Raw genomic sequence first — 69,462 nt, forward strand, 5'->3', positions numbered from 1 at the left:
TATTAGGTTTATAAACAGCACACTTAGATGCACATATGCAAGTGTTTCGGTGTTCATTAAGCTATGCGAATATGTGGCTGTGTGCGTGCGTGCGTGCGTGCGTGCATTGACAAATTAAATTTGATTGTTGTTTGACAGCCAACTGACTGGCAATCATCAAAATACTCGCAGCAGCGCCAATTGCTAACGGTCTTCAATTTACTATGGCTTCCATCCATCTATACTCTATATAATTACCTATCCTGCAATGTAAGTATGTGCACATATGTGTGTGTGTGTGCTTTGTTGGTAAGTTGTAAACTGTCGAAAGTAATTTTCATTATTGTAACACAATATTGACATGGCTAATAAATTTTGTGTATTTACCTACTTCTGTTTATGTAAATTTAAGTGAATGCAATTAATGTCGATTACATTTTGGAAATTGTTTCGACATAGGGATGATACGAGTATTAAATTAGCTTATGTCACTCGCGCATAGGTACATACTGAACAGATTAGAATGACTGAAACCAAATTGCTTTTCTTTTCTGATGCTACCCCCAAATTTGTTATAAAACTATTAAATTCCTTTTTTAATAGCACCGTACGACAAAAATCAACTTTTTCCCAAGAAAAATTGTATATGCAATGAAATAAATGAAACTCTGGATTTGATATAGTAATGATGCATACCAAGTTTTTCATTTTCTTTTGAATTTAAATTTTCAAAGGACTCTAAATTTCAAAGGGAAAAATGTGATCCGAGGTATCCACTGCGTATACTTTACTTCGTATGAGGAAAGTTTATTTCTCTATTTTTTTATACCTTTATTTAAGTCAATGTTAACTAGCGTTAAGGAATAAAGTTTAATATATAGTTTATTTGACAAATAATAAGACTCAATAAGTGGCTAAAAACGAAGTCTTGGCACCGCAAAATCAGTACCAAGACTTCTAGAAAGCCGATTAAAATATCCTCTAAAAAAAGTGGTGATATAAAGATAATTACAACTAAGAACTTCAACATAAAATGGATTATAAGAGCGAAGTACTCATTGGGGTCATTACAACTTAATTGGCCGAGTAGATCTGTCAAAGGTCCTCGATATACAAGGTGAACGATAAAAAGTGTTACCTATTCAAAGCGCCATAACTTTTTTGTGTGAAATTAGTTTTTATTGATTCGAAAGACATCCAAAATGATTGCAATTTTAACATAAATTCAATTTAGCTCGATATGACCACCTTTTGCCTTGACGATAAAAAAATTAGTTGCATGCTGCACGAATGTGATCTTGAAATATTTTGGCCCATTCTCGTATAATAGCTTTTTCAGCACAGCCATACTGGCATATTTTTTAGTCCTCATCGGATTTGCGTCTGGCGAATTCGAAAGCCATTGTGTGCACGTAATGAAGTGTGGAACATGATTTTTTAACCATTCTTGGTTAACACGAGCTTTATGAGACGGTGTCGAACGTCCATGGTGTTCATGTTTTTCATCAGAAAACACAATGTTAGGAAATTCGCCAAGTTCGTGCAAGCGCAACAAATCCTTTGCTCTTTCGCACCGAACTTTTTTTTGCTAGGGTGAAAGATCGTGTGCTTTTTGGAATTTGTAAGCCTTGACCTTGAGCTCATTTTTCAATATGCGTCGAATGCTGTCTTGCGATATTTTCAGTTCTTTGGCGAGCCTTCACTTTCCGAACCGTTTCTAGCGTTGTTGCGTTTTTTTCGGTCCACCTCCATAGCGTTTTGCAATGCTACCAGTATCATTGTAACATTTTATAGTAGATATAGATACACAAACATTTTATTCACTTTAAGGTGACTGAGCTCACGAACAATGGCTGGTTGTGATTTCCAGCCAAATATAACGCAAACGTTTGAATTTCATCACAGAAAAAAAAATTCAACAAAACATAGACGCAAATGCTTATAAACAATATATTGAACTATCATTAGAACAATTTTGACATTGATGTCATGAGCTGTTTTACAGATACAAGCAGTGTAAAGTTGGTAACATATCGTTCACCCTGTATATAAACAATAATCTTTGAATAAGTTGTCGGATCTCAAGTGATAAAACGGCAGGATGGTAAACGACTATCAAATTGTAGAGGTTGGAGAGCAAAAGGTACAAACTCAGCCAGTACTCACAGCGCTAAAGACATGAAAGACTTTCTTGCTGAGAGGCAGATTGATCAAATAATGATTCCGGCAGGAGTGACTGGTTACCTCCAGACACTTGACATTGCAATAAACAAGCCACTCCAGGATAATTTGCGGATGGCTATCAATAAATATATTGAAAGCAAAATGGTGGGAAATCATCGAGGTAATTTTGTAAAACCAGGTTTACAAGAAGTTGTGAATTGGGTAAAAAATTCATGGAACAAAATAATTGATAGTGATGTTTGCAATGCACAACGAACAGGCTACTTAGACAAGAAGTATTAATTTAACGATAGCTATATAGCAAGACACGAGAGACTCGGGCCAATGACTGATTTCGAAGGAGATCGGAATATAATTTAGACTTTTATTTATGACGATGTTCCAGAAGAAGATGACATGACTGTAATGGAATAAACTTAAATTTTTGTATTCTGTGTAAAATAAATATTAAATAAAAATATATAAATATACTTTTATTTTTGCCCTTCCCCAAAATAAGCCCGTCGTCCGAGGCGACGACGTAGAAGCATGACCGGGCTGTCCCCATGACTTTCTGCTGTAATGAATCCATTTTGCATCACCCTTCTTTTTTTGCCGCTGGAGGCGAAAAAACGACGTTCAACATCCCTTGGTTTTAACTCATAAGGATCCCAAGTCCCCTGTTTCTGAATCATTCACAAAGCATGCAATCGCTTGGAAATTGATTGGTGGGTAACTCCTAATACTGAAGCAAGCTCTTCTTACGTTTGCCACGGCTCATCACTGGGCAATGCCTCCAATTCAGCGTCTTCGAAGGGTTTTGGCCTTCCTTCACGCGGACGGTCGTCAACATTAAAATCACCGTCTTTGAAGCAACGGAACCAATCTCGGCACGTTGTTTCACTTCAAGCAGCATCTTCATAAACTTTTTGTAGCTCTTGATGCGCTTCAGTCCCCGTATTTTTCGAATGAAAGAGGAAAATCAACACTTCCCGCAAACGACGATTATTCGGCGCAAAATCAGACATTTTCCCAAAACCAAAAGTACATGATACCAAAACAAAATCGGTAATGTGTCGAAGCAGTTTGTTTACCATATGTCTAAGCTTGGTTTGTGACGTTTAGGTTATGTTAGAATCAACTAGCACACACTGCTGGCGGCATCTATTGACAAACGGCGGGAACTTAGTTGCGCAATAATTGATGAGAAGATGAAGAAACCGAATATGGAGCATCACTATAAGAAATCCACAGTTTCGCGTGCAAATGGAATTTTTGCTGCCCATATTTTACTATCGCACGGTGTAATAAAATAATTGAAAAATTCCATTGAATTCCTACGGGGAAATTTCGCTTTTCCGCAAATTTAGTATAAAATGTGATCGATATTTTTTGTATCATCTTTGAAAAAATAAAAAATATTCATCAGTTTTTTTTATTCTTCACAGTATTTTTTTGGCACTTGGTGAAGCGAAATTAAAAGAGCAGACTAAATAATATCAATCTGTAAGCATTTTGTAAAAAATTTACAAATGAATTTAATGGTAACTAGCAAACCCCGCCCGCTTCGCTGGGCACACTAAAATATAATAGATATGGTTTAGAACAGAAAAGATATGGTTTTCATATTATTTATTTCTTTATTCTTTATTCCAGCGCTTTGGCATACACAATATTTTTTGTTTTTCTATTTTCTAAATAATATGGATAAGTTCGTGCGGTTTTACAACAGGTCTATGGATAAGTTCGTGCGGTTTTACAACAGATGGCGTAACTTGATTATTATTCCATCGATCCACATTTCCAAACATTCATTGGAGAGCTACTGTCGTAAGGCACAAACGTCAGTATAAGTTTTTTATTTGAAGCGTAAACAATAATATTTTTACCACACTTGAAAATGTCGAATTTCGTGCCAAATAATGTGTTTTTGCGGGGAATTTTTTAATATGAAGAAAAAAGCAGCCGAAAGTCATCGTATCTTGGTGGAAGTTTATGGTGAGCATGCTCTAGCTGAGCGAACGTGCCAGAAGTGGTTTGCACGCTTTAAAAGTGGTGATTTTGGCCGCGCCGCCAAAGTTCATGGATACCGAATTGGAGGAATTGCTCGATCAAGATCCGGCTCAAACGCAAGAAGAGGTTGCAAAAACTTTGGGAGTTGATCAATCAACCATTTCCAAACGTTTAAAAGCCATGGGAATGATCCGAAATTCAAATTTCGAAAAAAAACCGCACGAACTTATTCATAGACCTATTATATAATGCTGTTGGCTTCCCAACACGTGAACAGCCAACGTATAGTTGACCATGGGTGAATACTGGTTCTTCTAAATTCATCCCGCATATTTCTAAAGTTTGCCCTTGTGATTTATTGATAGTTATTGCAAATGTTAAGCGAATGGGCAGTTGCAAACGCTTGAATTCAAATGGCAATTCAGGTGGAATCATTGGAATTCTCGGTATTAGAACGTGTTCATTTGATGCCCATATTGTACATACACAACCAAAGGTTACCCGGGTTCACGTTTTGACCTATATCTCGAGACCCCAGTCACGGAGCGTCATGAAAAATACTCTGAACTAAAGCATTCACCAACAGCTTTCATTTGATACCCATATTGTACATACACATCCGAAGGTTACCCGGGTCCACGTTTTGACCTATATCTCGAGACCCCAGTCACGGAGCGGCATGAGAAATACTCTGTACTAAAGCATTCACCAACAGCTTCCAATTGATATCCATATTGTACAAACACATTCTAGGGTCCACGTGTTGGTCTCTATCTCGGGACCCTAGTCACGGAGCGGCATGAAAAATACTCTGAACTAAAGCATTCACCAACAGCTTCAATTTGACATTCATATTGTACAAACACATTCTAGGCTCCACGTTTTGGTCTCTATCTCGAGACCCTAGTCACGGAGCGGCATGAAAAATACTCTGAACTAAAGCATTCACCAACAGCTTTCATTTGATACCCATATTGTACATACACATCCGAAGGTTACCCGGGTCCACGTTTTGACCTATATCTCGAGACCCCAGTCACGGAGCGGCATGAGAAATACTCTATACTAAAGCATTCACCAACAGCTTCCAATTGATATCCATATTGTACAAACACATTGTAGGGTCCACGTGTTGGTCTCTATCTCGGGACCCTAGTCACGGAGTCGCATGAAAAATACTCTGAACTAAAGCATTCCCCAACAGCTTCCATTTGATACCCATATTGTATATACACATCCGAAGGTTACCCGGGCCCACGTTTTGACCTATATCTCGAGACCCCAGTCTCGGAGCGGCATGAAAAATACTCTGTACTAAAGCATTCACCAACAGCTTCAATTTGATATTCATATTGTACAAACACATTCTAGGGTCCACGTTTTGGTCTCTATCTCGAGACCCTAGTCACAGAGCGGGATGAAAAATACTCTGAACTAAAGCATTCACCAACAGCTTTCATTTGATACCCATATTGTATATACACATCCGAAGGTTACCCGGGTCCACGTTTTGACCATTTTCCCGGCAATTATTCGAATTTTTCTCACCTTTAAAACCTTCCCTAGACCTCCACGAATAATTCAAGACCAAGATAAGATAAATCCGTTCAGCCATTCTCGAGTTATAAGCGAACATAGGGACAGATTTTCACATTTATATATATAGAAGATTTACAAAGCGTTAGCGGCATTATTGAATATTCAATAAAACTTACAAGTACGCGGGGGAAAAAAGTAAAAGGTAGGTGTCTCATTTCTTTGTCATAAAACAAGTTAATATTACCGACAGCAAGATTTTTATTTTACTTTTATTTTTGGTTTAGCGAATTGACGCTGATCACTTCATCACTTTCGCTTCGCTTGTAATCTCATAAGAAAGACTAATCCCGTGTCACCTTATCTACCTGGAAGTGGTTAGGCAGTAAATAGCAAGATCTCTTCTTCTAAAGGCATGGGGTACATAAATCTAAACTAAATATTTTAAGGACGGCAGAGGAAAATTATGGGAACTCCTTCTCTGTCTGGCCTTCGCCTGGGCTACATTCTGTCCCTATGTTTCATCTGGGAACAATGGGAAAATATATATATATATATTCTGTCCCCAATCCTTTTCCTGTTAGTAATTGAAGACGCTCTTAACGCTTCTTCTGCTAACAAAAACTATCAATGACGTACCCAGTGGCAGATCAACAACAGATACTGAAACTATTTAGCATTCGCCAACGACATTTGCCTCTGTCGTATAGGATTTGCGATCTAAAATCGACGACTCAGTTAATGCAGGAACAATTACAAACAATCAACGTCAGCAAGGCAAACGCATTTAATCTGAACTGCTCCTTATCTGATTATTTTTGAGTGGGTGCGCTGATTTTTGAAAACGTGGATAATTTTTTGCTACTTGGGATATACGAACGGCGCAGATGGAGAAAGTGGGACTGACGTCGGTAGCAGAATTACCAAAAACCAAGCTCTTTTCGGCACTCTTGCACCGCTAACTATGCACACCAAACTGCGAACTTTCGCCGCATACGTTAAGTCCGTCCTGCCATATGAGCAAGGTCGTCATATCACATGCCGTGAGATTGAGTATTCGTATGACGAGCAACAATAAGATTTAGTTTGGGAGTAAAAAGACAGGGATTGAAGTTGTCGCGCTATTTCGTAGTTTTCATTTTTGCTGTCGCTACTGCTCTGAACTTGAAGAGATGAGTAATCGAGCCGGTACCAACAACCCATGGTGAGAAGAATAGGGATATGGCGCCTATTGTGGTACCGTTACTTTGCTCCCAGCCAATTTGACAATGAGTTACGTCGTATTAGCACCAGTATGGGCAGATTGCTATTTTCGTAACTTAACTTTCTTTATGACATTTTTCTATTCTAATTAAAAGTAATTTTTATTATATAATTTTTCACAAGGCACTTAAAAATCTAACAAATTTCTGCAAACTAAAGCCCTTCTTGGCATCTGCCCAGTTAAGTTTGAACTTCATAACAACCTTAACTCTACTAAAGGCACTATATTTGCACCGTGTTTAAATAACGTCTCTGAAAATGAAATAGTTGACAATCTAAAGGATCAAGGAGTTACTTCTGTATACAAGTTCCTAAAATTCGTTGACGGCAAATCCGCACCTTCTGGAGTCATTCTATTAACCTTTGATCTCTACCACTTGCCTGAGAAAATTGAAGTGTCATGGTATACAACAAAAGTAAAACAGTTCTATCCTAATCCCATGCGGTGCAAGAGTTGTCAACTACTTGGCCACACACTCAAACGATGCAAAAAAACGCCTGTATGTGCAAATTGCTCACTTCCCCCTCACGGCGATTTGTCATGCTCCCGCACCTTTTGTGCTAACTGCTCGGGTGATCACTCATCCTCAAGCAGAGATTGCCCAAAATTCATCCAAATGAAACAAATCATCTCAATTAAAACTGATAAAAAATGCACTATGCGCGAAGCCATAGCTCTACACAAACAACAAATTCCACCCCAATTAAATGATAACTCAACTCCTTTCTCCAATATAATAAAACAATCCGCAACCAACCAACAACAAAACATTATTTCAAACCAAACTAATTTCTCAAAACCAAATCAAATTAACAATAACAATAACGAAAATCCAAAAAATAATTCTAATACTCCCACAACAAACAACAAAATATCAACAAATAGCCCAAGCACTATCGCTTCAGGCAACAACTCACTTGAAATGAACTCAGATGATAATCAAACACAACAAAGAATGCTAATCGATAACTTTCTCGCCCAAATGATTTCTATTCCACACGAATTCACCTCTTCTCTTTCTTCTCTTTCAACAAACTCTTCAAACCTCTCTCTTAATCCTGACTCTTCAAATTTCGCTCTTAATCCTGACTCTCAAGCTACTACCTCAGAAACAAACACTCTTAAGGAGAATTAAATCATGAAGATAGTACAATGGAATATTAATGGTCTTCTCAACAACTATGTTGACCTTGATTTAATTTTACATGAGTACTCGCCTGAAATAGTTTGCCTACAAGAAACACACATTCCACATAGTAAAACAGCTCACGCTCCAAACAAATACCTTAGTTACTTTAGCAATAACCCCAACAACAAAACATGCAAACAAGGTGTGGCTATGTTTGTAAAAAAATCCCTCAGCCATAAATTTATCCCAATAGCTTCTAATATTCAGTCTGTTGCTGTAGAAGTAGATATAGGTTTTAAAATTACAATTATTACATGTTACATTCCACCTGAGCAACCATTTAGTAGTACAGAAATCCTAAATTTAATAAATCCCTTTTTGGATCCTATCATCCTTCTAGGTGACTTTAATGGGTGGAGTCCTCTTTGGGGGTCACCTACAACAAATAACAGAGGCAAAATAATCGAGGATGTCATCCTTGCAAAAAATTTAGTTGTTCTTAACGATGGTTTCCCTACACATTTTTCGACACATAGGAGCTTTTCACATCCAGATATTTCTATTTCCTCTTCCTCTATAGCCCCAAAACTAGAATCTAAAACGTTGAGTGATCTTCACAATAGTGATCACTACCCTATTGTTACATCTCTCTCCATGCCACAATTTTACAGAGTTAAGCCTAAACCTAAATTTATAACAGAAAGAGCTGATTGGGAAACTTTCTGTACTAACATAATACACCTATCAAGTAAAAAAAACCTGAATCACATAATGTAAACAAAGAAGCTTTTACTATCAAGTCCCTCATACGTTCAGCGGCGAATATTTCTATCCCACAGACTTGCACCAAAAAGTTCTCTGCGAAACTTCCACATTGGTCAAACTTGCTCTCCATTCTGAGGAGAACTAAACAATCTTCTTGGGCGGAGTACAAGCGAACTAGGTCTAACGAGAATCTTGTAAAATACAAAAAAGCCAACGCATGCTTCAGGCGCGAATTAAAAGCGTCGAAAAGGCAAGCTCTAGAAACTCTTACCGCCAGCATAACACCCTCCTCTAGCCCAAAAAAGATCTGGTCAGATATAAAATATCTTACTTCTTCCTATCAGCGTAACCACATCCCTTTTATACACTCGCCAGAAGGCCCAATATATTCCCCCAAGGAAATCGCCGACAAATTTGCAATAACTTGGTCAAACTATTCACATAGTTCAAACTTTCATCCAGATTTTAGCTGTAAAAAGTCAAATATAGTACCAAAATGTTATCACAATTCCTCACCCTCTTACGAAGCTCTCTGTTTAGATTCTCGCATAATATTAGAAGAATTTAACTTAACTCTTTCTTCGTTGTCAGGCAAAACACCAGGTTCTGATAGAATAACGTACAATATCTTAAAAAATTTGCCATTAGCCTTAAAATCGCGCGTTGTTAATTTGTACAATTCGATATTAGAACAAGGAACATTTCCACAATCGTGGAAAATTGCTGCAATTATCCCGATTCCCAAACCAAACAAACCAAACTCCCTCATTTCCAATTTCAGACCTATATCCCTGTTGCCTTGCATCTCAAAAGTTTTGGAGAAGATCATTGCTCGACGTCTTGCATGGTTTGCCCAGCAAAATAACCTCCTAAGCCCAAATCAGTTTGCATTCCAGAAAAACTTAGGCGTTATAGATCCACTGCTTATCTTTGAAAACTTTGCCTCAACAGCCTTAGCAAACAGAAACCATGTTTCAGTACTTAGTATAGACTTTGAAAAGGCGTATGATAGAATTGGCTCGCACGTTGTCTTGGAAGAGCTTAGTCGCTGGAAAGTCGGAGAAAAAATATACAAAGTCATAAGATCATACCTATGCAATCGCAAATTTTTCGTGCGTGTAAACAACAATGATTCTAACATTCTCCCACTTTTCAACGGAATACCCCAAGGGTCTCCTCTTTCTGTAATCTTGTTCATAATAGCGTTCAAAGAAGTCAGCTCTATCATATCCTTAAACTCAAATATCGAACACTTTGCTTATGCAGACGACGTGCTGATTTTCTCCAAAACTTCCGATTTAACAACGGTCAAAAACTCATTCACTGACATCCTCTCTAAACTCGAGCTTTGGTCGAAATCATCAGGAGCAACTATGTCTATTAACAAAAGCTCCACTTTTCACATTTGTCGTAAACATAAGTGTACTTTCCCCTCAATATCCTTTTCTAACGTCAATCTTCCTCACACTAACACCCTAAAAATACTCGGAATTATATTTGATAAAAAATTAACTTATAAGCATCATTGTGAACATATTAGAATAAGCTTATTATCAAGACTAAATATAATTAAGTACTTGTCTTCAAAACACTGTCTAGTTCATACACAAACGTTGGTAAATATAACTAGAGCTTTGATGTTATCTAAGATAGACTTCGGATTAGCTATTTACGGACATTGCGCATACACCCATCTGAAACGCCTAGAAGCGCCTTATCACGCAGCAGCTAGAAGGAGCATTAGAGCCTTTCCTACTTCTCCCATTTATGCCATATTAGCGGAAGCTGGTCTACCTACCCTTGTGGAAAGGGTATCAAATAACACGCTGATGTGTATCCCTCGAGTTCTATATTGCAGAAACAAGCTTTTGTTTGAATGCGTTTCTTCATGTCAACACAATACAAGTAAAAATGGCCGAAAATCAACGATCTCAGAAATTTTAAATCAAGCCAAAGAACTGAACATACTCATATCACCAATTCTCGTCGAAAAACCGTCTCATCCAGAATGGATCGTACCAAGCTATTTAGCCATAAATAATTTAATGCATCATCAAAAAAATATTACTGGCCCCGATGAATTCAAACAATTATATCTTGAAACTGTTTCTCCTTTGAAATCAGACTGGGACCTGTTATTTACTGACGGATCTAAAACCGATACCTGTACTTCATTTGCCGTAACAAACGAAATAGGTACCACTATAACCGTTGGAGTTTTACCAAGTTACTGCTCAATTTTCACAGCCGAAGCTGCTGCGTTACTTGAGGCGGTACACTTTGCGTCCCAAAAAAGCCATCAATATATAATATGCAGTGACAGCAAATCAACAATCGAGGCTATTCTGAACCCAGCTAATAACTCTCCAGTAATAACAAAAATGCGCAACATGCTCACACAAAAAAAAAATACCAGTCTAACGGTTAGACGCGATAGAAGTGAAATGTTCCGTAAAACAAACTGAGAGAGAATGAGACGAAAGCAGCATTAGGGGCGGGATAATTATAGGTTCATTATAATATTGCTATAAAGTTCATATTTTATTTTCTTCATTTTATTATTACTCATCCTCAATGTTTTCAATTTCAACAAATGATACGAGTGGCTTTTGATAGCTAAAATATGATACAAATGCTTTGGTTTCGATGTTGTCAACATATCTTTGAAATACCGCGTCAAATGTTGTTTTTGATCGTGTTGTCGATTCAGTGCGATTGTTACACATTTTTAAATTGAATGTTGTATTGAGAAAGTCAATTGAAGGAACCGCTGTGTCCAATGCAAAATTTACGTTAAAATCGCCACTTAAAATCATTGGAACTTTATCGTAATCTTTTCTAAGTATCCGCGATACTTCTGGTGTATACTTTATTAAATTTTCGTGAATGAATTCCGTGATGCTATTTATTGATTTTTTTTCTGTCGATATTCACGACACTTTTCTGCATTATTTTTCGGCATAATTGCGGTAAATATTTAAAAATGAAAATATTTACGAATATAAAAATAAAAATACACACGCGGTTGCTATTATGAGCGTCCCCAGCAAAACCTGCGTGACCGAAACTCTAACACAATTACATTTTTTTGAATGTTACAAACACATATGCACGCAGGTTTTGCTGGGGCGTGACCGAAACTCTAACACAATTACACATATGCACTCGTATTTGTTTGAAAATCGACTTTTTTTTTGGTTCTCCGTCACCTTTGGAAAATGTTTAAACAGTAAGCAAACTTTATTCAAATATTTTCCCTCATTTTTGCATCAGTAAAATTAAACAAACGCCGTAGCCGAATGGGTTGGTGCGTGACTACTATTCAGAATTCACAGAGAGAACGTCAGTTCGAATCTCGGTGAAAACACCAAAATTAAGGAAAACTATTTTTCTAATAGCGCTCACCCCTCAGCAGGCAATGGCAAAACACCGAGTGTATTTCTGCCATGAAAAAAAGCTCCTCATAAACATATCATAAAATAAAATAAAATAAAATAACTGTATAAAAAAAATTTTTTTCTTGTGATTCGAACCAAGGATTTTGGATCGGAAGCTCACATTGCTAGTCGCTCGGCTACCGCGCCATGCTGTCGGCGCTGGCCTAAAAGTTATTTAGTTCGTCGCTACGTTTATATCAACTTATAATATAACGCTTCGTAACTAAATAACTTTTAGGCCAGCGCCGACAGCATGGCGCGGTAGCCGAGCGACTAGCAATGTGAGCTTCCGATCCAAAATCCTTGGTTCGAATCACAAGAAAAAATAAAGTTATTTAGTTCGTCGCTACGTTTATATCAACATATAATATAACGCTTCGTAGCCAAGAGGGTCGCTTTTTTCGTTTCACTTTTTCTCAAATCACTCCCAACGATTCTAAAGAAGTTTTCACTTCAAAAGGTTCAATCAAACTTATGTGGGTCCCGGGTCACAGTGGCATAAAAGGTAACGAACAGGCCGATAGTAGAGCTAAGGAGGCAACCAAAGAGCCATTATACATGTTCGAATACACTCACCCAGAAGATATAAAAAAGTTGGTAAGGCGTACCAATTATGAAAGTTCCCTGAACAAATGGAACCAGTACCAACATCACTACAAATCCTTCAATCTCTCCAGATCGAAAAACCAATACCCGTCAAATTCTTCATGCCGGAATATTAAGACCGTTGTTCGTCTGAGAATTGGCCATACAATTTCAACCCACTCGTATTTGCTAAATGGTTTGCCGAAACCCCCGTGCCCGTTTTGTGGATTTAGCGAATTCACCGTATCGCACTTCATGGATATATGTTCAGGAATCCAAAATATTAGATCATCGGTGTTTAGAAATATCAAACCATCTGAACTTCTGAAGCAGACAACGGACTATAATATTAGTATCATAAACCAATTCGTTTCTTGCTGTAAATTAAAAATTTAACTTCATAGGCTTCTAAGTTATCTGGTGTGTATAGTAGTGGTTAACTCCACATACCTTCTATTGTACTATCTTTATCTTCTCCAGTGTAGATATAATATATTTTTATCTCGAATCTAGCGTATAATAAACCTAGTATAATATAATTATTTCATTTTCTCGTCTTGACATATAGTATTAACCATTTAAAACAATAGCCGAAGGCCTTAGCAGCCAGTGCTTGTTAATTTTTTTTCTTACCTATAAGTGGAATAATTATTTATAATTATTACTCTTTTCAATAAATAAATAAAAATAATTTTGTAAAATATACATTTTTTAAAACTTAGTTCAATAATTCACTCGGTTTCTTTAGCTTCACTTTTTTTAACATCTGGTCGCATTGCTCGCGATTGCAGTTATTGCTGGTGTTCTTCTGCTTTCAACAGTCAAATCTCTCTCTCGCTATTGCAGTGTTGTTTTTGAAATGTGCGTTTTTTTAAATAAATGTGTTATGGTTATGTACAATTTAATCTGTGAGTTTGTTGTGAAGAGAAACTCTTGTGTTAAGAGAACGACTTTTTTGCTATATTTGAGGTTATGTAACAAGATAAGGTATTACTTTTGTAAAATTTCATTATGGTTTCTTCAGTATTTATGGATATTTTTTTTGCTTATTTTTACTATGAATACACCTCTTGATGCCCTATGTCCCACTAAGGATTGAGGACAGGAACAAACGATAACACCTCTATGGTTCTAATTCACATTCAGTAAACTCAAATACTTTTTAGAATTTGTAAAAAGGTTTTCAATATTAAGAAGAGTTGAGAGAAGAAGATTTAACATTCTAACATAACCTTAAGAGGAGCAAAGAACTTTCACTTTCAAAATCTCAAATTTTATAAGAACCAACAAATTTTCATTGGCACTAAAATCTTCTCAGAGTGACCTTTTTAACATTATTTGGTTTAATAATAACGTTTTTTTTTAATTATAGTTTCGCTAGCTTTAAATTAAAAATGTTCGGGTTTTGATATATAAAAAAGCACTAAATTTATTGCGAAGAGCAAATGGTTGGCAACACTGCACAATTCGGCCAATGTGATGTCACGCACTCTCCGACGGGCGCAATCTTGTTTCTATCATTCTTGCCAACAACCTACACTGCATAATTTTCCGGTTTTTGTATTTATTTTCAATGTAGCACTGCAAAAATGCACAAAAAAAAAAACATTTAACAAACCAAAAACGAACAGAGCCAAAATAGCAGCTATGGGAGCAGTAGCAGAGCAGCAGAAGCGAGAGCGGTAGCAGTAGATGGAGCACACGCGAATGATTTCGCGAGTAACGCTTCGGCCGACTACAACTTTTTTGTATGTAGTACTCTAACTGCAGAGAGCGCTTAACATTTTTTTTTTACTATTGCTTTGAGCTACTAGCAGTAGCGAAATGTCGCTTGGAGCGGAGCAAATTAGTTGACCCCGCGTTTTGCGCTACCTGCTCTACTACTCATCTGCTCAAGTTGAGAGCAGTAGCGAGAGCATTGCAGTGTTTTCATACCTACATTAATAGGAGCAATAGGTATATTCAATGTCGGTTTTCTAGAAATTAATTTATAAGCCGGTTGCGAAGTGCAGACATGTAAATATTAGGCGAATGAAGTAATAAACAAAAGGCTCAAGGCCCAAGGCTTAAGCCCACATTTGAAAATGTTTCCGACTTTTAATTTTAATTTCTCAATTTTAAATAATAAACAATAGCAGATTTATTTAGCGGTTGCATCAAGTTTTGAGCCCTCCATTGTTGCGCGTGTCGCAACACTCCAGCCTAGGCACTCAAAAAAGCACATCCTTATTGCTTCCACAAAGTAATTATAGAATTACACCAACATTTCCGGGAAAACACTGACTCAACCGCTTGCAACATAAACTGTATATTTTGTTGTTGAGTAGCAAAACAACCACAAAAACAATAATAAAACATTTTGTTGTTGAACAAAAGCGCTGCGCATGAAGAAAATCGGTAATGGCGGCAGATGATGAGGATAAAGCCAGCAACAACAATAACAACAGAAATATTTCGCAAATAAGCCAACTCAAATACAAACTGTCGCGGTAGTGGCAACAGCAATTGTTGCAATTCTAAGTACAATAGAAAATTCACTTCGCTGTCGCTTAACAACTTGCAACAAAACATTGGCGCTACTACCTGCAGAACGAGGTGTGGGAATATGAAAGCGAAGGAAACTGCAAAAACAGAAGAATGCATATTTTATTGGCTTGTTTAGTTGCCTGGCGGGCACGTCAGTATTTCTTTGAATACACAAAAGTAACAACAAATTAGAAAACTCATTGTGGAAAAGATAAGAAAATCAGCTCGGTAAGAGGTTTCACTTAAGCAGCAAGGGGCAGTAAAGGGTAAAGGAAAATAAATAAAAGTGACAAAGATCTGTTTGGCTGACAGACAAGTAGATAAATGAACAGTTGAATGAGATAGACAGGAAGTAAGCGAGTGCGCGGCCACGGAGGAAAGTCATGGAGCGTCGTAAGCGAGCTGTTAGACAATGGCGTAAACAAATGTATAGACAAAAGGTGACAGCGTACAAAAGGTGAGACAAATGAGTAGACAAAACGTTGCAGACAGTCGGTAGCTGGCAGCAAAGGAGTTGCAACTAAAACAATAAAAACAAAAACTAATCCCTGCCTCAACACACAGCAAACCATACCCGCGGCTGAGTTGCATAAATTTAAACAGCTAACAGAGCTACCGTTACTTACTGCTAGTGTAGCTTGTCAGGGTATTTTGCTGAAATTTGCAACATTTACGTAAGTGTCACACAATTTGAATGATAATCTGTTGGAGTTGGAAAAAAAACACACGAAATTGATGCTATGTTTCTATGCAGGTGTGTGAATTTCGCTTTTGCTTCTACAAAAGTTGTAAATTTGCAGCAATTCACAAACCCCAAAACCACATAACTAGAAGTGCTAGTGCATTCTAATGTTGCAACAGCTAAGACACACAGAATTGGTATTGCATAAAATGGGCATAAATTGTGTCTGTTACGACCACAATCATCAAAGCTAAGCAGTGAGGGGTTGCTGAGGCATGAGGCACACAGGAATACAAACACATTTTTCGGTTGGCTAGTTGTTGGTGAACTGGCTAACTACGCATAGAGACCGAAAACTTTCTTCGCCTGAAAAATTATTGTATAAAAGTTGTTAACCATACTATTGTGCATGTGTGTGTGTGTGTACAAGTACGCCAGTCGAATTGGGCAAATAATTGGCAACTCACAAAATTTATTGAACTATAGGTGCTTGCGGTTGCTATTTAACAGGCTCGATTATGCAAAATGGAATCGAAAGTTAGATTTTGAGAGAAAACTTTAGAATTTCAAATTCATGCATACAAGGCATGCTTGCAAAGTGACTACATTACCAAGCCACAAAACCAAAGAAAAAGTTGTATTCATCAGAAGTTTAATGAGTAGCCAATAAATCGAAACAATACATTGGAAAAGAGTAAAGTTGCTCAACTTCATTTGTGTCATCCTATTTCCACTCTTATTTGAATACATTTAAAACTATTTAGACAAATCTCTCTTTATAACAGATCAGCACAGAAATTGCTGGCCAAACACAGTTCATGATACTCTTATCTTAATGTGAGGGCAATTTTCACGAAAAAAGATCTCCCAGAGGAGGCTCAAGTACCACATTTCTAGTGAAGCGTACCCACTTACAGAGATGATTGTTAATTTGATGGCTGCGTGCAAACTGCTCAGCTCATAGCTGAAACTTTCTTCACGCTTCTCCGATCTCCTCGATGTGTTACAAGCTATAATTTTGGCCTTCATGTTAGCAATAGAATAGCTCAAAACATGAGCGAAAGTCGCCTATCTTTACAGAAGGTGGGTATGCGGAACAGACTTCAACTCATTGGGTGATCCAAATAATAGAAACATTGATAGAAACATTGATAGAAGCATTGGCCATTAAAAAGCAAACTGTTTTTATAATTTTAACTACACAAATCTTAGTATTTTTGCAAAAGATTCTCCCAGTTAATGCCAGGGGGTTAGGTTAGGGGGTTGCCTGTCTTTATGAGGGACTAGCGTGGCCCACTAACGTCTGGAAGCCCATTTTGATAACACCACTTTTTGGGCTTTCTGAGTGAATACATAATAAGGCATGCGGAAAATAAATTCTTCAGCTCAGAATTCAGAACGGCAGAGTCAGTAGAATTTCTTATTTCAGCGTGCATCATCATCATAATTGTTGGCTGGACAACACTGTTCAGATCTTCGCCTGCTATAGCATATGCCTCCCATTGTCCCGCTGTCGTGCCTGTATCCTCCATGCCCGAGATCCCTATAAGCCTGCGTCTTCTTCTACACTCTCAATCCATCTAAGCGGCGAGCGGCCCCTTCTTCTCTGTCTGAGGCATTTACCGAAGAGTATTTGTTGAGATGGGTAATCCATGCTAGTCCGCAATATGTGGCCTGCCAATCTAAATATGTTGATCATAATTGTGGTTATCTCAGATGGATGTGCATATAGTTTTTCGAATTCATGATTGATCACGAAAATCAGCAGCTTCTGTTTATCTGCAACTCTGAGTGTCCACTTTTCACTACCGTAAAGCAAGATGGAAATAATAATTGAGCGATACAGGGAAATCTTTGTTTTTCTGACTAGAAGGCGACTCTTTAGGTGTTGACACACCGAAAAATAGCAGCGGTTGACCATAAGGATTCTGTGGCCAATTTTTGCAGAAATTTTTTTGTCATAATTAATGATTACTCCAAGGTATTTAAATTCTTTTACTACTTCGTAACCATAGTCACCGATTTTCAGTATTTGACCCACATTGTGTCTGACAGAGTCCGATGTAGTTGAAACTAGCGCTTTAGTTTCGGCTTTTGCGACAGAGTCCCTGATAAGCTTTTCACTGTATTTCAGCGTATACTTTAAGATTATCCGCATAGAGAAGAAATTTAGCAAGGGACACACGCGAACAGATCTCGTTAATTAACAAAACAAATAAGAAACGTCTCAAAATATTATCCATGTGCCCATAAAAAGTTTCGAATAAACTCTATCGATAACTACTGTCCTACAACTCTTTATTAAATAAGATCGACTCCAGTTAAGGAATGTCGAATGAAAACCAAGGCATGCCAATTTAGTTACTAAAATCGTATACGATATTATATCGAAAGCTTCATAGAAGTGCGTGGGAAGGACTATTAGGACAATTAGAAATAAACTCTGAACATCCCCGTGCCAATCTTCAGAAAAAAATGACAAGTTAGCTAGCATAGACTAACTACAAAATCAGGATGTCTAGGACTAACCAGACGTTTTACTTGTACACTAAAATATAAATCATAATTCAGAAAGGATTTGTAGTTCGCAATAATGCAATCCATAAAGGACCAATTCTATTCACCCACGCTTTTATTACCACTTTTGTAAATTAAAGTGACTGATGTCAGCTTCCAATCATCGATAAATATTCCTTGATAAGCTTTAAAGTTGACACGATAGAGCCACAATATTTAAGCAATATACAGAAAACCTTGGCATCGGAACTAGTAGCATATGCAGACGACATAGCCATAGTAGTGACAGGCAGAGACCTAAACACCGCGAGTGACATAATGAATAATAAACTCGCAGCAGTGCACCAACGACAACACAGGCAGGTCTAGGGATAAATGCTGATAAAACCGATATGATACTTTTTACTAGAAGGTACAAGACCCCCTATTGGTAACCCCCGAAGATAAGCGACGTGGAACTAACTCTTAAAAACCACACAAAGTAACTTGGAGTAATTTTGGACAGTAAACTACCATGGAAGCACAATATACAATATTAGAGAAAAAGAAAAAGGCCAGTAACGCACTATACACATGCAAAAAGTTGCTGGGAGTTACATGGGGTCTATCTCCTGCTATAATGTATTGGTGCTGCTCAGCCATAGTTACCAATATTACTGTACGGCGCTCTGGTGTGGTGGACTGCGCTAAGAAAACCAACATATAAAAAGCCTATGGAAAGTATTCAACGTCTTGGTGCACTCTGCACAACACGCGCATTAAGAACTACTCCAACGGCAGCGCTTGAAGGAATACTCAACTTGTCACCGATTGATATTGCGGCGGAATACCTAGCAGCTAAATCTGCCGTAAGACTCAGCGCGACAGGCGAATTTACCTGTAAAACATTCAAACCTAGCTCAATAGCCATTAGATATAGGGTCCAAACGGACCGAAATGCAAATGGAAGGAATGGAAAAAAGGAATGAAACCTAACCCAAATACTCTTAATATATTTACTGATGGCTCGAAAATGTTAGACGGAGTAGGGACAGGGATCTATTGCGCAGAGCTAGGCATCAGGCAGCCATTTAAGGTTCCTGACCATTGTAGTATCTTTCAAGCAAAGTGCTATAGGCAAGGCTGCGGAAATAGCATTCGCAAAGACATCAAGCAACTCCAAAATAAATATATACGTTGACAGCCAAGCTACGATGAAAGCAATAAACTCATATGAAATTTCATATAAAAATGTTCTAAAAAGCAGGGAAGCCGTAGAGAGATTAGCCGCAGACAGACGTTTGCATATCTATTGGGTACCCGGACATAAGGGCGTTGCAGGAAATGAAATTATAGATGAGATTGCCAAAAGCGCTGTTTACATACAGTTCGAAAAGGAAAACGACATACTAAAACCTTTAAATACGGTATACAAAGAAATCGCTGGGGACATGAAAATAGGGATAGACAGGAGGTGGAGCCACTTGTAAGATCACAAAAATAATGTGTACACAGAATGCAGATAAATACGTCCGATTCGTACTAGCTGAATCTAGAAAAGAAAGCAGAACTATCGTAGGTATGCTGACAGACCACAATTTACTAGCGGCGCACGCATACAAGATAGGAATCACAAACAACGATAGCTGCCGATTTTGCAATGAACTAGAAGAGAGGGAAACGCTAGAACACCTTCTATGTTCCTGCCCTGCATTAGCTAGAACCAGATTAAAATGCTTAGGAGCTTACAGTATGCGAAGTTAGAAAACCTCTCGTGGATAGAGTTCCAAAGTTTACTCAGATTCGCAAAAGACGCAGACATATTACAAAATGTCTACTACAAAGACACGTAAGGGTCTAGCTCCATCTGGTAACACTAAGGATCAATAGGTCTATGTGATGGCTTTCAGCCAGCTAGGTCAACCTAACCTAACCTAACAGAAATCGAAGAGGTTTTAATCTTTAAGAATCCCTCAATAATATCATCATCCGAAAAAGCCAGTGAACCGAAGTCAACAGTAGAAATCAATTTTCTCGAGAAATTTTAGCGAAGTGCCAAATATTCTTAATGATATTAGAAATACCAGAAATTTTTTCATCGATTTAATACATAGCCAAAAATTCTTCGAATTTTTTTTTTATGTTAACCTCAAATTCATGAATGGATTATTTCTATAAAGACTTATTTAAATCACGAAACTTATAGACTCGAACTTTTTAAAGAACTTATTCCTCAACGTTTTCTGATGCTTGAGTTATTTTGTGTACCAAGGAATCTTATAATCTGAGTTACTGTAAACTGATGCGCCAGTATATTTTCGAAAAATTCTGACTCAAAAGTTAGGAATATTGACGAATTTTGTTTAATTTTTTTAAGTTTTGTACTAAGCTGGAAACTTTGAGTTATAGCGATTTTGTTGTAGAATTAATTATGTTTTTATAGCAAATGAATAACATTTAAAAAAAAATAATAATCAATAGTTAAAACTTTGAAATATGTCGCACTGCGACACACAGGTATGTGTTAAATTATCCTCTACTTTATCCCTACAATACTGCATGCGAATCTTCGATTTCTGGAGATAGTGCGCTAAATCTTCCTTCCTTAGCTTTTTCAGAAAGTTTTCTCGTTTACTGCTTTAACGAAGATGAATCCTCTTCTTGCTGAGGCAAGTTTCCCAAGAAATTTTCAAGGGATATATGTGGGCTGTCACTAGCCTTGGTTTAGAAGTGAATTTTCATAACCCTTCATAACTTGCATATTCAGTCTGGATTTAGTCTACACGTGGGGTCTACAAAAATGGGCATCAAGGCGTATCCTAAGCTACTCCTCGCTGTCCAACGCTCAACTTTCTCATTCATCTCTCAAATACTCAACCTTATTCCACTATATTACTTAAGACTCGCCGCCGGTTCATTTCAAATTTCCACATTTTCGAAGAGTCTTCTACACCAGTCCTTCTTGGCTATTCTAATTTCGGGCTTGTAGATTCCTAATTGAAGCTTGTAAAGTTCCCAACCAGAGAGGAGCTTTAACTTCAACTTCAGTATAAATTCAAGGCCGTTGTCATTTATTGAACAACTACTGTCGATTTCTGTCCAAACTATTTTTAAATTGTCATATTTTTTTTTTTTTTTTGTTTTTGGTGGGTGAGGTAAGGTTCAAAATGCCTTCGCACTCACAGCGACCGTCGTCTACTGCGTAGTGTTGTGTGGCCACTAAAACGATCCCTCCTCTCCTTCTGGGGAAACACCCTTCCCGGAACTGCTTTCTATATTACTTCGGAAGGGCCCAGAACGACATCCATAAAGGACCAATTATATTCACCCACGTCTGGGTCCACCATATTTGTAGCCAGCTTTCATGCTATAGGCACGTCTTATTGTGTCTCTATCTGTGCGGCTTCGCTTTGTTGCATGTATTTCTTTACCGCGTTCCAGTTGTCCCCGCGTTCGAGCATTTTGCTGATTATGTTCCTCGGTTCGATGTCGTCGATCTGCTCCCTCAGAGCATTTCTCTCCGCCAGCCGTCTGTCACAACTAAAAAACGTGTGTTCAGCGTCATCGCTCGGTGCTTCGCAGTATATGCACTCGGAATCGGTTACCTTGCCCATACAGTATAGGTAACTGCGGAAGTATCCGTGGGTTATGGAGTAGTTCACTTCTCCGAAGCTCCTTTGGACCTATTTGTCAATTGATGGAATAAGTTTCGCCGCCCATCTGCCACTCGGTGCAGTGTCCCATCGGCTTTGCCACCGCAGCATGGTTTGGCGTCTCCGTTCTGGGAAGCTAGTGATTACGTGTTTCTTCTTAGATCCCACGCATCCATTCGTTCCCAGACCATGGGGTCGATGGATATCTGACCGCTGATCACGAAAATTGCAGCGCCTGAGACAGTGCGGTAGGCTGAGACAACTTGTCATATGATTCATACTTATTCGCAACTAATGAAAGAAAGACTAACCCGTCACTAGAACCATTTTGTAGAATCAAGCACTAGTTACTGCTGTACTATTGAAAAGACGCTCAGTTTTCTAAAATACTCGAAGTACTGCACTTCATAACCAGTGTATCACTGCGCAGCCAAACCGAAGGATATGAACTGGACAATTGTGTGTGTGTGTGTGTGCATGACCTGCATCTGCATATGTGTAACCAACTTGAATGCTTGGTTGCTCATTGCTTGTTGTCATTGATGTAGCTGTTGTCGCTACTGCTGATTTTATTCCATTCTCTTCTACGTTGGCTTGCATCAGCAACGCTGCAAGGCTGATGTGTAACATTTGTGGCAACTTTGTTAAATGAGCTCGAGTGCGGTGCATGCAACTTATTAAGATGTCGACAAGGCAGCAATTGCGGTTGCGAGTAGCTACAAATAAGGATGAACAAAAGTGGTTACTAAACGTGAAGGGGGAAGGAGGAAACAGGGGAAAGGTGAACTGAGGTAAACAAATACAAAATTCCATGGTAGGCAAGACGAATGTATTTGGAAGAGTGAAAGGGAAATATTTTATGTTTATGTCTTCCTCGCTGAGCATACTTACATGCATGCCCGTTTGTTGCATCAGAAAAATGTTGCAATAACAACAACTATCAGGAACATATAAGTACTTAAAAAGAAGCGAACTACTAGCAATAAACAGAGCATTCAAGTTAAGAAATTGAATTGTCAGTCGCTCCGTTGGTTGTTTGGCTGGTTGGTTGGCTGGTTGGCATAGGAAAGCTCTCGTCATTTAATAAAACTAACAATGCAAAATGCTGAGCTGTATGGGGCCAACGGGGATGTGCGAAACGAAGTCTGTGAACAAGTACTTAGTTAGAGGCAGGCAAGCAGAACAAGAGCGTAGCAATAAAGCTTGAATGCATATGTTGGATTTTTTCATTCAAATTCATTTTACTTCTTTTCTTCTAAGTAAACCGTTTTTATTTTTTCTTGCATTTGAAGTAGCAGACACAAAGCTTATATGCTTGTATACGTTTTTATGAGACACAAAAAAGAACAACAACTCAGCAAATAAAAAGTCAAAGTAATATTAGAGTATACATACATACGCGCATTAGTGTGCTTGCCGTCTAGTTGTAGTTGTGTTGGCCCTGAGACTGCAGCAATGGAGAGTATTGCTATAAAAAGAACTCAGTTTCCAAATTTGAACAAAAACACAAAAAAAAATTACAAAATTCAACAAATTTCGTCAACATTTCTAACTCTTTAATCAAAATTTTTAGAAAACTTCTGGATATTTGGAGTTATAGTCCATTCAATTTTGAAATAAAGTAGCTCACAATTCATTTTGATTGTTGATAATTTTTTAGTTGGCGGTGCTTGCCTTACGCATCGAGCGACGATTGTGTGTGCCACCTTCGCTGAAAGCTGTATTTTCAGTCGTTTAATTATTTGCTCTGTAGAATGCATTACGGAAATAACCAGAAGAAGGCCTCACGTGTCTGATACGAGCTTTGCACTTTTGGATAGAAAAAGTCATCACGTGTCTGATATGAGGTTCTCCTTTTAGGCACGGCTGTGGTATCACGTCTAGCATATGTTGTTTATAAAGGGGGGTTAAGTTTCAAGGGCCGGTGTCGATTATTGTCATTTCTCTTTATTATAATACTGGTATGGCTTAATTAGGAATGGAACAAAATATCGGCCAAATGACCGCCGCGGCCTCGGCGGCACACTTCCATCTGACGTACACCTTTTCTTTCAAATAACCCCAAAGAAAGAAGTCCAACGGTGTCAAATCACATGATTTTGGCGGCCAATTGACATCGCCGCGACGTGAGATTATTCGGCCATCAAATTTTTCGCGCAAAAGACCCATTGTTTCGTTAGCTGTGTGACAAGTGGCACCGTCCTGTTGAAACCACACATCGTCCACATACATATCTTCCAATTCGGGCCATAAGAAGTTCGTTATCATCTCTCAATTGAAAAATAGCAAATGAAATGTAGAAAAAACTTGACGTTTAGGTGTGGTTTACATTCAATATCGGCCCTTGAAATTTAACCATCCTTTAGTAAGACAAAGCGTTAAAGCGTATTTCAAAGGACACGCCTAGCTGTAAGTACAGATGAAAACAGGTACAAATTTAGGTTCTTACAGGGTTCACTATACGCCTATTTATTTTAAATACGGTTCTTTATTCAAAATAGGGCTCTTAAAAATTATATGTGATAAATTACAACATTCACTCATTTAAATGTCCACCCTGAAGCGCATCTAAAGCCTGTCATACGAGTAATAAAATTTTCAATAATTCGCTTATTACATTGAGTTCCGCATGTCTTTGGCTCATAACATAGACTTTGCTTATCAAAAAGACCCACAAAAAGTAGTCTAGGGGAGTTGAATCGCAAGGTCATGGGTTCATGGTTCATATCACTATTACGTAAAATTAATCGACCGGGAAATTTAGATGACAATAAATTTTCCAGTATTTTGTGATTTCTTGCTTCATTCTATTGAAATAATGATCGTCTATGTCTTTTTTTTCTTCTAGCTCAGGTCACAAACTGTCTTCAATAAGTTGTCTGTAGCGATGTAGACTGACTGTGACAGCACTTTTATTTTCATCTTCAAAAAAACGGGTGAATTATTCCACCAGCCCAAAAACTACTCCAAACAGCACACTTTAGTGGATGTAATGATTTTTCTGCATGAACTTCAGGGTTTTCTTATCCCCAGATACGGCAATTTTGTTTGTTGGCAAATCCTTCCAGTGTGAAATGAGCGTTACTAAAGATGATTTTGCATAAAAAACGAACCAAAAAAAAGAACCTGTTCACGAATTTTCTTAGCTTCAATTGGCGCGTTAATTGAATATTGTAAGGATGAAATGCAAATCTTCATATAAACCCGCCAGAGAGTCGATTCATCAATGCCAATTTTCGAGAACGTCTATATATCGATGTTGTTCAGAGGGTCGTTTAGAGTGTCGTTCTCAATAGAATGTCCAGTTTTTGGTCTGCCAGTTCTAGTAATTTTTCACCAACCATTTTCAAATAATTTGATTAATAATTTGTTAAAGTGCATATTTGGTAATTCGTTGATATCAAAGTGTATGAAAATTAGAGTTTTTAATACAGACACCCTTGGCAGGCTTCTTACGATAAATTTTTCAAATTCATTACGTTTTACATACATAAGCAGGTATCGTAATTAAAAAATAAAAGGTTTGCTCAGTGCACAAATTTCTTGTTCCTTCTTGAAAATCGGCTCCCTTAGTAAAACACTGAGTTGCTAACTATAGAAATGTTGAGTAAAAGTGAAGGATTTGTATATAAGCCTATGCATTTTCAAAAGGGTGTGCTTGCGAGCAACAACTCGCTTAGGAGTTGGTATTGATATGTTCACGTCCACCACTACTTGGAATGCATCCTGCCATACCGCCTTAATCACATTTTGACAATTCAAGCCTGATGTATTTGAAGTATAAATTTAAGAAGTACTAAGTAAGGTTGCTTTAAAAATACACAGATTATCAATGGCAGTAGATTTCGAAAAAAATGAATTAATCACAGTCCGCAATAACGCAAGTTTTGCTGCTTGCGGCAACCTAAGTGGCACATTAATGGGGATTTTAGAAAACTTCCTTACGCTTGATGAAGTGATTTTGAATGAATCCACATTTTGGAATGAAAAATTGGAAAGCCTCCGCGAGAGTGCGACTGGAGTCATTGCATTCTTCAATATAAGAAATCTGCTTCAAGAAAAGGCGAAACATATTTCCAATGAACTTATCTCAGTAGCCTAACCTTTAATAGCCTATATTTAAGCTATTACGTGATTAAATTGAAAGCTAGCTTTGTTGATAAGTTTTACAGCTTTTATCTCTTTTAGCAAATCAATTTTATTCCCTTCGAAATTATGCCCCTTCGATAAAATATATTTGAGCAAAAATTTAAAAACAGAAGGCTGCTTCACCACAATTCTGGGCTTTACTTCGCGCGTGCAAGCGAACCGACGCACAACACCCAGTAGTATGGAGATTGCCTTTTACCTATATTTTGCGCCTTTGCAATACTACGTGTGATGAGCTGCAATTCGATATTTTCATGGAAAAGTTTGGTATTTTTTAGCATAAACTTTATTTATTCTTTTTTCAGTGAGTTGGAAAATTCATCTCGCCCAAAAGATGGAATCGTGCGATGATTTATTACGATTTTCGACTTGGATTATCAAGACAGGAGTGCATTAATCAACTTACTTGGACTTCTGACATTAAAACACTACACTTAGTCACTGGAGAACGCTGGTCCTTGCAGGCCGAATTTCGCAAAGGCCGTCCAAAAACGATTATTGGAAACAATTGATATAGTGGGGCACTTGATACCGCAAGATCGTAATGTAGCATATCGCGAGATAGAGGTCATCCGGCCTACAGCCCTAATTTGGCACCCAATGACTTTTTTTGTTCCCGAAAAATAAAAAAATGCGAGCTCAACCTTTTTCAACGCTTTGAGAAGCTGTTCAAGCCATTAAACTGCTCGTTTTGGTAATATCCACTTCTGAGTGGCAAAAGTGCTTTGAAAATTGGTTCAAGTGAATGCAGAAATTCAGTTGACTACCGCTGTGAAAGCACCATGCAGGACTTTTTTTCTATTGCGGAACTTCCTACCACGCATTGCCACCTGTTATGAAATCTCAGTGTTTTTCCAATGCAAACACCTTAACTAGAAAAAAAAAACTTAGCATCTACTTATACACTCTCGGAAACATTTGTGTGGCTTCCAAAATTTGTGTCAATTGTATATGTCGACAAATCTAATCAAATAGCAAATATATGAAGGGCATCACCCAACATGACAGCCGGTTCTAAAGAAAACAATCAGTGCATCCATACTTTGAGTTATTTTAGGCTTTTGTGTACTAAATCTCAATGAACCCTAAGCAACTGGGTAGCAAGTGGATACTGAACAGTTGCCTATTACCACTTCTTCCTTCCTTTATATGCTATTATCCTAAATATTTTTACACATCTTTATGGCGAGTAAATTTGTTTTCTTTCAACGTCACTTCAACGCTTTCGAAGGGTCAGAAATTGTGATGTGGTGAAATGAGATTCCTAGCAAATCTCATATTGACAAAGGGTGTGCAAAAAGTTGTTGATGGCTTCACTTTATTTGTGTTGACCTATTACAGTTTTGCTTTAATGCTTATTCCATCTCCTTTCACCTGCTTAGTGTTGGTGTGACTGGTAGATATGTTTGCTTATATATTATATTTGTTATTGTTGTTTATTGGCGCTACAAATAACTATGAACGATATATTATATATTTCATTCAATTATCGCAATGTCGATTGAAATTCATGGAGATGCGTACAATTGTGCCTTTGCTGCCAATCAAAGTGCCCGTCATACAGGTATTTATGACAAAAGCAATACAATTTTGTGCGCAGTGAAGCTGAAAAAGTGGCCAACAAACGTAAAAAGCGGGAGTAGCAATACAAAGGGAAATTGATTGTCGTGGGTGTCATTTAGTTGCTGATTGTGTTGGTAGCTCATAACGGATAATCAACACGTTTTAATTTCTGCTTGACTGTCGGCGCATTTAGTTGATAATTTATACTTTCGATTTTATGTTGGTGGAAAATGAAGCCAAATATTGGAAGCAGGTCTCTACTAAAGCAATTTATAAATTAAATTAGATGAACAATTGTATTTGCTTGGCTTTTGGGAGCTAATTTTTAGTTAGTTTTCTAGAGAAACCAACAGGGCTTTCTCCAAACCAAAACGGCTTTAGAAAAGGTAATGAGGCAGGAAATGGAAAGGTAGCACGAAGAAATATTGCGCTGTTGTTACCTTGGACATAAAAAATAAGCTCAACTCCGCAAGCTGACCGCAGATTATGAGTGCACTGAGAGGATTCGTCGTGCCGACATACCGGCAAAAAATCATATCAAACTACTTCGAAAACAGGCTCTTACTTTATGATACTGATAACGGAATAGGCACATATAGGGTGGGCCATGTAAAATTTGCTTTTTGAATCGGCTATCAAAAAAAAACTAATGAATATTTTTTCAAACTTTCTTCTTTTATTTTGAAGATTGAACATTATCATTTATGAATAAAAAATAATATCGTTCAAATGACTGCCACGACTGGCTTTACAGTAGGCCATTCGACCAACCCAATTTTTAAGCACATTTTCGATTGTTTGACCTCGAATTGCATGAATGGCAACTTCGATTTCGTGTTTTAAAGCATCAATCGTCTCTGGATGGGTCGCATAATATTTGTCCTTAACGTCCAATTGATATCGGAAGCTCAAAAACAGAAGTCGTATTACTGACAACACGACAGGTACGTGAAGAGTTAGTGATTACAGTAGCTGACCATGATATAAGGTCACAGCCATATATCAAATATCTGGGACTCGAAAATTACTTTTAAGCATCATTTACAGTCAGTCAGTGAAAAAGCAGTAAGAATAATTAACGCGTTGACTAGACTAATGCGTAATATTGCCAGCCCTCGCGCAGGTGTATGGAAACTCCTGTTAACAGTCACGAGCTCAGTGATTCTGTACGCAGCACCAATCTGGGCAAACACGAAGCCATCGTCCCTCCAGCACATACGAGCCACATGCAGACTTGGCGCCTTGCGAATAGCCAATGCCTATCGCACGGTCTCAGATGACGCAATCCATGTGATAACGGGAACGGTGCCTATCGCCCTTCCCGCGATTGAGATGTATAGGTTACATAACACCATTGGACAGAAACCATCGAACGTGGCTAAAAAAGAAGAAAGGCTGCGAACAATTGAAGAATGGCAGATACGGTAGGAGCAATCCGAGAAAAGTAGGTGGATCTTTGAACTGATTCCAAACATTGCGAGGTGAAATTAGCAAAAACACGGAGAAATTAATTCTATTAATTCTAATTCTATTCTAATTTCTATCACACAGTTGCTTACTAGACACGGTTGCTTCAAAGCATGCCTACACAGGTCGCATCTTGAGAACGGACCGTACTGCCCGCAGCGCCCCGAAGAACAAGAAACGGCGAGGCATATCTTGTTCCAATGCCCGCGGTTCATTAATGAGCGAAATATGCTTGAGGGAGCGTTTGGTGAAAACATACATAAGTGAAACAAATCTTATCCCACATATGTGCGAAAACGAAGAAAACTGAAAAATAACATGTGCAGTGGCCGCAAATATCATGAAGAATCTTCAATACGCGGAATATGCACGTAGATCCCTAAAAAGAACTCGTTAACACAATGTACAGAACATACTGGCAATAACAGACGATTGAGTAATAATATACTCTCAACGGCCTCGTACTACTTAACAGTGAAGTTCCAGGAGGACATACAGTAGGACATGAGAGGGGGTTTGGTTGGATTAAAGTCCCACACCACGGCTTCGGCCATAGCTTTTTGATGCTTCCCCTCCTCTACAAAAAACAAAAAAGAGAATAAGATCTGAGAAGTTGAGCGGTCATAAGTTCGGTGTTATGTGTTCACGGAAATTTTCGCCCATTCAATCTAGTGTAAAGGAGCAGACTTATGCTGTGTCAAGATGTCAATAGTCAATAGTCAATATTTATGGGCTGTCGCCACGTACACTACCAATCCCAGGTTTCACTACTACCTCTAAAACCTCGACATATATACAGCAGAATTCACTCGAAATCCATGAGTAAAGAAGGGTGATGGCATGTAATGTACTTTGTTGCTCACAACACTTAAAACCATTAAATGGGTGGAAACAGAAACCTTTGTAGAATTGACACATAGCCATTTGTGTTTTCTGTAATTAATCGCTTGATCTTCGCCAAATCTTCAGTTGGTTTAATTTTGTTTATATGTAAAGCGTTTTGATCGCATAACTCGCTGTTCTCGTTTTTACTCCGACATAATCTATCTTCTACGCATAACGTAGAATTTATACCGGAGATCTTCATGGACAACTCGATGGATGAGACTCTCAGAAACACTATTCCCTCTTGCAAGAGCCTTCACTGATGTTAAAGGGTCCTCGTCAACGATCGCTTGCACTTGTTGAATAAATTCTGAAGATCGGACAGTGTGGACGTTCCTCGAGTTTTTTGTGTTTTGCAACAGATTTTGATGCCAATTCAGGGTGATCCTTAGAACGAATAAACGGGCGCAATCAAGAAAATCGAGAATTTTAAATACCGATGACAAATGCATATCTCTTCATCACTATCATTAAAAGATTCATTAAAAGATTCATTCATTCTAAACTCTTTTTAATTGTACAAATGAATTTTCATCCTCAACTGCCTGTATTTTCTTTATGTAGTTCTTTTGTAGTATAAACCACAAAAATTAATAGAAAATGTTTTTCGGTTTTCTAGGAATTAATTTTTTTTTCAGTTCTATTCTATAAGTAGGTAATCCAATGTGTCTCTATTTTAAAGAACGCTTCATAAGAATAAATTAAGTAGACATCTTAATAAGTCTAACTAAACAATACTTGGAAAATCATAAATAAAACACAACACGAACCCGAATGTCAGTGGCTCCAAAATATTGTTTTTAAAAATATTACAAAACACGAGTTCGCTTTCGATTTCCTTACCTTTAACTATATAAAAAACATTCTTGTTTTTTGCAAATTTATACGGTACCCATAATTTTTTTAGATATTACTCAGTTCAGCAGATATTACTCTCTCAATCGACTTAGTATTCATTATATATAAATTTCATCATATGTATATTAATACGGAAGAATCTGATTCCATAGAAAGAAAACTAAAAAATTTAGATTAGGCATAAAATCTGACTCCAAAGAGAAGGTTTTAGAGATAAAAAAAGATAAAATCTGACTCCACGAAAAGAAGATTCAAGAATCAATTTGAGATTGAATTACGGAGAAAATCTTACTCCATAAACAGAAAATTAATATAAAAAATAAATTTTAGAGATAAACCAAGATAAAATTTGACTCCATAGGAAGAAAAAAACAAAACAAATCATAGTTTTAGTCTTTTAACGATCGGATTTCGATCGGATTTCGATCGAGATTTTTGTTATTTGTTTGTGTGGTGCATCTTGATATTTGTTCACTAATGGTAGTAGGCGGCCGCCGTAGCCGAATGGGTTGGTGCGTGACAACCATTCGGAAGTCACTGAGAGAACGTAAGTTCGAGTCCCGGTGAAACACCAAATTAGGATAAACATTTTCCAAATAGCGGTCGCCCCTCGGCAGGCAATGGCAAGCCTCCGAGTGTATTTCTGCCATGAAAAAGGTCCTCGTAAAAAATACCTGCCGTTCGGAGACGGCATAAAACTGTAGGTCCCTCCGTTTGTGGAACAACAACAAGACGCTCACCACAAATAGGAGGAGGAGTGCGGCCACTTCCCCAAAAAGGGTGTACGTGCCAATTATATATGATATGACGACAACAAACGCCAGATGTTTTTATATGAGAAGCTTTTTTATGGTTGAAATACATCCGGACGCTTGCATTGCCTGTCGATGGGCGACTGCTTTAGAAAATAGTTTTCTCTCACTTAGCGTTTAACACCTACGGCGGTTTTCTAACCTGGATAGTATCAATTACAGTCACGCATCGACCCTTTCAGCTGTGGCGACCGCTGGTGCTGCTAATTATGTTTACTTTATTCCCTTTAAGGTGATATGAACGGTTATCAATACGCATAGCACAACGCTTCTCCCTACATTCAAAACTCCATGGCAAAGTTACAAACGTCTTTGGATTTTCTTCTGCTACTTGATTTCAAATCTTCTCACTTATTAAAAACGCATCAAATTTAAAATAAATTTTTTGGTAGTAAAAAGTGTTTGAAATGTCATAATTAAATTTTCTAATATTTCTAGTAGTTGAAGTTGAAAGACCCCTTATTTCTTTAGACTAATGATATTATTAGCATGCCTGATAACACCGAAGATTTACCCCAATCCTATTACTTATGTAGCCGAAATATCCATATGCTGCAGTCGATAATGCATAGCCTGACGGAGTATGCAGAGGAACACATCCATACTTAAATAAAAGCCAAAAGATTAGTCGAATTGTAAATTGTCTCAAGCATGAAGTTTTCTCTTGTAACTCAAGCAATACTACAGTTCAGATTAAGACGAAGAGCTTAGCATCGGCAGCACCACATAACAAATCCTTTTTCTTGCAAAAATACTTCTTCTCCCTTCTCTGATATACATTCTGAATATTCACTTAATAGGACAATGAAAAAAGTTTCTATAAATAACTCAATCTCGGCGCCATCTAACGCGTGAAAAACTAATTCTGGTTTACATATATTCCCCTTTCCTTGGATACAAGTTTGTATGTAGTTAGGTTGAAAAGGGCTCAGAGTGTGACTGGGAATTCATACACTAGTCCTTTTTTGATATAAGTTTCATGGAATTTGATGGTGGCTTAGTGCTTTGAAATGGTGTCGCAAATAAAATTTACACAAATTTCTATACCCCTAAAAATTTCATGAACTTACATGCGCCTACTCTTTTTTTTTCTACACAGCGTATGAGTGACATTTATACCATAGTTCAATACGCACGAATTTCACTTAAACATCGGAATTTCCCATCCAGTCAAATGTTTCAGCATAAAAGTGAAAATCACTTTTCAGTATTTAATCAATTCAAGTGTAAATAAAAGCAATCAAACATATTAAGTCATGGTGACAACAACAGGCATTTATTCAAAGCCATTTAAGTGGGATATAGAAGAGCGACGACTGGGCGTATGAGTAACATTTAATATATATTTTCTTTTGATTGAACAAAAATAAATGCAAAATATTTACATTAATTGACTTTAATTAAATTGAATTTGTATGAGAATCAGCGGTCATTGATTGAGCGATCAAATGGCGCAAAATGTAATTGAGCGACTGAAGTTAAAAATAACGGAATTAAAAAAAAACCTGCAAGCACAAGCCCAAATTAAATTATACAAAATTATTATTGAACAGTGTAATTAAATGGCGCTTTAGTGCGAAATAATTAAGATTTAATTTTAATTGAAAGTTTGCGGGCTACAGAATTTCTTAATATGTCTGCCTGTATATAATATATTTTCGTAAATATGTAGGCAAAAAATTAGAGACCATATTTTATAGATGTTCTGAAAAAATGTTTACCAGCCAATTTTGAAAATTTGTGCACACTAACTTTAGTTGTATTTCATTGGCAGAAACTTTGGCATTAGCTGCTATCTATTATTCATTTTCTTTTGTTGTTAGTTTTTGTTTTTTTTTTTGTTGCTTGTGTGTGGGGACGCTTAAGTGACTTGCTCGCCATAAACCATGCAGCACATACTACTTTAAGCACTCTATGCGAAACGCTATTCTTCCTTATCCTACTCTGTCTTCACCATCTCGGTGCCACCGCCCTTCGCTGGCAAAGCGACTGACATTTACAAGACTAATTTTAGTCAATTAATAAAGTTTTTTGCCTAAAAGGCACCAAAGGCGCGCTGGACAAAAATTTTGCAACACAAACAGTCACTGCAACTTGGTGGCGAGCATTAATAGTTAACAAAAAAGAGGAGTAAGAATGATGGGGGGGAGCATAACAAAAGACAAAACATAAAATACAAAGCACCAAACTCATAAAAACCATCCGAAACATCTAAACAACATTCTATTACGCCTGTTTGCTGCAAATTGTGTCTTAAAAGGTTTCTACAGCAACTTTTGGCAACAAACAGTCTGTCTGAGCAACAGCCAAAAGAAAAAAAGAACCAAAAACAACATCAATAAAAGAAACAGCCATTAAAGTAGCAAGCGACATTTGGTTCTTATTTTCTCTGATTTTGTGCTTTTTCTTTTGTTTAAGTAGTCACTGAGGCCTGGTAATTAGTGCGTTGAAAAGCACTGAAGGAGCAGATGGGTATGAAGGGTGCACAATTTTGGTATAGAGCAAAATAATTGCAGACTCAAAAAGTAAATGCTTGCTCAAAAATCTGTAAAAGTTTTAAATTCAAAATGTATGTCGTACTTCTTGTGCTATGGATCTACCTATCATTTGGCTTGTTTTTGCCACCACAAAAATGCATTCAAACATGAGGCGTGGACACGAAATTTAAGATAACCGTAAACAGCAACATAGAGCGTTTGATAAAAAGCAACGAAAATGCTTTTAAACAAAGAAGAGTGTCAAATTTTGATACGAAACACTTTTGTTTTTTGCCGCAAAAGTGCAAAATTATTTATTGTATTATTAAAATTGTTACAAAATAAAACAAAAAATTAGTAGATATAAATAAGAAAGACATATCCACCTAACGGTCAAGAAAGACTGCGGCGTCGAGGCGATGCTTATTCCAGTAATTTAATCATTAGCTTCGCAGCAAACATGGCAGGTGCTTTTGATACTTGCATTGACCTAAGAATTCGGAATGGTATTTAAAAAAGAGCAAAAAATTGTTAGGACGGCCAGGCGGTCTGCTTTTACGAAACTCTAGGTGATAGGGAAATGCCTCAGGAAGAGCGCAGAAGATAAAAGAAAAGGTGAATTAGCTAAGACAGGAGTCTTAGCGATGCATGGCAAAGGTAGTGTGGGCTATTATGTATAGGAAGTGCAGCAAAGTTGATCACTATGGAAGTTGACTGGTCACTATGGAATCCGCTGCAGCCAGCAAACCAATGTGTGAGTGATAACAAATGATAATCAATTGGATGTCACAGTCGAGGGAAAACAAAAAAGCATTATAAATCTTATACAGCCTCTATTGGCTGGTCTTATACAGCCTCTATTTGGCATAAAATGGCGAAGAGCCAAACATGTTGCAGCCGTCAGATTTCGGTAAACCACTAGAGCTACCACTTCTAGGTAAAATTGCCCGCCAAAAACTACTGATGAGTTTCCCGGACAGGTGAGTTTTTTAGGTAGTGTGTACTTTCTTGGGTAAATTAGCATGAAGACTTCCACACTACTGCAAGATTATAAATCAAAATCTATGGAACGTAAAGTGTTTTCCTCCTGGAAACCTCTCGACCAACCAACTATTTATATGCCCCATATTTTATGCCTTCACACCTCGTAAAGCATATACTTACTTGGTCTTAAAATTTAACCCTAATATGCTACAAAACTCAACCACCGAAAGAAAAGAACCAAACAGGTGGAAGAAAGAAGAAGAGGCTTTAGATTAGAGGCTGACGACCAACGGTGGCTAACCACATGATGAATTTCACCAGATGTGTAATATTTAAACCCGCAATATCAGCAAGTGCAGCACAAACTGACAGCCCAGATGTTTTAATCCTTGCCCGTCGAAAGCAATTCCAAGTCTCATCGCATGGACATCTAAAGGTCAATATCTGGACAATATCTGGTAAGAGTGTTATTCGAGAACTGCGGCTTTGTTAACCTTAGAAGCATAGCGTTAAGTACTAGAGTAGGAGTGGTCCGAAGCGCTTCACTGATTCCAATGAGACCTTTGGATCCTTTCCAGCTTCTTAACTGCTGGTGTCCTTTCCAGCGAGTTCTACCAGACAAGGACTCCGTACAGCAATATTGGCTTTATAATGGTGTTATAGAGGCAATAAATAACTTTAAGCGAGACGATAGTGCCCCTAATGTTGCCTTCCTAATGCTTTCCTCAAAGTTGGGACTCCTAAGTACTTCACCCTCGCTATTAATAAGAGAAAGATGAAGGGTTTTTATATTCCCATCAAATCCAAATTTTTAAAGAGCTGCAAGAGAGGTTCGATTTCTTAAAAATTGCTTAGATTTTGACAATTTTTTCTGCTGTTGGGTGTTTTCCTTTATGTGAAAGAATTCCAATCACTTATTTCATATGGAAATCCAGGAAAGGCAAATTGGACAAAATTCTCTAAGCTTATGGCCAAATTAGATCCACCTAAAGAGGAGGAAGCAACTAACGTCACGAGCTTGGAAAATAACATCAATTTGTTGGCATCTGCAATAGATGAAGCTTTTTCGTAAATCTTGCCCAGTAAGCATGTCACCAGAAAACCAAACCAACTCATGGTAGACCAGGAAGCTACTAAGAAGAGTAAGAAGAAGAGAAAGAAATGAATCCTGGTAGAGGTTTTATAAATAATTTGAGGACGCATCAGAGTTCTCAAGACCTAGAAAATATCTCTCCAAAAGATTATGCAAACCAAGCTGTTTGTATAGACCGGATAGCTGCTTCCGAGAAATAGGGCAGGAAAAACTTTAACATTTCCCTGGATGCCAAGAATGGACGAGCAATGTACAAGAACTTTCCTTTGAGGAATTTAGATAGATGAACTTGCAAGCGCGATTATCTGTGAACTCCTTTTAACCCCACAAGCCAGGAGGACCGGACGGAATTTCACTAATGATGTTAAAACAGTCGATACGAACGATTAATTTATAGTTAGTTAAGATCTTTATTGAATCCCTATTCTCAGGGTATATACATAGCTCATGGAGGAAAGTCAGGGTGGTTTTTATTGACAAGGCAGGGAAACTGGTCCTGAAAGACTGATTGATCTACATATCAAGAGCACTTTTAATATCGAGAACCTTACCAATGCACAACATGCTTTGCAGTTGTGGGAACAATAGAGAAATCTTTTAAAAATAAGAAATTCACTATGGCTGCCTGGATATCGAGGATCCTGATGACCGGGAAGTTTCCCTCGACCATGAGCAGGCTCATGCAACCAGCGATAAAGAAACTCTCTAAATGGGCAATCCACTGGTTAACCCAGTCAGACTAGCCAGACCGAACTAGCTCCGTTCTCTAGAATATATAAAGCACCGAGTTTCCAGTTACCACCCATAAATGGAGTAACACTAACACTATCGAACGAGGCCCAGTTTCTCGGCATAATTCTGGACTTAAAGCTTTCTTGGAAAAGTTGAAGAAAGCTTTTAAATCCCTCTCTCTCTGCAAGAGAACACAAAATGGGGTCTGAAACTATATGTAAACCACTGGGCGTGCAAGACGTTCACCAGACCCATTTCGACTTATGAAGCTTTCGTGTGGTGGGAGGCGGTGCAGACTCAACCCTATCTAGAGAGTCTCAAAAAAGTCCAACAATTGGCTTGTGGAGGAATAACAAGTGCGGTCCGATCGAGGCCTCAGGCAGCGCTGGAAGTGATACAAATTCCACCCATTGACATATACATATATGTTAAAGTGATAGCGACAAAAACTGCTTCCAGGATTAAAGCAGCAGGCATGACTTATGCATCAACAGTGCCTCACAATACTTTCTCATATTTGTTGTTACTTTTACATGCCATCTCAAAGGGTTATCAGCATCCTTTAACCTTTTTTGATTTTCGGAATAAAAACCTCAAAACAAGAAAAAATTAAATTCCTTACTACGTTAAAGGCATTAATTCAGCGCTGGTGCTTTTACATAGAACAAATAATATGAGAATGTTAAATTCTCACTTTATAAACGGCTGCGCAGTCTAATTTAAAAAACAAACGAATAAAAAAAATATATATAAATATTGTATAAAAATTATGAAAAGGCAATAATGTTAGATGCTTTGCTGAAAATAAAGTGACCGTTTTACAGCTAAAATAATAAACTTGAAAAAATCCACTTGGAACTCTTCACAAAACCAATAAGAAAGTTTCACAGGCTTTAAATGCTGACTCTGCCTCAACTTTTGATAGATTGAATTAGAGTTGTCAGACATCAAATGGCAAAAAAAAATTAATATGACGCAAAGTTAAGAAAAAATTTAAAATTGTTAAAGCATTTTACTACTAAGTTGTTCTAACGCCAACTTTAGTACTTTCCAAATCTCATTCCTTTCGCTACGGCTTCACTGCAGCGCTGCTCAACCGTCAACCGTCGCATGTCAACGCTACGGATAAGAAAAGTAGAAAAGAAGTTATTTGAGAAGAAGTAAAGCCTACGTAAAACTTTCAACGTTTTCGTTGTCAAAAAGTAAAACAATACGCAGCCACGAGCATTTCCACCACGAATTAGTGCAATAAAAAAACAACAAAAACAAAGCAATGCTCGGCAAGCGTAGGCTAAGAGCATTTTCCTTACCGCTGTCTCTCGTTTCTAGGCTCTGGTAAGATCCGATGTGACACAAAGCAAATGAATTTATGCTAAAGTTGCTTATTTACGCTGCAAATTTATTATACAGGCCATACACATACACGCACACACACACATGCACACAAACACGGAAGAAGAGCCTAGCGCGGACAAAAAAGATGGGTCGCACAGAGTGAAGAAAAGCCAGAGTAAGCACACGCACATGTAAACACGCATACATACATGATGAATATATATCCGTAGGCTGCATAGCGTTTCAGTACTCACTGCGTAAGCAGCTATACGTTGTTGGGATTTAGCTGCCACTTGTCTTTGCATTAACTTTGTGCGAGGGATTTCTTTTTTTTACAAATTTCCTGCAACGTACTACGAATCTTAGGCCGCTTGGATTATTTTTTTTTTTTTTTGTTTTTTAATTCTATAATAGTATTTTATTGTGTCATTTTGCCTGCAGCGGCTAGCGGCTGCTGCGCTGGCAATTTAGTCTTGGCTTAAAGTAGTTAATCTTTGTTTAGCTTATCTCCTGCTGCGTTCGCTTAAAGTAAATGCGCACATATTTATATTTATACAGGTTTTCGGGTATGGCAACATTTATAAGAGGGAATCTTAAGTTGCTTGTCGTACACTTTTCAAACAATAAAACTTCATTTCCGACGATAATTTGCAATGAGAGCAAGCAAACTTTTTTGGACAACTCATGTACAGGGTGGTTTGAAAAGGGATATACTATTGAGTCAAATATTCTTTAAATACTCAGCGCTCAGTCTCAAAATATTTGTCGGACGCTATAAACACAACTTGCTTCACCAATCACTAGACTGTGAAGAAACCGGTTTTGCAACGAAATGTCGTTTTTAACCCACCGTTGAGCACCGGAGTCTGGTCACACTTTTTCGAATTTGGATGTGAATTTAACATATTTCTATTATAGCTAAGGAGTTGAACTTCCAGGTAGCTTCCTAACATTTAATTTTCCATCAGTTTATGGATAAAACCGTTTAAAAAGGTTCCTCAAACAGGTCGAAAAAAGCCCGGACCCGGGTGCCAAACCGAAGATTTTAAAAACGGTGTCCAACGGAGTGTTAAATGAATACATCATGAGATTTCACTAAAGTCATCTGGTGGAAAATGCCTGAACTGCTCAAATTTGTTTCTATTACAAGGTGGCCGCAAAATTAATCATCCCGTCAGAAGTCAGTAAACAAACAGACTCCAGTGCTTGTCAAAAGTCAATATTAATATTTCCATCAGTCAAAATTGTTTTTTTTTTTTGTTTTTGTTTATTAAATAAAAAATGTATTCAATAACAAGATTGGATGATTAGTTTTGCGCCACCTTGTATTATATTTTCTACGCTTTTTCAATGATCTGCCCATAGTACACTTTTCGCATTTTAGCTGAGGCTAATGTAGTGGCCTTCGTAGCCGAATGGATTGGTGCATGACTACCATTCGGAAATGCATCGATTCAAAACGTCAGTCATAAGACAACAATTTTTTTTTTTTTTTTTATAACCTACTTTATTTGCAATCTATCTACTATAAGACATTCAGCAAATTAGATCTTATTATAATCTTATTATAATAATTATAATTAATGAAATTAAATAATGTTGCAAGTTAATTTAAATATTGTACGTCAAAGCAATATCTTCGATACGAGCTTGATTTTTGAACGGACTACAACAACTGATTCCGCACTACTCGATTAACTACCGAGAAACAACTGTCAACTGAGACCGCCGAAGAGCCAAAAAGCATGAAAATCAGTTATATTCGGTGATAGATGGCTAAGCACTAGAAGTACGAATATTTGCCGATTTTTTCCTAAAACTTATAATTTTTGTATTTAATCTATATTAATAACAATAAGAAATTTATTGTCGTCTAATAAAAAAAAGATAATAACTCTCGTGCTTCAACCGCCCTTCAAGTGTCTAATTTTAATTTGTATTTAATCATATTCTCTTATTCTCTTGCTATACACATAGCCGTACATCAAACATTACCTAATTAAATACAATATTTGCATTAGATGTTTCATACGAAATCTCTCATTTGGAAAAATTAAAATTAGCCTACTCAAAGAAAGTTAATTATTTAATTCGTTGAACTCGTGGCCTCAGGGATGGAAATTTAATTTGAGACTGAATTTATAATTAAATTAAAATGATCTAGGAACGGCTTTCATTTTGCTAATTTTATGAAGAGCTTAATAGGCAACTTGCACACACACCCACACCCTCTCACACATATGTTTAAAATGCAGCCAAGTATCAATTCCCATAGGCTTTGCACAACCCATAAACAACAATGACAGTTTCATTCAATTCAGAAGCAATCAACGCAGCCAAGAGTGATGCCGAAACTATTAGACAAAAGCTAAGTGTATACATACATACGTACATACAAACATACATACCTACATACGTACATACATTTTCGTATGTACTACATGCATACACATTTACCGGGAAAGTCGTGCTAGATTCTTAAGGGCATTATTAATTAGATAATTTCTGATTTCTGATTAGGAAAGAGAGTGAACATTTTGAAAGAAACAAATTTACCCAGCTAACGAAATGAGGTAGGACTTGGTTCTATGTTTATTGATGATTGATGATATGAATTGGTATACCCAATTTATGGATTACTTTACCACTACACTTATCATTGCAAATTCGAAGCTTCATTCGATAACTTTGAAGACTTAGCAAGTTTGAAACATTTATTATACAGGGTTACTCGGTTTTCAAAATAATTTGCAGAGTAGCTTCCACATAAGTTTTTTTTTAATAATGAGAATTAGGAAACTGTGTTCATGACAATGATAACGTGCAATTTTTTCAAATTTAATTGCCAAAATTTGGTTTAAATTTTATTGATAATTTTTATTAAATACTAATTGATATACTCTTAATGAATAATAAGAAAAATTCGAATTTTGAATTAATACTCAAAAAAAGGTGGACGAGCAAGCAAAAAAAATTAATATTTTTTTCCAATAGTCTTCAAATTTGATTACTGAGCAAGCAAAAGATTAGGTTAGGTTGACCTGGCTGGCTGAAAACCATCACAAAGGCCTTAGTGATACAAGAGGGAGGTTGACACTTACGTTTCCCTTCTTGTATTAAGCCTTCGTCTTTTGTGATTCTAGGTAAGATCTGGAGCTCTAACCTCGAGAAACTTTCTAACCTCTCATATTGTAGAGCTCCTAATCATTTCCTTCGGGTTCTAACTAAAGTAGGGCAAGAACATAGAAGCTGTTCTATAGTTTCCCTCTATCTAGTTAATTGCAAAATCTGCAGCTATTATTGTGTGTAATTCCCATTTTGTATGCGTGTGCCGCTAACAAATTGTGGCCTGTTAGTAAAGGGTTTGACTGAAAAGTAATGAGCCTTCCCGCGCGGAGCGTCTGCCAAGCGATCCACCGAATCGGCTGGTGGGGGAAAATGATCGTTGGATCTTCCTCTTCCAATAGAAACCGGTCCCAGTTCGCTGGCAACAGCGGTGCAGTCAACTTCGCTCCACGCATGAAAGCTGTTTTAAAAGTGTGTTAGGATTTTGCAGTGGTGAAAATGCAGCTGATCATCTTTTTCGACTCTCGAGGCATCGTCCACAAGGAGTTTATACCTCCAGGAAGCACTGTAAACGCGGCATTTTACAAAGAAGTGCTCCTTCGGCTGAAAAACCGCGTCGCCCGGGTTCGGCCCCACCTCGTCAACAATTGGACCCTTCATCACGACAATGCGCTGGCGCACACCACCTTGCTCTGCACCTCTGCATTGGCCAAGATGGGAGTTCCGGTACTTCCCCACTCTCCCTACAGACCAGACCTGTCCCCTCCGGACTTCTTCTTGTTCCCGCGCCTGAAAAGAAAGCTGAAGGGGAGGCGTTTCGACTCCATCCAGGCGATCCAAAAAACCGTGACAGCCGAATTGAGCACGATTAAGGCAGATGAGTTTAAAAAATGTTTCCTGCAGTGGAAGGACCGCTACCAGCGGTGTATTGACGCTCAAGGGTCCTATTTTGTATTGTATAAGCCAAAAGGTTTAATAAAACTGCTTAAAAAATAAGGCTCATTACTTTTCAATCAAACCCTGTATATCTAAGATAGTTTTGCTTTCCTTTCTAGACAGGGCTAGTACGAATCTGGCGTATTTATCTGCATTCTTTGTACACACGATTTTCGTGATTTTACAAGTGGCTCCACTTCCTGGCTATCCGTGTTTTAGTGTCTGCAGCGATGTCATTGTATGTAGGTTTCAGTATGTCGTTTTCTTGTTCGAATTATACGTAAACAGCGCAATCTCATCTACAATTTCATTTCCTGCGTCGCCCTTATGTCCGGGTATCCAATAGATGTGTAACCGTCTGTCTGCGGCTAGTCTCTCTATGGCTTCCCTGGTCCTAAGCACGTTGTTAGCTGAAATTTCATATGAGTTTATTGCCTTTATTGCCGCTTGACTGTCAACGTATATTATTTATGTTGGAATTGCTCGATGTCTTTGCTAGCGCTTTTTCTGCAGCCTTTCCTACCCCAAAGACTTTTGCTTGAAAAATACTGCAGGGTGCTTAACTGGCCGCCTCATGTCCAGCTCTGCGCAATAAATCCCTGCGCCTACTCCGTCTATCATTTTCGAGCTTTCAGTAAATATATAAGCGTATTGGGGCTAGGTTTCATACCTCTTTTTCACCCTTTTCTTCTATTGTTGAGCTATGTCCGAATCTTTTACAGGTAAATTCCCCTGTTGCGTTAAATCTAGTGGCAGTAGTGTCAATCGGTGGTAGGTTGAGTATTATTTCAAGTGCTTCCGTAGGAGTAGTTTTATTTGTCCGAGCAAGCAAAAAAAAATAAGTTTTTTTTAATAATTTTCAAAATCGAATATCTCGAAAATACTGAAATTTTGGGCATCCAAGCACATAACCGGATTTATTAGAAACTGCCTAAATATTAATATCCTGAAGTATCTAGAACGATTTTCCATGTAACTCTGTCGCCCTTTTACGCATTCAATTTTTTCGCATTTAAAGGAAACTGCAATTGGGATCCATAGAATGTTTTAAGGGCTTACGGTGAGACTGTAATTAGCGGAAAAACAACGCTTCGAGATCGATCATTTTGATGTTGGATACCGGGCATAGCGGTAAGAAATAGAAAGTTATCGAAGATTCAGAAGTGGCGGCACTACTTTAGATGAAGATTCATGTAGAATTCAAAAATTCATTGGAAATTACTCCACCAGCTCTTTCGAAACACCTGAAATCCTTGGGAATTATTCCGACACAATGATATATGGTACCGTCCGAGAAATTTTCAAAGGCGATAATTTAATTAAGAATAGTTGTGCTCCCCTGTGAAAGAAGCAATGGTTCACCAAGTACTGTGACGCTAAGAAGAAGAAGTTGTGTTCCCCACAGCTTTGCCATCAACTCTAAGTCAACCTTCCACATCCGCTGATGCCAAGCGTCAAAACATAAAAAAGGCCGTCTATTAGCTTTACGAAAGGTCTCTTGCTATTCCCGAAAAATTAGGCAAAAATGTGGCCAATAGTAAAACTCATCCCAAAGACGCGGCCGATAAGACAAAGTCCCTAAAGGTGGTCGACGAGTACCTGGCATTCCAGGCCACACAGAAGGCAGAAGCCGTGAAGCGCACTCGTTCACAGGAGGAAAGACGTTAAACTGCGAAGAAGCAAAAGGTGACGGTTTGCATTGCTTCAACGCCCAAACTGCAACTGCGTTGGTTGATGAACTAATGAACTGCGATAGACCTGCACTGGAGAAGTGGGCTGAAATCGAGGCACGGTTGTCTGCGTTGTCATTGATCACAGCATGGCAAAGCCTGAGGGTGGAGTGCCAGGATTTATTTCAATGGTGGTGCGTGGAACAGGGTGATCGGCGGAGGTAAAAACTCCCTTTTCGGTGTTCCTAAGTGCATATTGTTGCGATTTTGGTACGTCTCTAGCCAATAACTTTTCAACTCCTCTGTTTAGGTCTTGCAATCGAAGCTTACTTGCCATTAACCGTCTACAACAACTGTGTGTAACTGAGTGAGCGCAACTAACTGCCAGGTATATTACTACTGACTCCCTCCGTTTGCGTATTACTGCTTGTGCCCGACTGGGTGTATCCCTTGCAGCCTCGTATTTATTCTTGTATGGGTTACAGCTTTGCCATCAACTGTCGCTTGACTAGAGGCCAAGAGCTCATCCTCTGAGTGAGTTCCCAACTTTCTTTGGCGTCCGTCCGTTTGGTTCATTTTTCTGTCCCTTTTATCTTTTTGTACAGGATTTGGCGGTCGAAGTATAACCAACTTAAAACCGCCCGCACAGTTGATGCACGGGCTTGAGAGAGCGAAGGAATTACTGCGCTTGGCCGAAAGGGGTCAATTTCCGAAAATTGTTTTTTCTGACGAGAAAATTTTTCAAATTGAGCAATACATAAACTCACAAACTGATAGGGTTTATTTTACCGGCCGTTCATACGAGAGTTTGAGTCATGGATTGGCCACCAGGAGGCAGCACCCGCCACAGGTAATGATTTGGGCCGCTGTAACGGCAGATGGGCGATCTCCAGTCATATTCATCAAACGTGTCGTCAAGGCGAATATTATTTGGAAAGTATTCTGGGGGTTGCTTTGAAGCCTTAGGCAGACAAATATTTGAGTGGCAAACCGTGGAAGTTTCAACAGGAATCGGCACCGTCTCACAAAGCTCGAGTGAACGAGAAATGACTAAAAAACAACGTTCTGAACTTCATAACGTCTACACAAATTCCCCAGACACGAATCCGATGGATTATTGCTCTTTGGGCCACTTTGAAGAGCAAGGCCCGAACTAAGCGATTCACCAGTCTCGAGACGCTGAGAAAAGCCATTCTTCGCGAGTGGGTCAAAATACCTGCAACTCACATTCGGGCAGCTTGTGATTCATTTCTGGACCATTTCAAAGCCACAGTCAAGGCAAAAGGTGTTCATATCGAACAAAAGTAAATTGATTCTTAATTCTGCATTATTTTCGCACATTTTTCACTTTGAATTGAATGAAAGCAATTTTCCAAACTAAAGTTATGGCCTTTTTAATTGGTTACACTTCGAGTGCCGGACCTTTAAGGGGGGAAGCTGGTCTAGAATTTTGAAAAAATCGAAACATTTTTTTTTGTCTTAAAAGGTGCTTTAGGGTCTTAGAAATAATATACCAAATGAGAGATGCCAGCAAAAATGTCTAAATGCCCAAATTTTTCATTCGACGGCAGTGCCTCGCAGGTATGCCCCGAACGCTATTTACAACTTTAAACGCGTTTTTCTCGAAATCACTTTTTTTAAACTGGCCGAAGACATAACTCGAACAAATCTTTACCGATTCTTACGAAATTTTGACAATACATTCGAGATACCTTTCTCCGGAGACGTACGTAGGATTTTTTATTTATATTACATAGTTTTTTTTTAATCAACAATTTTATGTCGTTCTTTATAGTGAAAATTGTAACTTTTTGTTCAAACGTGCACCATTTCGCGAAAAAACAAAATATCGAAAAAATCCTACGTACGTCTCTTTCTGTTGTTATATAGAAACTAAAAAAATTTTATTTTTTGATCCAGGACAAAAATTAAGGAGTTTACGTCTTCGGCAATGGACCCACTAGAAAAAAAGGCGCCTTAGGAGAACTGCTGGACAGCGGCCATTTTGAAATTAATTCAGACGAAAAATTTTGTATTTGTACCATGAAAGCTATATTATTAAACCTATTTCACAGATTTTCGATTGATTCCTTTGTTGAGTTAAAATAAATTCATAAAATATGCCCATTTTTTTCGCTCTAGACCAGCTTCCCCCCTTAAATCCGTTTGCCCGTCTGTTTGTCTGTCCGTTTGCTACCGCTATCCAAGTTTTTGGTTTTTCTCAGTTCTTTTTTCTGGTTCTTATGGGCACCTGTCCTTCCAGGAGGGCTGCCCATGTCGTGTGGTGACCAAGAAGGATATCGGAGAAATAACCGGTTGAAACCTGAGGCGGCCTGATATCAGGAGGGCTCCGTTAGGAGACAACCTAAGTATATCCCCCGGATGCCAAACTTACCCAATAGGCACGAATCGCGTTACACCTTGGATTTAGGGAGTTTTTTCAAAGAAATTTACGCCTTCGACCTATGTGGTTCGCAGGAGATCATTATTCTCCTACCACCCATTTTTGGGAGGTATTCCCCTATCCTCTACCTGGGGATGTGCCCTTTAGATATAATGGGTTCCCCCGAGGGCCTCATAGCGCATACTATTCCGATAAATCGGGTCCTTTTAGAGCCAGATTTTTTCTTCGCCACCTCCGATTCACTTGTGACGAGCAGAGTAGGCTCGATATAATTTTGCATACTTATGTTCAGTACGTAATTGAGTATAACATAGATATTATATAGTAAAAATGTACACAGTGTATTATTACGCTATCATAATTAACAAAAATTTATGGCGTAGCCAAAAAAGAAATTCAATTCATTGATGATGTTTCCAATGGCACAAAATAAAATTGCTTGCGTTAGCTGACTGCTGCTAAAGCATTTGTGTCGCGGTACTCAGTTTAAAGGTGTACATATGTTTGTATTTCATACGTTTAAACAATACGCACATACATACATACACACTTATGCATGCATCGTCAAGACACTGAGTAGCTGCAGAACGATGAACAGGTCGGCTGATAACAATATTTGTAATATTTATATTATTATCATCATGATTGCAAGCACCAGTAACGAAGGAAGTATGATTGTGACAGCAACAATGCCAACATGGCAGCTTCACAACAAAAATAAAGTAATTTTTGAGAATCAGCAATAAAATTAGCAAACGCTTTGAAATGATCAGCAGCATCAACAGCCTCATTACCATTGAGGCATCAGCATCTGTTTGGTATCAGCTCACGGCCAAGGCAACCAATAATAACAACAACAGTAACAACAAAGTAAAGCTCTACAACATTAATAATAATAATAGCGGCTTGAAACACGCGCACGAAAACAAGCATTCGTATGCATATGAAGTATGTGCGTGTGTATGAGTAAGCGTGAATGTACGTTCCCTGCAGGGAAAAGCCAAGCTAGCATGGAAAAGTTTTAGTTCAAATACTGGTATTTAACAGAAGAAATTATTAAGTAGAATAATACCAATAACAAAATGAACAATTTACAGGCAAATTCAGTTCATCCCCCTGTCAACGGATCAGTGTATACCCCACATTCCATCAAGGGAAGAGTGGACGGCGGGCTACACTTGGAGACAGGGAATTGATAAACTTGTTCACGAATGGATCGAAGTTGGACGTAAAGGTTGGCGGAGGCGTTTTTTGCGAGGAGCTCCCCATTAGACTGAAATTCAGGTTACCGGACCACTGCAGTGTGTTCCAGACAGAGGTAGCCACAATCAAGGAGGCAGCTGATTGCCTGCTCACATGCATAGTAACAGTCAAGTAAATATTTACTCCGACAGGCAAGCGGGAATTAGGACCCTCGGGTCAGTGACGATGCATTCGAAACAGATCAGGAAATGCTGAGCCTCACTGTCAACTGCGTCCGAATTCTTTGACATAAGCCTCATCTGGGTTCCTGGTCACAGCCACATCGCGGGAAACTGTGAGGCGGATGAGCTGGTCAGACCAGAGACATGTGAGGTGATTTTCCCGCAAAGGGAGAGAATTGGGATCCCCCTGACTACTTGCAGTCTGCTCCTGGAAAGATGGACTTCGCGCTAACTCAGCGAACGCTGGGCAATTACACAAAATTATAAGGTCACGAAATCCTTGTAGCCACGCGTGGATCGGGGACGCTCGAGTCAGCTTCTGAAGTTGACAAAATATCAGCTCTCGAATAACGTGGTTTTTCTCATGCTGTGAGACTTGGAATTACCTCGAGTCCTTTTTGCGTCGAATGTATGGAGAATGAGGTGGAATCATCTCAACACCTTCTCTTTAGCTGCCGTGCTCTTGCGGGGCTAAGCTGTAGGCATCTTGGCTCTTACTTCTTTGGTCCGCCTGCTGAGATGGCTGACATTGAAAATCTGATGAATTTCGTCAGCAGCTCAAATCGGTTGACGCAAACGCAGCACAGTCATCGTTCATAATCCACACACTTCAAATCCATCCTCCTAACCATCGCACCACAACCTCTCCCAGCACTCTCCTTTCATCCTATCGGTTATCTACTTCACCTTACCTCCTTCACAATGGTATCACAAAGGACGAATCCGTTTCTTTTCGTCCAAGTGTAGCCATCCCTTGATTAACCATTCCAACCTAAAAAAATACAAAATGGATGATCCAATGCATCAAAATGATTAGAAGATAATTAGGGTATTTTTCAAATTTTGCGGGCTACGTACATTCGATTTTCGATTATTTTTTATGCTGGTACACTCATCTCGAAGATATGTTCACGGTTTTAGCAATTTAGCATTTTAGTTTGTTTGTGAGAGGCATAAATAAGACAAGTGTTTTGCGACTTCGGCGATTTTCTGCTATCGAAAAAAAATGGATCAAAGAAGTTGCATCAAAATTTGTGCAAAAAATGGAATTAAGTGCTCAAATACACTTGAAATATAGACAGTGGCTTACTGTGAGAGTACTCAGAGACAAAAAACTATTTACAAGTGGTACAAGCTTTTCACACAAGGTCGAGAAAATGTGAATGACGACACTCGCTCTGGACACCCCAGCACATCAACAACCGATGAAAACGTTGAGAAAGTGAAGAGCATTGTTATGCAGAAGCGTCGAATCATAATTAGAGAAGTTGCTGGGGATGTCGGCATATCGGCACACTAGTTGACTCATGCCATGCAATCTTTTCGGAAATTTTGGGCGTGAAGCGTGTGACCGTCAATTCGTTCTGAAATTGTTGAATTTTGACCAAAAACAACGTCGCATAAACATCTCTCAAGAATGACATCAACGATGATCCAGATTTGCTTAGAAGGGTCATAACTGATGACGAATCATGGGTATATGGTCATGACAGCGAAATCAAAGCCCAATCGTCCCAATGGAAGAGTCCAGGAGCGCCAAGATCAAAAAAGGCACGCCAAGTTCAATCAAATGTCAAGGTTTTGCTCACTCTTTTCTTCGATTACCGTGGCGTAGTGCATGAGGAGTTCTTACCACAAGGTCGTACGGTAAATAATGAGTTATAGCTTGAAGTTATACGAAAAAAATACCAGTCTAACGGTTAGACGCGATAGAAGTGAAACCTTCCGTAAAACAAACTGAGAGAGAATGAGACGAAAGCAGCATTAGGAGCGGGATAATTATAGGTTCATTATAATATTGCTATAAAGTTCATATTTTATTTTCTTCATTTTATTATTATTCATCCTCAATGTTTTCAATTTCAACAAATGATACGAGTGGCTTATGATAGCTAAAATATGATACAAATGCTTTGGTTTCGATGTTGTCAACATATCTTTGAAATACCGCGTCAATTGTTGTTCTTGATCGTGTTGTCGATTCAGTTCGATTGTTACACATTTTTAAATTGTATGTTGTATTGAGAAAATCAATTAAAGGAACCGCTGTGCCCAATGCAAAATTTACGTTAAAATCGCCACAATCATTTGAACTTTATCGTAATCTTTTCTAAGTATCCGCGATACTTCTGGTGTATACTTTATTAAATTTTCGTGAATGAATTCCGTGATGCTATTTATTGATTTTTTTTCTGTCGATATTCACGACACTTTTCTGCATTATTTTTCGGCATAATTGCGGTAAATATTTAAAAATGAAAATATTTACGAATATAAAAATACACACGCGGTTGCTATTATGAGCGTCCCCAGCAAAACCTGCGTGTCCGAAACTCTAACACAATTACATTTTTTTGAATGTTACAAACACATATGCACGCAGGTTTTGCTGGGGCGTGACCGAAACTCTAACACAATTACACATATGCACTCGTATTTGTTTGAAAATCGACTTTTGTTTTTGGTTCTCCGTCACCTTTGGAAAGTGTGTAAACAGTAAGCAAACTTTATTCATATATTTTTCCTCATTTTTGCACCAGTAAAATTAAACAAACGCCGTAGCCGAATGGGTTGGTGCGTGACTACTATTCAGAATTCACAGAGAGAACGTCAGTTCGAATCTCGGTGAAAACACCAAAATTAAGGAAAACTATTTTTCTAATAGCGCTCACCCCTCAGCAGGCAATGGCAAAACACCGAGTGTATTTCTGCCATGAAAAAAAGCTCCTCATAAACATATCATAAAATAAAATAAAATAACTGTATAAAAAAAATTTTTTTCTTGTGATTCGAGCCAAGGATTTTGGATCGGAAGCTCACATTGCTAGCCGCTCGGCTATCGCGCCATGCTGTCGGCGCTGGCCTAAAAGTTATTTAGTTCGTCGCTACGTTTATATCAACATATAATATAACGCTTCGTAGCCAAGAGTGTCGCTTTTTTCGTTTCACTTTTTCTCAAATCACTCCCAACGATTCTAAAGAAGTTTTCACTTCAAAAATGCCCGGAATTAATGGCTTTTGCATCATGATAATCCACCTGCTCACTCATCCTGCAACTTTTTCCTGTCCCCAATATTGAAGAGACCCATGAAAGGACGGCGTTTTGCACGGATTGAGGATATAAAAACCGAAGCGCTCAAGGAGATACCAAAGAGTGCATATCAGATCTGCTTCGAGTATTGGAGAAAACGCTGGCACAAGTTTATTATATATATGAGGGAGACTACTTTGAAAAAGATAAATTGGAAATTGATGAATAAATAATTTAGCGGACGCCAAAGTGAATGTCTTTCATTTTATTTTTGTACTATTTTTTTAATGAATTTGTTTTGACTTTTTGGGATTTCATTATCTCATCAGTTTGAATAATTTTTTGAATTTTTAACGAATTACTGTAGTTGAGAGAAGTTTATTTAATTTCAAAGAAATACAATATTTTAGAAAATCGATATGAAATGGATGGCGCTCAAAAGTGAACTGGTACTATTCAAGTTCACACCAATACTTTTTCGTGCAGGGTAGTCACATGCAACATTTCGTATTTACATTTTGTTATCATTTAGGCTCTTCACTTTTTCGCTTTTTTGCCTAAATACGCGAGGCTGGCAGAAGTCACATTATTTATGGCAGTTTTTTGTTCAACATACGCACATACACACACACGTGCTACGCATCATTGCCAAACATATATTAATTTTCATTTGTGTATTATACAATTTGCACACATTTGCTCACGTATTTACATATAAATATTTGTATGTATTCGTACACTTTCGCTTCTACAGCAGCCCTTGTTCTGTTTCCGCTACGCATTTGTAAACAAAAATTTGTTTGGTGTTGTTTTATTTGCGTGTCACCTATGCATATTTTTGGAATATGACTTGAATTACTTGCCTGTAGCATTATGCAAAACTTTGCAACAACAAAGTTTATTTCATTCATATCACCCAGCATCGTTTATCATTTCATATGCATACATTTACTTGCACATATACATACTTATATGTATATACATACTTATATGCATTTATTAGGGTGCGTACATTTGTATGGAACGATTTTTCTTGACGTACAAAGTGAAGTCCAAAATAAACAATATTGAACTGGAATAGAAAAGACAGGAGCTTTGTTCTAATAACTTCGAGTTTATTTATTCAAAATAGTTCCCTCTGGCATCGATACACTGTTTTATGCGATATATAGTAAAAGCTTTTCAAAAGAGTGTTTCATGTCATTGGCCGGAATGTTCTTCAGCACGTCGGTACAAGCCTTTTGGATGGTCTCTACGGACGCTAAACATTTTCCTTTCATGACCAAATGCAATTTTCCACATAGGTAGAAGTCACAGGGAGCTACATCAGGCAAACTCGGTGAGTGATTGATGGTTAAAATGCGATTTCTAGTCAAAAAGTCAGTCACAAGAGTGAGTTGGTGCATTATTATGCAATAAGCAAATGCGATGCACATGGTTTCGCCCGTTAGCACGAACTCCTTGTGGACTATTCCCTTGGAAACAAATGAGCATGGACTTGATTTTTAACTTCTCCAAATGCGATTCTTTGGGTGGTAGCTCATCTGGGGCCTTCCGTTCGGCACTTTGACGCTTAGTTTCAGGTTCATGTTGGAAACACCACGTTTCATCACCAGTTACAATGTTGTAAAGGAAGTTATCGTCTTTTTTCGCACCTTTAAGGTTTTGTATTACCATTTTAACTTCTTGAATTCTTAAGGGATTGTATACAGTTGGACGGCCGAAAAACAGCGATTTTTCCAGAATATTTTCTGAGAAAGCTTTTAAATTTATTGATCTAAAAATTTGTACACATATTATGTTATCTTTTAACTGTATTTTAAGACTTAGTATTAATAAAAATATTTCTTTGGAAATGAGCTGCAGCTGATATCCGGGGCTTATTCAAGGCACGTAATAAAAGCGGCAATACTGCTGCCCTGATGACAATTTGCAACACTGTTGCATTTGCTCAACTCATACTTTTCTAATATTCGGCAAACAAAAAATTTTTGATGCCGATTTATTTGTATTCACGCGCAACATTTGGCGAATTTTTGACACTTCGAACGTGATGCTTTTTATAATATTGCCAGAATCTTACATCGAACGTGATACTTTCACAAATCATGCAACACTGCAATTGTGATTGAAGCTCGAACAAGCCCTATATCTCTGAACTGGATCCTCTGAAATTAAAAAACCGAACAGATTTCGTTAAAGTAAGGTTAAATCTAGTAACTAATCGAAGAAAGGAATAAGCAAAATAAATTGTTTGACAAAATTCCGGTTTCTCAAAAAAAAAATCGATTTTTGACCAAAATTTCGGCCTTAAATTGTCTATAAAAAAATTTTTATCGGTGAGAAAAAATTTTGGATTAATTACTAAAAAATATGTTTAAGAAGCTCGTGTTAAAATTTGAGACTAATTGGCTTAGCCGTTTTCGAATAAAGTTGACCACCGACTTTGGAAACACAATTTTGAGAAAAACGCGTTTAAAGTTTGCCTTGTAGGTACTTTCAAGCACTCTGAAACGCCTTTTCAAATTAGCGTGTTACTTCGAAAATATTTACCGGAACAATATTAAATTTTCTGGATGTATTCTTAAAAATATGTAAAAATAAAAAAAAATCGATTCTTTGAAAATTCTAACTGTATATAACCCTTTAAAAAAATCACCTGATATAATAAAAAAGTTTGTTCGCAACGATCCCTTCCATGGGTGGTGTTCGGATGGATGCATAAATTATTTCAGACTAGTTTTCATTACCACATTTTAATAGAAATTTTCGAAATCTTTTTTCGTTTCAGAACTGCACACCTTCCATACCTCAGCTGACTGGATAAAAATTGCCAATATCCAACTAAACACACACAACTAAGAAATTATTAAAGCATTGTACAAAAGTAAGTTACACACTACCATACAATCAAAATAGACTTGTTAAGTGCTCCATGTTAGGTTAAATGAGGGTCGTTTGGAAAGTCCGTGCCAAATGAAAGAGATGGTACTACTGGCGCATATCGAGATTATATTTACTTAGTTGCATCTCTTGAAACATAAAATGAATATTTGGATTCTCGGACTCAGCGACCGATTTTACATAGAAATTGGATGGACCTGTTCGTGGGTGAAAAGACCATTCATTATTTGTAAGCCTGTGAACAAATAAAAACTTCTCATAAAACACCATCTGCCATACGGAGTCGACTTAAAACTGTAGGTTCTTCTATTTGTGGAAAAATCCTTTCGCATGCCACAAGTAGTAGGAGGAGCTCTGTGCAACACCCAAAAAAAGGTATATGCGACAATTATATATACATAAATAAGTATAAGCCTGTGTTAGCCTAACACTCTAGCATACAAATTTCAGTCTTTGCTTAAAGTGTGCCGCGAATCGAATGGGGCATTATGTAGCTCGTAGGAAATATTTGAGAATATTTTGCCGAAGCACCCAATAAAGAATATGCCTGCCAATTAAAAATATGTATATACATATATCCAAGTACTATATAAATATTTGTGACAATTGTATTGCCTTTGAATTGCATTCACTAAGCCTTTCATCCAACAGCATGCGCCGAGCCCTTTTCCTTATTTTGTTGCATAACTCAAGGCTTTCAAGCGGACTTTTGATGGGCACTTCAAGCATTAAAATGCCATCACTAAAGCTATTTTAAGCGCAGAAGTTAATTTAATTTCGCTTAGATTTAATGTGAAGCCAACAACAGTAACAACGCGAACACCAGTCATTAAAGCAGCACCAACAACAACAGCAACTGCAAGCATTCGTCTACACCGAAACGTTTTGAAAATTTTATGATATTCTGCTATTAGCTTTAATACCGACACCCAATGACTTAACACTACCCATCTTGGCGGTAATATCTAGCGGATTGTAGTCATTGCCACTGTCATTACAGTAAACACAAACAAACAAACTCAGCAGCAACGCTCAATCGCTTAAGCAAATATTCACATACACACACACATACATATACCAACATATATATGTATATGTATATAGATTAAGTACTGCCCATCTACGACACAAATCGGCAAAATGTCAGTCATCATAATCGGCATGCAAATTCTGTTGATGTTTACCCGCGTAATTGATGTGAATTTACGATTCATTTAGTCATACAACGCTCCGTCCAACACCAGCAATCCCACACACACTCATGCGGGGAAGTGATGACGAGGATTTACATTTCTACCCTACACCATCGCTTGTCCGTGCATTGCATTGCATGTTGTGCGGCAGCTTAGGCAGTGCTATGAATACGCTTCAGTCACTTTGCCAGGCCATTCGCGCCGACTGTGACCGCCACTTGACGGAGCAACTCGGCCGCTTTCAAAAATAAACTTCTCCAACCAACAGTCACTTATTCATTTACTTACTCATTTATTTTCGTACTTGGCCTTTCGGGTCTATCATTTTGACCTTTTTCTGGCCTTTTGGTCATTTCGACCGTGCCTTTGCAATCCATTCACGTCAATGATCTAACACTTGAAGGGGCCAACTACAGACGAGGGCACAGAGCCAGAATTTCAAAGTCAAAAGTAAGTGCTTGGCGGCCGTTGAATCAAAGTGCATTAAGCCCAGCGAACAATTTAGTTTCAGATATACTCAAGTTGTTGAAAATTTTAAATATAAGTTCTCATGTAGAATTTCTTTTAAAGTCGCACAAGAAGTAGTAGTAATATAATTTGAAAAAATGCTCCCAAAGTGTCTTTGCTTGACTTTAACTTGCTTGCATACCCTATTGTATATGAATATAGGTGCATTCTTTTGAAAGCTGAAGCAGCAAGCAGGCAAAATATTGAATTTGAGGTGGTAATATCACACGCTTTTATTTTCATGTACTTTTTATACCACCCTCGCAATGTTAACGACACAATTTTCAGCGTATAAAATCCAAAATTATATACTATTCGGTCGCTTATACCCCAAAAGTAATTATCTGTAAAATGGAATTTACTAAAAAATTAAGTTTAAAATATGCGTCATCTGCAATCCGCAAATTCTCGTTTCGCTCATTAAGGGTATTCATCCGCTACTGCCTCCCGTTTTGTGTCTTTGAACTTTTGCGTCGTCCCTAATCATTACTTTTAAAGCGCTCAAAACCTATACTACCTATTCTATCAGACAGAGAATACTTGACACATAGTAAGCATCCACAAGGATTCGATAGACTTAATTTTTTTTTTTTTATTGGAGATAAAATGGTCAAGAAAATCTATCCGGAAATGATCCTTGCAGTGGTGGTCACGATTTGAATCTATGCCAAGGCAACATTGTTTGTATAGTTTTTCTTCTTACCAAATTAAATGATTACTAAAAATTTGTCTGGAATACTTTCTAAATAGGGGATCTCTCTATAATTGGTGTGTCATATATTCCTCCCCTCCTCATAAAACTCATTTACATACGAGTAGTACGAGTTAAGGGATCATCAGAGCTCCTTATGAGACCTCCGAACTGGCAGCGCTTCACAATGACAATATCAGTGACTCATTCACACCATAGCAGGCGTAAGACAAGGTAGTCCCCTGTCGCTTCTTCTCTTCACCATCGTTCTAAACGACGTTATAAGCCAATTCATTCTGCACAAAAGAGGCGTCGGATGGAGTTTTCCCAGACATCTTGAGGACGTGGATTTCGCCGATGACCTCTGTCTCCTCTCTAACCAACTCACTGGCATGCAAATTAAATATCTGGGGTGGCTTTCCTTTTAACCCGGTAAACAATTTATATTAAAGCTAAAAATGCAATTGAATTCTTTATCAATTTGTTTTTCCTTGTTCACTCCTCTCAGGAGCATAGGGCCTCGACAAGACTCTTCCATCGTACATGGCTCTGTGCTGTTGTTTTTGCACCGTCACATGAGAGGTCGGCATCTGTTAGTTCGCGCAGCATCGACCTTCTCCAAGTGTTTTTTGGTCGACCGCAACCTCTGCTCCCTTGCGGGTTCCAGTCCAGTGCCGTTCTCGTGATGCTATCTGGTGGTTTTCTGATTGGGTGACCTATCTATCGCCACTTACTGCGTTTGATTTGCCTAGGAATAGGTTCCTCGCAGATGATGTGGAGGCATTTGTTAACGAAAGATTGTAGCCTCTGTGTGATGGCACTAGAGACCAGCCATGTTTCGCTTCCGCACACAATACTGACTTCACACAGGAGCTTAATATTCGCAAGCTTGAGCACTTGGAACGACCGAACGCCATTATTGCCTTGTTTAGCCAGTTGGCATCTTCATCTGCTCCACGATCTGCCGTGATGATGCAGCCGAGGTAGCAAAAGCTTTCAACTTTTTTTATAGGTATTTTGTAAATTTTTTGTTTATTTTTTTGTTTTTGCGATAAATCTACTTTTTTTGCAGTTTAAAACTTAAACAAAAAATTGCGATTAAACCCAAACGGGTTTTTTGTGGAAACGGAGCCAATATCTATTTGTATCGATATGTCTTTAGATCAACATGGTTTATTTTATTTTTTAGTATTTTACTCAATTAATTACCCATTGGAACTCTGTCAAACCAAAAGGCTTATAAGACCTTTTTATTATTATTAGAAGGCCATTACGCACTGCGACCAGAGTTGATCTATTGTGCAAGACCTATTTTTGTAACCCTAGAGTTTAAGGCTTTTTATAAATTTTAGCACTATTGTGGGTTTGTTGTTCCAAAGATTACATGGAGATACTACGATACCACCAAGGTGGTGAAGTCTTTGTCTGCCCAGCGCAGGACATTCACAAAGCACATGTTCTGACCTGCAATATGAAGTAAAGTAGACATCAGGTAAATAGTTGGTTTTCTGACAGGCAACTATTACTTAAATTACGATCTCTCAGGAATTGACATTGGGAATGGAATAGAGTGTATGTTCTGCGTAGAAGATAATTAAGCCACAGAGCATATCAAGGGACAACTGTATTGCCGTGGCAAAGACAAGATTGCACATCTTTCAGTGAGATCAAATGGACCCGAATGAAATCAAGAATGCTCCTGTTGCAAATATTCTGAAATTTGTCTGCAAGGTGGAATTAGCTAGCTTTAGAATTAGCTTTCAAACAATCCCCAGCCTGAGGTAGTGAATAAAAAAAAGTACATAATTGGCGCTTACACCCTTCAGGGCAGGGAACATCTAGGTTAAATGGAACCCGATGTAATACATTTAATGGTAGTGGTGCCGGTCAAAAGGACTAGTATTAACCCTAGAACGGTAACCTTAATTTTTTTGCCCTATTACGGTAACCTGGGGTCATCGACGACCCAATTTTCGAAGATTCATATCTCCGGTAAAATTTCACGAAATGAGTTCAATCAGGGCTTATTTTTTTCGTTTTTCAATGTAGAATCGCGTTGGCTTATAGCAATTCCGCTTTCAGTCCGAAAAGTTAGTAAAAAATTAAGTAAAAGGGTAGAAAACATGAAAAATTCGTGAAAATGACTTTTTTTATTCAATTTGCAATATCTCCGCTAATTTTTGATGAAATAAAAAAAATCAAACGCCGTTATAAAGTGAAAATATACAGTTTTTAAACAGAACAGTTTGTTTTACTCGATTGTCGAAAAAGTGTATTTATTCCGGGAATTGAAGTCTGGGAATTTGGAAGAAATCGAAACATAGATTTTACTCAAAAAAATGTATAATTTTTTTTTTTTTAATACGTTTATTTTGTTTTACAATGCAAGAAAAAGTTGTCTTAACATTCCTTATGCATCTCGCAATACACAAATGTCGCACATAACGTGCCTATGGCTTTCACACATGGGTGCCTTACAACGATGACATCTGACGCTATATTTTTTGTCGACCGATCTCGGGCAAAGGGCACATCTCGCTCTTTTACCCATTTCTGGCGGGGGCTTAGGACGCACGGTTTCTTTTAAAACATTCTCAATGCACCATAAGACGTTTCTTGGCATTGTAGGCACCTCCAGCCTTCGTTTCAACTGCGGGACTGTGAGCGATTCGATCAAACTTTTCAAAAAATCCCTCCGATTCATCGCTTCATTTCGGCTGTTAAAATTATAAATAACCATGGCGTTTATCCCCGCTTGGTCCAGCATCCCGGTAAAAACTCTCATGGGCCATCTCCGGGTTTTTCGGGCTGTCGTGTACTCGTGACACAACTGATCGAAAGTGTCGGTGCCACCTTTGGTCATGTTGTAAAAACAGATCATCTCCGGCTTGCCAGTGCTTTCGTTTATTTCCTTCAATCGGTGGAACGTTGAGAGGACAAGAACCACTTTATTTTTTTTCGGAGTGAAGGAAACTAAAACTTTGGTTCCGTCGAAAGCAAATCTTGAGGATCCTGGTTGACCTGACTTTTTGAAATCCGGGGGTATCTCTTTTTTATTCTTTCTGAGCGTCCCAACCATTGTAATGTTGTGCTCCAGCATCTTGTCGAAAATTTCGATCGACGAAAACCAATTGTCGCACGTGATGTTTCTGTTTGTTCCGAGTAATGTTTCGCTCAGCTTCCGGATGTAATAAGATGGAACCTTTTCTTCATTTTCGGTATTCACTTTGCCAACATATGGGATTGCATTCACCATATAGAATGTCCTTGAGTCGTTCAGCATGACAATTTTCATCCCATATTTATCGGGTTTGCTTCCATTGTAGACCTTGAAAGGGCAGCGCCCACGAAAGGATAACAGTTGTTCGTCTATAGTGCAATATGACGCCGGATTGTAGAGAGTTTTGCACTTTTCGATGAAGATTTCCCAAATTCCTCGTATGGCTGCGAATTTATCATTTACGACACGAGTCGGCCGGGTAGCTTTATCGTCGTATCGGAGAAACCGAAGGATAGTGCAAAATCTTTTCTGTGACATTGTGGCTTTGTAAAAAATGGAGCCGTACTTCGTATCCCACAAATCATCAGAAGAGGTCATATTCGTTTTTTGGAGACCAGAAAAGTACATCAAGCCGATAAAAGCTTTCAGTTCAATCATGTCAACGGGCTTGTACAGAATATCCTTCGTGCAGTCGATTTCCCGTTCTTCTGTGTAACGATGAATTTCCTCGTTGGTATGCTGCAAGATTTTTGAAAGAATGACGTCATCGAAAAACAAATTCCACGTCTCATACGCCGTCTTTGCCTCTTTTGCAATCCCAACAGGGCCAGGGATAAATGAACCGAAGGGTGCTCTGTTTGTTACCCGCTCGCGAGGAGTGGTAAACCATTTATGCCCGTTCTTACCGGAGACGATACTCCTCCTCCGGCCACGTTTACTGCTCGCACTTGAGCTCTGTTCCGCCGATAAACCAGAGCCCGATCTCAAGCGTTTTGATGGAGGAGGAACATCTGGATCTTCTACAGACTGGAAATATCAACACATATACATTTCCGTACGAAATATATCGGAGCAGAAAAAAATTATTTACATACCTCAACAGGGTCATCGTCCTCGATTTCCTCTATCTCGCTGGCATCGTACTCCGACTCGGTATTACTTTCCTCATTCGTATAATTTTCTTCATTATCGCTATCGATGTCATCATATTCAGCGTCTCGTCTTTGCGTTATTATTCGAGAAACGTCTTCGAGAGACCTCAAATTGTAACGCGAAGACATTGTTTACGTCTATGAGTGGAAGCAAACGCGAATATAGAATTTATATGATAATATATATACTAAGCATATAAAAATCACACTATACTCACCAAAAAAATATCCTTCGTTGTAAGAAAAAAAAAAGTTAAATCACACAAGTCTAACGGCAATGGTAACCTGGGGTCTTAATCGACCCCACGCTCACTTAAGATCTTTCTCACTCCAAGGGAAGCACGCAACTGAGGGTGCCAGCCGGCTCTAGAGGCGAAAGCAAACGCGAATATAGAATTTAAGCATATAAAAATCACACTATACTCACCAAAAAAATATCCTTCGTTGTAAGAAAAAAAAAAAGTTAAATCACACAAGTCTAACGGCAATGGTAACCTGGGGTCTTAATCGACCCCACGCTCACTTAAGATCTTTCTCACTCCAAGGGAAGCACGCAACTGAGGGTGCCAGCCGGCTCTAGAGGCTTCCCGAGCATTGAATTGAATTATGGTTGAGGCCATTTGTCGAAAACCGGAGGGGGAGGGAAGGGGCGCCAGATTTAAAATCGCCTGGGGTCGTATAAGACCCCAGGTTACCGTTCTAGGGTTAATTACTTCTAAGTACTAGAAGCGCTTCGAAACTACGCAGAGAAATTGCGGTACTAAAGAAACAAATTAAAAATCCAGCTAGAAATGATAAAAAAGTTACTACGAGAAGTTAGCGGCAGAAGCTGAAATCGCTGCATCAAAGGTTGACCTGAAAGAGGTGTACACGATTACGAGGAAATTGACAAACAACAACTGTCGACACAATGTTCCTATAAAAGACCGCAATGGTCGAGTCTCACATTGGAAGCTGAACAACTGAAAGTGTGGCGTGACCACTTTGAAAGGACATTGAAAGTCAGCGCTCATATAGATATTAATAGCGGCATCTCACCGAGCAAAATGCGGCGACCTTTACGTAGTATATGCACAAACCATCCTAATAAAGAAGAGATTTTTGTAGCTGCACGATCACAAAAAAATGGAAAATCTGCCGGTACTGACAATATTCCAGCTGAGTGCTTAAAAGCTGACGCGAATGTCACAGGTTAAATATTATACCCCCTCTCTTGAGATATCTGGAACTCGGAGATACTCCCAACCGATCGGAAGGAAACGATATTGGTAAAATTGGGTAATTTTTCGGCTTGTAACAACTGGAGGTGTAAAACACTGTTGCGGGCAGTTGGCAAAATATTTAATAAAATCATTTCAGACCACATTGTCGAGCCAATAAATAGTAAGCTGCGTAAGCAACAAGCTGGATTCCGGCAAAACCGTTCCTGCATGGATAACATCAACACTATGCGAGTGATAATTGAACAATGTATTGAATATAATGCCACCCTATACATGACATTCGTTGATTACAAAAAGGCATTTGACTCTGTCAAAAGGGAATACAATGAACACCAGTATCGAAGATCTGGAATATGCAGATGACGCTGTTTTACTCTCGCATTCGCATCATCACATGCAAATGAAATTAAATTTGCTTCAGTAGGAGTCCGCAAAAGCAGGACTCAAAAGTAATATTAAAAAGACGGAATCTATGCGTCTCAAAGCTAAAAACGCGAATGGTGATGAAACCATTGCAGACGTTGACAGTTTTTGCTATTTGGGGAGTGTGATCTCCATAGACGGGGTGCAAAAAGTGACATTTACAACGGAATAAATAACAAACGCAAAGTTGCAAACGTTTATAAACAGGTGTCTGAGTTATAACAAACGAGGAGCTTTGGAAAATTACACACCAAAATAGCCTCAACAGTGGAATAAAGAAAAGACAATACGGATGGATAGGGCATATTCTTTGAAAACCTTATGAGAAAATACCGCACGCCACCTTGACTTGGAACCCGCAAGGAACGTGAAGAAACGATAGACCATTGATGACCTGGCAAAGGACTCTCCGCAATGCAACTGGAAAATCGTTTAATGAACTGAAATTTATGTCTAGAAATAGAAATGTTTGGGAAACTTTGGTTGAATCCTTAAGCTCCTAAAAGAGTATGGAATAATAATAACATACGTAGTAGGACACAAAAGATCTTTTAAGTTGAAGTGCTGTCGGCCAATTTTTATTATCATTATGTTGTTTTCTTTGTTCGCCATAGTATCGCATTTGTTAGTTTTCTTTTCTCAAACTGCTATGACCCTGACTAGGCAAATGTGTGACATTTTTAACTTCTGCAAAAAAGTAATATATTATAATAAGTGTTGAATTTTTCTTGTTCTTGTTCATATGAAATATGCATCAGGATATGTGGCAAGATGTTGGTATACCTTGAGATATTTCTTTCTTACTCGGCTAAAAGATGTATTGCTGTCGATATGGATGATGTTTTTGGCCCGCATTGTGCAAACAAATTCGATAATGAGATTGATTGTGAGTATTCCGGCAGTGTATGCGGAACAGCGTACAGTGTATTCCATCATCACCGACAGCTGCGAAATATTTGCAAATGGAGGGATGTAGCCTTTGCATTCAACCGTAAACTTTCAGCCACATATTTTAAATTTTTTTTTTTTTTTCAATGCAATAAATAATGTTTTGGTATTTATTATTAATACGATGTCTCATTTGGTTTGACCGTTCAGTAAAGTTGAAATGCTTAAGGATTTAGGAATATGCACTGAGCTTCCATGCTCATTTTCCATGCTCATTGGGTATTCTCAACATTACAGAGCACTTGAAAATGCCAATAACAAAGTAATGAGAGTAAACGTCTCGTCTCTCAGGCCTCCTACAATTAGCTTCATTATTTTGTTGTTGAGATTTAACAGCGGAAAATCGCAAATAGCTCATAAATGAAGATGAGGATACGAAGGCGAGTGAAGAGTGTAGAAAGGAAGGGTAAAAGCAAAGAAAGGCCACTACCGAAGACTGTGCTGGGTATTAAAGAGCCTAAAAGAAAACAAAGTTGCACAGGGCTGACGCTGTTTGACCCTTAGGTACATTTTAATTTTGTACTTTTACCCCCCTTTGGCGCCCGCGCGTCACGCTAAGCCCCATAATGACTTAGTCGCTTTCCATTGCTTTGGAGGACTAACCCGAAGTGACCGTTAAATTGCGCACAGCGTGCAACAATAACAAAGTAACACATTTTTTGTGCGGTTAAAACAAAAACAAGTGTAAAAGCAATGTTAGACAAGGGAGTAAATAAAAAATAAGGCTAAAGAGTGGGTGGAAGAAAAGTGCAAAGGGCGTAAATTTGTGTGCTAAAAATTGTACTTTAATCGCTTGTAAGGCATTTCGGAACAGCAACAGCAGCATTTAATAAGCAGGAGTGCGGTGATGATGGCATTTTACAGCAGTTTGCAGTTTGTAGGTAGGGTAGGTTTAGAAGGGGGAGAAAAATCCAAGGCAAAGCGCGGTACTTTAAAAATTCTGCACGCACGCTTTGAGGGAGTGTTGAAAAGTTTCTTTTATTTCTTAATGTTTTTTTTTCCGCCTTTCTGGTGCGCACCTATCTTGTATTACTCCCTTTACTGCTTTTTAATGCGCTCCACCTTTTTTCGGAACTGGTTGCTTTGCCGGTGTTTTTTCACGTTTCTAATTGTTGCGCTTTTTGTTGTTTTTCTTTTTCTGCACGTCATCGACTTGCAGAGTGCTTGACTGCACATGAGCGTGTGCGTGTGTGTGAGTGTGCATTCGCGTATATGATTTGCTATTTGCTGCTTTCTTTTTTATGTGTTTTTCTTATGGCTGGGTTCTGTGTTGTGCTCTCTTTTTCGTCCAGCTTTTCTTACGCACTCCTCACCATCGCTCAAACTGGCCTTTTCTGATTAAAAAGGATTTTAAGGCGGATTTTATCATCTACTTTTTCTCTGTGAACTTTAGCTTTGTGCAGGGACATGAAAAAATGTTGGCCCAACAAAAAATAAAAACCAAAAACAACTTGTACTCGTACATGAATAACAAAAATATCAGAAAGAAAGAAAAAAATTAAGCCCCACCATGTTGTGATTTTTTTTTTTGTGTACAATGCCCTGTCTTCCTGTTATTTCTGTTATTTTCCATCATTTCTTTATATGTTTACAGAGGAAATGATTCGAACGATTTTAAATGATTTTTAAACGTTCAATAGTCCTTAGCAATTTTTGTTTAGCGATTTTTATGGAGTGGAAAGATATACCAGAGGTAAGGCTTCTTATGCGAATGAGCAGAAAGAACTTTCTGCCAGAACATGCCACTCGAGCGAGGTATACGAAAACTATACGAAAGTAAGCTTTACACGCCATTCTCTCTGAGAAGCTGCTAACCGCAGGTGGGGACAGTGTCGAACTAATTACCATCAGGGCCAAGCAAATATGTCTCCAAGGGGGTGTTCTTTCTCCACTGTTGTGGTGCTCTGTCGTAGACTCTCTGCTAAGGGAGATACAGGAACTCAGATTCCATGTCCAGCCATATGCGGGCGATGCCTGTGCGCTCACATCGGATAAATCCCTAAGAAGGTTTTGCATGAAAGTGCAGAAAGTTCTGGATAAAATCAACGACTGGTGTTCGAACAAGGTCTTTCTTTCAATCTGTACTACCTACCTCTTGTTCACGAGAAAAAAGAAATTGGATGGACTTAGTCTTCCAGCACTGAAAGGTGTGACACTCAGTCTGGCTGACGAAGTTAAATATCTAGGAGCAACCTTGGATAAGAAACTGACTTGGCAAACAAATGTTTCGTTGAAGATGGATCGCACATTAAAGATTTTTCAACAATGCCGTACAGCCTTGGGGAAATCTGGGGTAGGAAACCTGCTGTAATCCTGTGGATATACACAACACTTATCAGATCAATCGTACCTTATGCATTTGTGGTTTGGTGGTGACGCTGGTTAAGTCCACACTTCAGGAACTATACAGGCTGCAAAAAAGTTGATGTTTATCCATAACAGGTACCTTGAGTACAACCTAAATGCTATACTTTATGTGCTCTCCTTCGATTTTCATATTCAGCAGGAAGCAATACAAGCAATGTTTAGGCTCCATACATATGGTTTCTGGCACGAAGACGAACTTTTGGGACAACGAACAGGCTTATTTACTGCTTTTGGCGCCTAAGGACCCATAGTTTCATTTGTAAGGTAATTTGATGACAAGTAATACAGAATGCCTTCACGGATATTTTCTTTACCGATGGGCCCAAGACTGAAATAGGTTGTAGAGCCGAATCGAGAGGAATGGCAAATGTTTTCCGAACGAAAATTTTGGTCATTCTGAAAGCAGCAGAGAGAGGAGATGGAGCGGGAAACAGATTGGAGTCTTTAGGTTAGGTTAGGTTTTTGTGGCAGTCGGCTTAGAGTAGCCAACTCACTTAGACTATGTAGGTCCGTTGTGGTACCATTATGTGACTAAGGAACGGCATTGTGATGTTTTTATAAAGTGTAGGATAGGTTTTACACCAATACGGGTCCGTAAGGAAGTCCAAAGGTTATTTTCCTCACAACCTTGATCTACTCTTAGCTAAGGCTGGACAATTACAAAGGATATTTCCTCCACTTCTACTGTTTCTTGCGTTTACTCGTCTCTATAACTTCTAAAGTATTAATGAGAAAATACTCCTAGCCTAGAAGACTGCCTACCTTACAGCCAATGACACAAACCACGACCTTCAATACGTTCGCTCTTAAAAGCTTCTCCTGATCTTTTCTTATCTATTTGGGACCAAATTAGCCTGGTGGTAACACAAGTATTTTCTTCTTTCCATGACCTATTGGTCTCCTAGAGAATATTTTTGTTTATCCTTAATTTGCAACTGGAGTCTTTAGTGATAGTCAGGCTGCATAAAGGTTCTGGAAAACCCGATACAAACCTCAAAAATTGTTCAAGAATGTTAGAAGAAACTAAATTCTGTTGCAAGACGGAATACGCTAGTATTTATACGGATTCCAGGAAGGAAATGGCCAAAGAATTAATCAACTTCGGATCAGCGTAACTCCACAGAGGCCGGAGCCAATAATCGGAATCAATTCCACAGAAATTATGAATTGGATCAGCGATTATATATGCAATTTACATAAAGAGTGATGGTACTGTCTAGAATGCTGCAGTGCTGCAAAGTGCTTTGTCTGTCAAGCCTGAACCGAAGACTGTCGAACTTTCTTCTAAAACTTGGAGGAAAAGATGTTCGGTTGATGATGGGTATAATAACAGGACACAATCCATGGTGCAGCATATGCCCACGATTGAAATGATTGAGGACCCGTTTTGCCTGACTTACTTAGAAGAGCCGGATAGTACTGAACGTTTTCTTTGAAAGTGCCTTTCCTTTGCTAGGGCAAGACAATGAATTTTGGATTCCGATGCCATGAAAATATATAATATTGGTTTTCTCAAAGGGAGGGGTATTTTCAGCTTAACCAAAGAATCTGAAAAATTCTCACAAGACTAACTACCTTTGTCTCTCTCTCTCTATTCCATCCTATCTTTTTCTTTCTGTTACTACTTTCCTTTTCTCCTTGACTATCTACCCTTTTGCTTTTCAGAGCTTTGAATACAATGCGATTTGTAGCCTGATTGTTTTAGAAGTTAGCAAATCTCCCGATGATTCTTGCCTCGATTTTTTTTACCAAATTTCAATTTCAAGCTTTATGAGTAGTTTTTTCATGGCGGGAATACACTTGTAGGTACGCCATTGCCTGCCGAGGGCGGACCGCTATTAGAAAAAAACTTGTTCTATCATTTGGTGTTTCATGTTTAATTTTTCTATCACCGAAGTAGCTGGGCACTTCCGAATGATAGTCACGCACCACCTCTTTCGGCTACGATGTCCACCAATTTGTGGAAAAAAGTTAAATCGCACACCAAGGGCAAACACCAAATGTTAATTAAGTAAAATTTTAATTTGAATATTAAAAATAATTTTCTGTTTTTATTTCTGCAAGTTTTACCCATCTTTTTGCAAGTTCATTATAATTATTTTTTTTTTTGTTTGAGTTACATATAAAAACCATTGCATGTCGTCATTTTTATTACTAAAATACTCAAAATTTATATGAAATTTGCTTTGTAGCGCCATATTGTGTTTCTTTAAATAAAAATGGATAAGCATCAAATTTTTCGTACAGACTTAGCATTCGTAAAAAATAACATTTTTTGCACTTCAGTAAGTACTAATCTTCCTATTGATTTTGTATTCATTAAATACAGTTTACTTTAAAATTTGGAGATACTCGAAAATGACTGCAAAGAAATGCTCTAGTCGACTTTTTTCTTAGAACTACTTGTAGAATCCGAATCTGCTAGGAACGACATCAAAGAAAATTGGCCCGTCCTAACGTCTATTTATGTATGTATAGAAGAGAAACAGAATGTATAATAAAAGAAAAGAAAAAATACAAAATTCAGCATAAAAGATCTTACCCAAGCAGGTAATACAACACATCGCCCTCAAAACAAAAAAAATATTTATTTTTTATGAACAAATTGTTCGCCTTTCCAATGTTAACTTTGTCAGTGCTCCTACACTTAGCTGTAGTTGACTGAGCTTTATAAGACTAGAATACATTTTTAGCGAAGCATTTTAAAATAAAAAAATTTATTTAAATTAAATTCGGCCAACGACCGACTTTTTGTCTGTGGTTTAATTTACAGACACTTTAATTCCCAAAAACAAAATTCGACGTAAGAAATTCGCCTAAAGAAGTCTGAATCTGACTGACTGAACAAAAATAAAACATCACATAAGAAAATGAAAAAATAAATATGTCGAAATTTATTCATCAACACTCACAAACAGTTAAATGCTGTTTAAACAACATTTTTAGCGCCGCTTATTCGCCTACCCACACACACACCTTCCAACGCATTAGCTTAGTTGAGTAATCATCTATGGACTTGTCTGGCCAGTAGTTAGCCGCCTCACGGCACGTGACTTGAAACGCCAAAAGAAAAAAGAACCAAGCTAATATAACGGCATCGCGCTTACTTGTTGATAACAAGAAAAACAACAACAAAAATCACAACAACAATTCACGTTTCTTTTAAACAAATATTTACAGTATCTGTCCAACGAAATGAGAACGATGAGAGAATATAGCAAAGCGGCAGTATTGGGTGTATGTTTTAGTGCTTTCTTATATATTATAAATGTTAAAATATTTGTTAACAGGGGCCGAAAATAGTCATTCCATTTTTTTTTTAATTTTCTATGAAAAAAATCAAAAATTTTCAAAAATCGTAGAACAGCTTCGTATATACATATTATACCTATATACATTATTTTTTTCACTCAATTGGATAAAACGAATATTACTCATTATCATGACTTCAGAACCCAAAATTTGAAACCTTGCTCTAGCAAAGGCGGAACACTTATAGAGAAAATGCTCAGTGCCATCCGTCTCCTCTAAATAAGACAGGTAAATCGGGTTCACAATGATTACAATGGTGGTCATATTCTGATGCCATGGGTTGTGTCCTGCAATTATACCCATCATCAATCGATCGTCTTTTCTTCCAAGTTTTAGTAGAAAGTTCGACAGTCTTCGGTTCGGACTTGACGGACAAAACACTTTACAGTACTGCAGCGTTCTACATCGCACTATCCCTCTTTATATAAATGGCAGACATAGTCGCTGATCCAATTCATGATTCCTGCAGAACAAATTCCGTTTTTGGAACTGGTATCTATGGAATTACGCTGATCCGAAGTTGATTAATTCATTGGCAATTTTCTTCTTGGGACCCATTTAAGTACAAACGTACTCCATCTTGCAACAGAACTTAGTTTCTTCTAACATTCTTCAACAATTTTTGAGG

General features: G+C 38.1%; 1 protein-coding gene across 1 annotated transcript; it reads right to left on the reverse strand.

Annotated features, from left to right (window-relative positions):
* Positions 1 to 22,751: 22,751 nt before the first annotated feature.
* LOC129237215 (piggyBac transposable element-derived protein 4-like) lies at positions 22,752 to 60,741 on the reverse strand. Its single transcript, XM_054871774.1, has 3 exons — positions 60,505 to 60,741; positions 59,550 to 60,436; positions 22,752 to 22,944 (listed from the first exon to the last, which is right to left on the reverse strand). Exons 1-3 carry the CDS (start codon positions 60,688 to 60,690, stop codon positions 22,752 to 22,754), a joined length of 1,266 nt encoding a protein of 421 aa, XP_054727749.1. The 5' UTR covers positions 60,691 to 60,741.
* Positions 60,742 to 69,462: the final 8,721 nt, after the last annotated feature.

The sequence above is a fragment of the Anastrepha obliqua genome, chromosome 1 (genome assembly GCF_027943255.1).
Source record: "Anastrepha obliqua isolate idAnaObli1 chromosome 1, idAnaObli1_1.0, whole genome shotgun sequence".
Lineage (NCBI taxonomy): Eukaryota > Metazoa > Arthropoda > Insecta > Diptera > Tephritidae > Anastrepha > Anastrepha obliqua.

Bases quoted from the DNA above. Each gene is read 5' to 3' on its own strand.
- LOC129237215 (XM_054871774.1), bottom strand. From the start codon at position 60,690: ATGTCTTCGCGTTACAATTTGAGGTCTCTCGAAGACGTTTCTCGAATA. The intron at 60,437-60,504 runs GTATGTAAATAA...TGATATTTCCAG, and splicing joins AGGACGATGACCCTGTTGAG to TCTGTAGAAGATCCAGATGT. The intron at 22,945-59,549 runs GTGCGACAATTG...CCTTATTTGTAG, and splicing joins GGAACAAACAGAAACATCAC to CTACTCGCAACCGCAATTGC.